Raw genomic sequence first — 65,190 nt, 5'->3', positions numbered from 1 at the left:
CTGCACACTGTAAGATTGCTGCCGGACAGGTCGTGGACGGGAGGTATGTGTCCCCAAAGTACCAAGCTTTGGTGATGTAGGACCCGAAGAAGCAGGCTCCAGCACACATAGTGTAGGGAGTTAATGGGCCCAGATTAAAGGGCCGAGTTTTACGAGCAGCAGAAAGAGCTGTTATGTTCCAAGTTCACTGATGAACATCTGCTTTCTTCATATTTCGTTGCGATCTACCAGTGTCTTCGTAAGATTTGGCCGCTCTCTACTGTTATATGCAAGAGTGTGCCAATTTTCCAAAGGAACAAGGAGATTGAGTACCTCAACAGCCTCTTGTCACTGATCGGCAAACAAATTTGGAGAAAATAATTGGACAAAGCCTGAAGGACGCAGTAATGCAGGGCTGTGTTCTGGGGGATCGGTGAAGACATAAGAAGTATGATCTGTGCTGAACAGTATGGATGGTAATCCAAAGCCTCCATAACTAAGCTTGGCATGGAAGGCACTCGGGAAATAGGAGTGTGAGTTGGGGGTCTCCCAGTGGTAATACAGTTGGAATCACTGCCTTATTAATACAACGGGGAACTGTTTTTATTTCAATTAACAATTTAAAGGGGTTGTCTGAAACCAACACTGATTTAATTCTAAATCTCTATTTAATTTAATAATCTAATTGCTTTTCTAATATACTTTAATTAAAAGTTAATCTGAATTTATCTAACTGGGGTGTGTTTGTATGTGTGTGTATATATTTGTTTTTTTTTTACCAACTTCCTGTTTGATAACATTTAGTTTGAAAATCCCCAGTGCATCCTGGGATATGAAGATGGGGGCGATCAGGGAGCAGAGGCTGCGGTCACTGCTGCTGCCTCTTTCCGCACCCTGAATGAAGAGTCATCAGTGATGCCTGTTTCAGGGGCTGGGCTAGTCCTTGCTACTCAGCGCATGTGTCGCTTGTCCATTCCAACTCTCAGTTGCTCAGCAGGATCTTGTCATTGTGCAATATTCTTTTTAATGCGCAGCTTCAGGGATTCCTCAGACGACACCGGGGAGATCACGCAATATCTCACCCTGCCATCACTGTGTCACGGATTTCGTCCGGAATCGCGAGCACACAATCCAGATTACTTGACAGTTTAGCAGTTTTTGGGGATTATGAATCTCAAGACTGCTACCTACCGGAAGCTAAAATACAATAAATGAGGGGCCAGGTGAAGAAAGCCATAGCAAATTCGATCATGTCCCTTAGAGGTGCAATGTACCTGTTGGGTACCCTGACATCGTGCTTCCCAGGGGTTCTGTGAGCACATTACCATTCCAGGGTTCTACAGTGGGATGTGCTACATAATGAAGTTTCTCTTAAGGGGCACTTGGAAGGGAAGATGTCCTTATCACCCCGGTCAGTAAAATCTTTATAGTGGTGGCAGGATGAGCCTAACCTATCTCGAGGGGTTCCCTGGGTACTTAGGGTCACTAGAACAATTACCGCAGATGCGAGTCCCAGAGGGTGGGGAGCCCATCTGGGAGATATGGTAGCCCAGGGGACCTGATCAGATATCGAAAAGGGTCTCTCCTCCAATGCAAAAGAACTTCTGGCGGTAGACAAGGCGGTGAATAATTTCTTACCTTTCCTTCAGGGCCAGAATGTAAAGATCCTTTTGGATAATCTAGTTGCGGTAGCATATGTGAACTACCAGGGGGGTACATGGTCAAGATCACTGATGAGAGGGACAGATCATCTCTTCCAGATTACAGAAAGTCACCTCCTTTCCCTGATGGCCCTCCATATAAGGGAAAAAGAAAACACCAGAGCAGATTTCCTAAGCTGCTATCCTCTGATGCAAGGGGAATGGGAACTAAATCAAGGAATTTTTACCCAAATAGCCTCCTGTCAGGTAGATCTGTTTGCCACAAAACTAAATCGGAAGACAAAGATCTTGTGTTCCCTAAATCCCCTAGCTGTGGACGCTCTCCTGATACGTTGAGATTTCAGCCTGGCGTATGCCTCCCCCACCCCGGTTGGCTCTTCTTCTCATGGTCATAAGAAAGATCAGGGAGGACAAGGCCAGGGTTCTGCTGATCGCACCCTTTTGGCCCAGGAGGCCCTGGTTCTCATGCCTGAGGAGCATGTCCATCTCCGATCCTTGGGTTCTTCCAGAGATTCCGTATCTCTTTCTCCAGGGTCCAATATTCCATCCTCAAGCAACTGGCCTCCACTTGACGGTGTGGAACTTGAAAGGACACTGCTAAATCGGAAAGGTTTTTCCCACGGTCTAGAAACCATCCTGATGCACAGCAGAAAACCTGTTGCAACCCAAATTTATGCCAGAACTTGGAGAAAGGTTTTGTCTTTCTCTGGTTCTGGGGTTGATGGGGGGCGCCAATAGGAAACATCTTGGAGTTTTGACAAAAAGGTCATGAACTAGGGTTATCCACCAGCACCCTTAAAGTTCAGGTTTCTGCCTTGGGTGCCCTATATAGCTGTGATCTAGCGGGTAACTACTGGGTTTCTCGGTTCATTAAGGCAGCTTTTAGATCTAGACCTATTATTAAAAGCAGCTTGGTTCCCTGGGATTTAAATTTGGTTCTAAAGGCCTTGACTAGCTCGCCGTTTGAGCCAATAGAGTCAGCAACCCTTAAATCCCTCTCCCTTAAGACCACTTTGTTAATAGCTTTAACCTCGGCCAGGAGCATTAGTGACATCCAGGCCCTGTCTATGGCCTCGCCGTTTACTCAAATTCTGGATGATAGGCAGGATCTGGTCTAAAAATCACTCTCTCTCCCTAAGGTAGCCACTCTTTTCCACAGACTTCAGGAAGTCCTCCTACCCTCCTTTTGTCCAAATCCTAGTAACCAGAAAGAGGTGGAGTTACATACGTTAGAAGTGAGGAGATGTGTGGTTAGGTACCTTTCAGTTACCAAAAGCTTTAGAAAAGATAACTCGCTGTTTATATCCTACCAAGGGGCTAGGAAACGGTCTAAGGTCACGAAGTCCACCATAGCTAGATGGAATAGGGAGGCCATTTCTCTAGCATATACATCTAGCGGCGAGGAAGTGCCAGAAGGGCTGAAGGCTCATTCCACCCGGGCTGTGGCGACCTCCTGGGCTGAGAAGGCAGGTGTCTCGACAGAAGACATATGTAGGGCTGCTACCTGGTCCTGTCCCTCTACATTCCATAGACACTATATAGGTTAGATATGGTTATATCGGCTGACCTCACCTTTAGGAGAAGAGTGTTCCAGGCTGTGGTCCTTCAATAGATTACTTCATCTCTGTAATTCTCTCGTGGTGCTGTCATGGTCGACCGATAAAATCTTAAGTTACTTACCGGTAATGGTATTTTTCGGAGACCATGACAGCACCCTCACATTCCCTCCCTTCACGTTTGTGGGAGCACTCCCCTTTTATTAATTATCTCACACTCAATAGGTGTCGAGTGGTATGGCAATTTTGTGATTGTTTGCTGTGTTCATTAACCTGGCGGTACTCTCAATGCTCTGTAATCCAAACTGAGGCGGGAGAGAGGTGGCTCCCTTTTTAGCCTGTAGGTTTCCTCTCCTTGGTGGGCGGATCCCCTCTCTCGTGTTGCCGTCATGGTCTCTGAAAAATCCCGTTACCGGTAAGTAACGACTATTCATTTGATGGAGCAATCAAAAAATTGTTCCCCAAAATGGTAAGTATTAAAAACGGTCTTAGAAAGTTGAAACACAAGCCAATTTGTTTGCAAAGTTTAGAATTTTTTAAAAGCAGTAAAATGTTTTTGTTTTTTTCTTCTGCACCATTTCACTTTATTTAGAATTCATTGCCCTTTTTTTCTATATCTTGCACAGTAAAATGAATGGTGTCTTTTAAAAATGCTGTAATTTTGTCCCACAAAATACCTCTCAACCCTGCTGCATTGAATAGTGTCTGTGTTATTCACTATGTAATATGTTGTTGTTTTTTATGGTATACTAATGTATAGTGACTAGTGATGATCGAGCGTGTTCTATGAACCCCTTCGGCGAGCACGCTGTCTAACAGCCGTGGCACTTGCAGGCACGGCGACCTTAAAAGAAATGCCGAGCATGCCAAAATACTCAGCGAGCACCCGAGCGTGCTCGCTGAAGGGGTTGATGGAACACGCTCGATCATCACTAATAGTTACCAGATGCCTCTAAGGAATCGTTTTTGGCCTCTGTTTTACTGATGCTTGAAGTGCAAATTTTTGTAGCGCTAATGATTAAGTAATATACCCCTCCCTCCTATTCCCATTCATGACCATGCAGGATTTGGAAAGCTAAATCCATAGACACCTCTATATCTTTTATCTGTTGCTGCATTTGAGTGCTCTGGGTGTAACGGAGCACTTACCGAGCCTCAGCCTTCCAAGGTTGCTTCCCTGCCCAGCATCAACCTCTTTATTTTGATTGATAGCTCACTGTCTGATTTTCCTTGCCTGGTGCCTGACGTTCCAAAAAACTGTGAGCTTTCATTGACACCTGAGGCTAAGTTCCCACCATAAGCTTTCGTGAGTTTTTGATGTTACAGATTTAAAGCAAAAAAAAAAACAAGTAACCTATTTTACTTAATAGGTGCAGGAATGCTGTAGAAAATCTGCAACATCGAAAACTCACCAAAAGCAATGGGAACGTAGCCTAAAGAGACCGGATGCTTGATGTGGGAGATAATCTCAGGAGACAGAGACTTAACTCCTTATTTGCATGTGAACCAAAATTCTAATTACTTAGAAGTGCAGCAACAGATAGAAGATATAAAAGTGTCCATTGGTTTAGATTTACATTTCAAAGGCCTGCATGCCCACATCTGAGGTCTAACAGATTTCCTTTTAAAATTAGTGTATTGCTTTGAACTGGAGCTATTGCTCAATCAGTAGCGCCACACATAGTCACAAGGTAGCCCTAGCCTAATGGAGCACCATAGACACTAGCACTGGGAACTTTCCCTCCGTACACGCAGAACATAAACAAAAGCAAAAAGCTATTTGGCACATTACTTAATTATTTATGTATATTTATAGAATGAAATGTTGGATCTCGTACGAGCTCTATCCTTGTTTTTCACAGAACTCCTATCTATTATAGTCTAGGGCTGTTCACATATTTCTGCGGACCGCGTATTTTTCACTGAAACGCGTTGACCTGTCGGATTTTGATCCAAATCAAAGTTTAGAACTTCTCGGATGGAAAACAAAGCTGATGAAAATCGGTCATTTTTTTTTTACCTACAAGAGAAATCACTGTGGTCTGAATGAGGCCTTACTCCATTATTTATTTTTTTAAGCAGCGTTCATTCCAGGCTGCTCTACAATGAAGAGGGTTTACACACCTAAAATACATATATAAAACACAGAAACAAGCTACCATTGACAGACTATTATGGAGGGGGACACTGCCACCACGAGCTAACAGTGTGGATTCTGGGGTCTCGCTCCTTCCCTCAAGGTGTATTCCAAAAGCCGCCTCCAATAAGCAAGTTCTGGCCAAGCTGCAGGTGGAGAGGGAGCCAGGATTACGGTGAAGGCCCAGACTGCGTCTCTGTTTTACACTTACGAGAGGGAAAGAAGTATCTCCTGAACCTGATCGACACTCCGGTGAGTGTGACGTTTCTTCTTGATTTGTTTCTCTGTGGTCTTGTTGCGGATGTTCAGATACTGAATGAGTTATACAAAATGCAGCAGCTGCTCTAATAATAATAATTAATTTACAGGATGGGCCATTTATATGGATACACCTAAATTAAATGGGAATGGTTGGTGATATCATCTTCCTGTTTGTGGCACATTAGTATATGGGAGGGGGAAAACTTTTCCAGATGGGTGGTGACCATGGTGGCCATTTTGAAGTCAGCCATTTTGGATCCAACTTTATTTTTTTCAATGGCAAGAGGGTCATGTGACACATCACACTTATTGAGAATTTCATAGGAAAAACAATAGTGTGCTTGGTTTTAACGTAACTTTATTCTTTCATGAGTTTTTTACAAGTTTATGACCACTTATAAAATGTGTTCAAAGTGCTGCCCATTGTGTTGGATTGTCAATGCAGCCCTCTTCTTCCACTCTTGACACACTGATAGCAACACCGCAGAAGAAATGCTAGCACAGGCTTCCAGTATCCGTTGTTTCAGGTTGATATCACCAACCATTCCCATTTAATTTAGGTGTATCCATATAAATGGCCCACCCTGTAGATATAACACTGTTTTTTTGTTTATTTGTTTGTTTTTTATAGACGCCCATAAGAGCTATCCAATATTTTAACATTGAAAGAGTTTGCTCTCAGATTACAGCTTATCACTTCTCCACAGAACAGATTGCTTGCTAATTGCTGGGGGACCCATCTCTGGGACTCCCAATCACAGGAAATCAGGTGCACGAGCCATATTACGCCCATGGATTGGCAGATGAGCGTGTGCACTGCTGCTCCACTCAAAGGCTAATGGGCTGCCGGAGATGGCCGAATTCAGAGCTCGGCTATCTCCATCAGTCCCGTAGACAATGGCACCACTCCATTAAAAAAGGGAATGTGAGACATCTGTTCTTCTGATCATTGGAGGTCCCGGTTGTCACACCCGTACAGAATAGCCAAAAAGTTGCGATCTTGGCACAGCCTATTTAAGAATGCTATAGAAAAAAAAACACCAGCTCACCCACAGCCCGGAGATCGTGTGGCCACACGTGTGTAAATCACAGGAAAAAGAAAAGGAACTCCAGCTCCATAAAATCGATCTTTATTATTTCATCTTTAAAAGTTCATTAATCCACAAGGTTCAAGTGAAAACTTTATGCAACATAGCAGCATGTTTCAAACGCTCAGCATTCTTTGTCCATCTACATAAGAAATGACTCCCCTCACATTTAAATATGGTTATTTAAGAATGCGCCTTGTATCCATCAGTCCATAATTGTCCAACATGTTTTCCCTTTTAACGTTTTTGTACTTTTGTAGGGTCATGTTGATTTTAGCTACGAAGTTTCAAGGTCCCTTTCTGCATGCCAAGGTGTATTATTGGTGGTCGACGCAAATGAGGTACTTTTTCTTAGTGACGTTGTATATAATTATAATGCTTATGCTACCTGTAAGGTAGATATAATTTATGATATACTGTTACTTCTTTATTCTTCCAGATTTATTGTACACTTGCATCTATACTCTTATTAGATTCTGATTATATAGAGACAGAGACTCTGATTCCAGCCAAGTCTCAATAACTGGCTGCTTGTTTTAGTTTTATCACTCAAGGACTAGTAAACCTGCTACCATGTAGTCCTCCACATTCATGAGCTCTATATATAACCCCACCCGCACCACTGATTGACAGCTTTCTGTGTACCCTGTTCATAGACAGAATATCTGCAGCTAATAAAGGGATTTTATCAACACTGCATCAAGCAGCTCAGTAAGTGACACATCGCTGGAATCCAGGTACTACGGGTTTACCGTAACTAGAGGGGCCAGAAGACTGCGGCGTCTGAGCTCCTCCACTGATTAGAAGCACTTCACTATAATATTAAACCGTGAAGGTTTCTGCTAGCAGTGCAAAGGTTAATCTGTTCAGTTGAGAGCTGCTAGAGCTTTCCAGCATTGATGGTCTCAGCTGTTCAGTGTTGGCCTCTCCCTCTCCTATATATGCTCGCCTCTGGCAATCTGGGATTCCCAGTGTTAGATTTATGCTGCCTAGTTCCTAGTTCTGGAGTCGGAGGTGTTGGTTGTTTGAAGAGGCGTTTGTGTGTTAACTGCCATCTTTGCCAGAGACATAAGGAGACACTCCAATTTGCAGGGGGCCTGGGGTCAAGGGCACCTAGGTTTGAGTTAACTGAAGAACCCATGCTGTTGGGTGTGGCAACTTGTTCTGTTGCTCCAACTGTAGTTCGTCAGAAAGGGTGTCTGTGTGTGTGTGTTTCTATGTGTGTGTGTGTTTGTGTGCGCGCTTTTCCTAAACACCCACCGGAAAACTAAGGTGCCCGAGTTGTGGAGGGAATTGGCAACTCGGGGATGTACTTAATTCCTCTGTGGGTAGGTCACAATTTTTTTTACCGTTCAAGATCCATCTTGGCAAAAGTATGGTGGTAATTTCTGACTTTTTTGACAGTGGGGCGGGGTTTAGTTTGATCGACGCTAGGTTCGATCAGGACCTCAAACCTCATAAATTCTCTAGATCAACACCCATAATCGCCATTGACTCTGCACCCTTGAGCTAGGGCTATTTTACTCTTGTCGTTCGTGTGCTACATCTGCAGGTAGGGGCATTGCACTCAAAATTTATTGACTGTTATGTGCTAGAGGGCTTGCCCGCTCCTGTGGTCCTTGGACTACCTTGGTTTACGCTGCACAATCCTGTGGTAGGCTGTGTGCCCACTATGTGTTTTTTTTAAGCATTTCCGCAGCGGCAATTCCGCTGCAGAAACGCTTAAAAAAACGCTTGGTAGAAGGTCTGCAATGTTCCCCAATGATAATAAGCATGTGCTATGCACATGCCGCAGAGATTTCCGCTGCGGATTCAGTGCGGAAAAATCCGCAGCACTACCTATTATTTTGCGTAATCGCGGCGTTTTCGCCGCCATTGACTTGCATTGAATCACTTCATATCCGCATGACTACATGTGCACATGCGGATATTAAGCGATTCAATGTGCGAATGGTACCCGGGTCTGGAGAAGAGGAGACTCTCCTCCAGCCCCGGGTACCATGGTACCTGTAGAAAAAAAAAAATACATTATACTTACCTTCTGATGGCCCCCGGTCTTTTCTCCGCTGCGTCCAGTCCACAGGGAGCAGCACAGAAGCCGGTGCAGAAGGGGAGACAAGGGCTGAGCCACTTACACAGACAGAAAGCTGAGGAGAGGAGGACATGTTATTACTCCAGGATCCGCTCCATTCATTCCCTATGTGGCGTACAAGCGCTGAGCTCGGCTTTTCCGGAGCCCCATAGAGAATGAATGGAGCTGCAGTTGATCCCTGACTTTCCACTCCTTCCCGATCAGACGATGGTTCGCAGCGTCAGACCCCACGATCAGTAAGTAATCACCGAGCCTGTGGATAAGTGATAACTTGTTTTCTTCAGACATCCCCTTTAAGCAATGGAGCATGCCAGCAGAGAAGGTGGGAGGAGGCGCTGGTTACAGGGGAGACTTTACCTCTGGAGGCCCCATATAGGGCATGTGAGGGGCAGACACTTCCCGTATTCATCATTACTGAACCCCCGCTCTGTACGGCTCTTATCTGAGCTGCAGGAGATGCAGCAGTTACTAATCAGCCGCTCTCCGTTCACTTGCAGCCGCCCGAGCTCTGCTATGCCTGTTAGGGGTGAAGTTCGGGTCCTAGGAGGCAGCGACTATGCAGCCTGCACAGCAGATCACAGCCCGGGCACCGCGTTGCCGGGTAAATTTCCACTTTGTGAGTTGATTCTTGTGCAGCAGCCCCATGCAAGTTGCTCCGCTCTCCTCGGCCAGCTTCTGCTGAAGACTGAGCTCCTCTGCCCAATCTAGGAGCTCAATAGCCCTGATCACGTCAGTGGTAGCCCAGCGCTGCTGGATCAGATTTACAAATGGCAAACTAATCAGCCCTAGGTATTTCTAATATGTGCAGAGCAGGCGACATAAGTCTGACCGGTGTCCTCATAGACATTTCCACAGCCGGGGTCTAATAGGAGCAGTAAGATGGCCGTCATGGGGTCCATTGTTAGATCTCGGCTGCCATAGAAACTCATCGGCACCAAGATCGCGCCTCCCTCTCCTGTCTAAAGTGCCTAAATGCTGTGGAAGCCCCCTACTGTGTCATACAATGGATTAAGCTGCCAGGATCAGGGTTGGCTCTACTGTCGGCGGCTGAGGCAGGAGCAGGACTGTGTTATTCAGCCACACTTCTGCCGCAGATCTTGCTGCTTCTGGTTGAGACCTTGCCCTCATTTATCAATGACACGACGGATGTCCTTACTAGGTTTGACAGCATCTTTGTGGATGATAATACTCTTTTTGTCACTGCTGATGTGGAGACACTATATACTTGCATTGAACATGATGTTGGTTTTGGAGGCTGTCCGCCTCTTCCTGGGTGCCTCCGACCTGGACGGCCCTTTGTGCGGGTTTATCCTTGGGCTGCTGCGCTTTATACTTACCACAATTTTTTTTACTTTTAAAATCTGTTTTACCTGCAGAGGCGCGGTACGGCCATGGGTGCGGCCTGTTCCCCCTCATATGCCAATCTCTTCTTGGGTTTATGGGAGAGACACATCTTTGGTGGCGAGGGGGTGTGGGTCACTGACCATGTGCTGTGCTGGCACCTGTATATTTGTTTTTGTGGAAAGGTACGGCGCAGCAGCTTGGGACTTTCATGAACAGACTAAATCAAAACAATTTAAACATTCATTTAACATATAAATACCACTCAACGAAAATTGATTTCTTGGACGTCAGCCTTGGGGTCGACTCTCTGTCGTCCGTCCAGACTGTCGTCTTTAGAAAAACAACAGCAGTCAATGCTCTTATTCATGCTTCGTCTGCCCATGATCCCGCCACCATAAGGGCCGTCCAGGTCGGACAGTTCTTCCGGGTGAGGCGGATATGTTCCTCCAACCAACTGTTTGAGGCACAGGCAAAGGACCTCCAGACCCGATTTATACAACGTGGCTATAGCCGTGATTCTATTAAGAGAGGATATGCCAGGGCTAAAACAACCCCAAGATCCCAATTATTATACCAACGTAGAAGAAAGGACACAGGGAAAGGCCAAATTCATTTTATTTCCACGTTTAATAGCGAGTGGAATAATATGCGGGCAATTTTAATGAAACACTGGCCTATCCTGAGTGAGGAAGCATGTCTGGCTCACCACTTGGGCGAACGACTGTCTGACACCCAGAAGGTCTCGCAATTTAAGCGATCTTATAGTCAGCAGCCATTACGTTCCTCCTAACAGTATGTTTTTGTCATCCTTCAAAAATACACTGGGGTTCTACACCTGTGGCCACTGCCTGGCCTGCACGAATGTACTTCGCTGCAAGACCTTTGACTCTGCTGGAGGTGACCGACAATTTAAGATCCTACATTGGATCTCGTGTAGTGATCTATTATGCTTCATCTATGTGGGACTCGCCTCCAGAGAACTCAGTCAGGGTCCGCGAACACGTTAGGGACATTAATGCGGCGAGGCATGTGACCGATACCTCAGAACTTAAAACGATTCCCCGTCATTTTAAAGAATTCCACAACTGCGACCCTCGATCCCTCATGATTAGGGGTATCGATTTGATACACCTCGGGACGAGAGGTGGCAATATAAAAAAAACTTCTTGCACGATGGATCGTTACGCTTGACACCATGGCCTCCAAGGGCCTCAATGAGTCTTAGTTTTGCCTCTTTCCTCTAGATCAGTGATTTTCAACCAGTGTTCCGCGGCACACTAGTGTGCCGTGACACATGGTCGGGTGTGCCGCGGGGAAAGTTCCCCAAACTATGGTGCCCCCTCTGTTTTGTTTCCCGGCAATGCGCTCGATGCGCAGTCACGCCTTCTTACAATGTAGGAGACGTGTACAATAACACATGCGCAAGCTTTGAACCTCGCGCGACTTAATGACGTCACCGAGGCCGGCGCGTCATCCTGAGAGCGGAGAGACTCTCGCATTTGCCCGCCGCCAAGGTAATGCCCGCCAATAATGCTGACTATATGAGCTTTTGCCTGAGTATATGAACTGTTGGCAGAATACTCAGCATAAGAGCTGGTACTTTTAGTACTCCAGCAGTATACTGCATATAACAATGAGAAATGTAAAATGAGAAATACTATAGTCATGAGGCTGGAGTACTACAAGTACCAGCTCATATGCTGAGTATATGAGCTGGCACTTGTACTCTGGCCTCATGGCCATAGTACTTCTCATTGTACCCCTTTATATTGCAGTATATGAGCCACATAATAATCAGCACCATATACTGTGGCGCTGTACAGTGCACATCACCACAGTATATGATGCTGATAATCATGTGCTCATATACGTGGGACTGTATTTATGAGGTTACATGGGATTGAATATATGAGGGGGTTATCCTTTTTTATTTCACTTTTTTAAAAATAAATAATTTATTGAAAGGACCTCTGCCAGGCATATTTCACTCTTGAGGGCTAAAAAAGTAGCTCTTGTGGTGGTAAGAAGCTGATTTAAAACCCCCAAGAGTGAACTCCGTGAGAGTTGTATGTATGGAATAATAAATGATATTAGTACCGTTCTTCAGCAGTCATGTCCTGCTTGAATTGACTCTAGTGGCGTAGCACTTGGCAGCCGGCTCTATTCTACTTATAGAGAAAGCTGAGTGCTACGTCACTAGTGTCAATTCAAGCAGGAAATGCAGACCGTAGTAATATAAGTTATTATCACACACATACAGCTCTCGCGAAGTTCACTCTTGGGGGGTTTAAATCAGCTTCTTGTCACCACGAGAGCTGCTTTTTAAGCCCTCAGGAATGAAAGATGCCTAGCAGAGGTCCTTTAAGTGTGGCAGATAATGTAATACTCTTCTATTTTAGTGTGTGGCTGCGCACACTATCTCAGCAGTGATGGAGAAGTATTTGAGAATAGAAAAGGCAAATGCCGAACAGGACCCTGGACACAATCCTAACCCAAATGAAGGCCCTAGTATGAGAGTTCGACAAAAGAAAAAAGACAAGACGGTGAGCTCAAGGCAATACAGTGAAAGCTATCTTTCATTTGGATTTACTTCCACTGGGGATGCGACAGCACCAACACCACTGTGCTTGGTGTGTGGTGAGAAGCTTTCCAATAGCGCTATGGTGCCAAGCAAACTTAAACGCCATCTCCAAACGAAACACCCTTCCGTTCAAAATAAACCGATGGAGTATTTTGTTCGCTTACGTACAAACAATGAGAAAGGGGCAACTTTTTTGAGAAAAAGCACAAAGGTAAACGAGAGAGCCCTCAAAGCTAGCTACCTTGTTGCTGAACTCATAGCTAAATCAAAAAAGTCCCACACTGTGGCAGAAACATTAATACTACCAGCTTGTAAAGCTATTGTAAATGAGATGCTTGGCCCTGAAGCAGCTAAAGAGATAGCTAAAGTGCCTCTCTCTGATAACACAATTGCCAGACGGATTGATGACTTGTCTGCGGACATTGAAACAGTTGTTTTGGAAAAGGTGCGCATCAGTAAGAAATTTGCCTTGCAACTTGATGAGTCGACGGATATCAGTGGACATTGTCAGTTGTTGGCCAATGTGCGTTTTGTGGATGGTGAAGCCATTAGAGAAAACTTCCTATTTTGCAAGGCACTGACAGAAAAATCAACAGGAGAGGCAATATTCCAAGTCACATCGGAATATCTTGATAAAAGTGGACTTACATGGGAAAACTGCACAGGTGTCTGCACTGATGGAGCCGCAGCCATGGTCGGACGCATCAAAGGCTTTGTAAGTAGGGTTAAAGAAAGAAACCCAGATGTTCTTGCTACCCACTGTTTCTTGCACCGTGAGGCCCTCGTTGCAAAGACCTTACCAGCAGATCTAGCTCCTGTGTTGGATGATGTTGTGTGCATAGTGAACTTTGTGAAGACGCGACCTTTGAGATGTCGCTTATTTGCGTCTTTGTGTACAGAAATGGGAGCGGAACATAAAATCTTATTGCTCCACACGGAGGTCAGGTGGCTGTCACGCGGCAAAGTGCTGGCCCGTGTGTATGAGTTGCGAGAGGAACTTAAAATATTTCTTACAAACGAGAGGTCCGATTATTCAAAGCTGCTTGCAAGTGATGAGTGGTGTGCAAAGCTGGCTGATATATTTCAATATCTGAATGAACTAAACACACGGATGCAAGGTCGAAATGAAAACCTGCTTACAAGCACTGATAAAATGAACGGATTCTGTTTAAAGGTGCAGCTCTGGCAACAACATGTGCAGGGTGGCAACCTTCAGCTGTTCCCACTCACCGAGAAACTGCATGATGACAATACTGCTGCAATGTGCGAAGCGATTGGCAGACATTTGAAAACTCTTGAGGAGAAGTTATCGTTCTATTTCTCTTCAGCCTTCACAGAATGCCTTGACTGGGTTAGGGACCCATACAGCTCATTATCCGTTGCTGGAAAGGACATGACTTTAAAGGAGCAAGAGGAACTCGTTGAACTGAAGCAAGATCGCGGTTTAAAGCTAAAGTTTGCTGATCTTCCTTTGGACAGTTTTTGGTTATCTGTTGCCAAGGAGTTCCCCATTCTGGCCAACAAAGCTATTTTGACATTGCTCCCATTTTCAACCACATATCTATGTGAGCTGGGCTTCTCAAGCTTGACTACGATAAAAACTAAAAACAGGGAGAAACTGAGAACTGTTGAGGAAGAGCTTCGTGTGTGTCTTTCCACCATTCCTGCCAGGATATCCCTTTTGTGTTTATCGAAACAGGCCCAGGTTTCACACTGAGTGAGTAAAATAAATTTAGAATCTATATTATTAACTATATGTATAATATGACTGTTTTAGTGTCATTTTGTGCTATTTTGGTTGGTGGTGTGCCCCAGGATTTTCTAAGTATAAAAAGTGTGCCGCGGCTCAAAAAAGGTTGAAAATCACTGATCTAGAGGGCACAAAGGAGGCGTTATTACTATGTAAGTGACACAGTGATGAATTTATTATGTGGGGCATTAAGAGGAGTGCTGTTTCTGTACCACACAGCAGGTGCAGTAATAGGGTCACATTCGACAGCTGTAGCTAGGTATTGGGGAATCAGCAGAATGAGGATTTTGTGCAGGTTGGGAATAGATGACAGAGACAGTGCAAGAAATGTGAGAAGTCAAATGTGTTTTCGTTACAGATGAGTCCTGGCTAGAGAAGTTGTCATGTTGGTCTGGGCTAGATGGAAAAGACGGTAAAATAGACTACTCCACCAGAAAGAGCGTCAGCTGTAAGTTACTATATATAGCTGTACAGTAATCTCTTACATGTTCTGCAGGACTGGTAACTACCACTATATGGTCACCATATGGCGGTTATATCAGTGTTGGTCTCTGTGTAGAGATTTATTTTCAGTAACAACGCAGCCATCGGCTGAGGTTCTTCTATACACATGATCAGGGTTCACCACCGTAGTTGTGTACAAAGTTACTTGGTTAGGGGCTCACTCAGATGTTTCACCCCCTCTGAGCTGAACCCCTAGCAATGCCTCTGGGCAAAGACTTTTTCACTACCGAATATATATATATATATGTATATATATATATATATATAGTACAGACCAAAAGTTTGGACACACCTTCTCATTTAAAGATTTTTCTGTATTTTCATGACTTTGAAAATTGTACATTCACACTGAAGGCATCAAAACTATGAATTAACACATGTGGAATTATATACTTAACAAAAAAGTGTGAAACAACTGAAAATATGTCTTATATTCTAGGTTCTTCAAAGTAGCCACCTTTTGCTTTCATGACTGCTTTGCACACTCTTGGCATTCTCTTGATGAGGTTCAAGAGGTAGTCACCGGAAATGGTTTTCACTTCACAGGTGTGCCCTGTCAGGTTTAATAAGTGGGATTTCTTGCCTTATAAATGGGGTTGGGACCATCAGTTGTGTTGTGCAGAAGTCAGGTGGATACACAGCTGGTAGTCATACTGAATAAACTGTTAGAATTTGTATTATGGCAAGAAAAAAGCAGCTAAGTAAAGAAAAAAGAGTGGCCATCATTACTTTAAGAAATGAAGGTCAGTCAGTCCGAAAAATTGGGCAAACTTTGAAAGTATCCCCAAGTGCAGATGCAAAAACCATCAAGCGCTACAAAGAAACTGGCTCACATGAGGACCGCCCCAGGAAAGGAAGACCAAGAGTCATCTCTGCTTCTGAGGATAAGTTTATCTGAGTCACCAGCCTCAGAAATAGCAGGTTAACAGCAGCTCAGATTAGAGACCAGGTCAATGCCACACAGAGTTCTAGCAGCAGACACATCTCTACAACAACTGTTAAGAGGAGACTTTGTGCAGCAGGCCTTCATGGTAAAATAGCTGCTAGGAAACCACTGCTAAGGACAGGCAACAAGCAGAAGAGACTTGTTTGGGCTAAAGAACACAGGGAATGGACATTAGACCAGTGGAAATCTGTGCTTTGGTCTGATGAGTCTAAATTTGAGATCTTTGGTTCCAACCACCGTGTCTTTGTGCGATGCAGAAAAGGTGAACGGATGGACTCTACATGCCTGGTTCCCACCGTGAAGCATGGAGGAGGAGGTGTGATGGTGTGGGGGTGCTTTGCTGGTGACACTGTTGGGTATTTATTCAAAATTGAAGGCATACTGAATCAGCATGGCTACCACAGCATATTGCAGCGGCATGCTATTCCATCCGGTTTGCGTTTAGTTGGACCATCCATTTATTTATCAACAGGACAATGACCCCAAACACACCTCCAGGCTGTGTAAGGGCTATTTGACCAAGAAGGAGAGTGATGGGGTGCTACGCCAGATGACCTGGCCTCCACAGTCACCAGACCTGTACCCAATCGAGATGGTGTGGGGTGAGCTGGGCTGCAGAGTGAAGGCAAAAGGGCCAACAAGTGCTAAGCATCTCTGGGAACTCCAAGATTGATTGAACACCATTTCCGGTGACTACCTCTTGAAGCTCATCAAGAGAATGCCAAGAGTGTGCAAAGCAGTCATCAAAGCACAAGGTGGCTACTTTGAAGAACCTAGAATATAAGACATATTTTCAGTTGTTTCACACTTTTTTGTTAAGTATATAATTCCACATGTGTTAATTCATAGCTTTGATGCCTTCAGTGTGAATGTACAATTTTCATAGTCATGAAAATACAGAAAAATCTTTAAATGAGAAGGTGTGTCCAAACTTTTGGTCTGTACTGTATACATACACACACTGTATACAGGTGCATCTCACTAAATTAGAATATCCTCAAAAAGTTAATTTATTTCAGTTCTTCAACACAAAAAGTGAAACTCATATATTATATAGAGTCATTACAAACAGAGTGATCTATTTCAAGTGTTTATTTCTGTTAATGTTGATGATTATGGCTACAGCCAATGAAAACACAAAAGTCATTATCTTAGTAAATTAAAATAATTAACACCTGCAAAGGCTTGATAAGCAGTTAAAAAGGTCCCTTAGTCTGTTTCAGTAGGCTGCACAATCATGGGGAAGACTGCTGACTAGATGGATGTCCAGAAAGCAGTCATTGACACAGTCCACAAGGTCGCAGATTTCCAATTTTCATTTGGAAATCAAGGTCCCAGAGTCTGGAGGAAGAGTGGAGGGGCACATAATCCTAGCTGCTTGAGGTCTAGTATGAAGTTTCCACAATCAGTGATGGTTTGGGGAGCCATGTCATCTGCTGGTGTAGGTTCACTGTGTTTCATCAAGACCAAAAAGTCAGCACAGCATTTCTACCAGGAAATTTTAGAGCACTTCATGCTTCCCTCTGCCGAAAAGCTTTTTGGAGATGCAAATTTCATTCTTCAGCAGGACTTGGCACCTGTCCACGCTGCCAAAAGTACCAATACCTGGTTTACAAACAACAGTATCACTGTGCTTGATTGGCCAGCAAACTCGCCTGACCTGTATTGTCAATACGAAGATGAGAGACACCAGACCCAACAATGCAACGAGCTGAAGACTGCTATCAAAGGAACCTGGGCTTCCATAACACCTCAGCAGTGCCACAGGCTGATCGCCTCCATGCCACGCCACATTGATGCAGTAATTGATTCAAAAGGAGCAAGACCAAGTATTGAGTGCATTTACTGAACATACGTTTCAGTAGGCCAACATTTTGGATTTTAAAAACATTTTCAAGCTATTGTTATAAAGTATTCTAATTTACTGAATTAATGACTTTTGTGTTTTCATTGGCTGTAAGCCATAACCATCAACATTAACAGAAATAAACACTTGAAATAGATCACTCTGTTTGTAATGACTCTATATAATATATGAGTTTCACTTTTTGTATTGAAGAACTGAAATAAATTAATTTTTGATGATATTCTAATTTAGAGAGATGCACATGTATATGCCCTCCATCCTGGTATATATTTCCCTCATCCTGGCCCCATCCTGGTATATCTACATGTCCTCCATCCTGATATCTATGTTCCCCTTCATGGTCTTATCCTGGTGTGTGTGTGTATATAATATATATATATATATATACATATATACACAGTACAGACCAAAAGTTTGAACACACCTCATTTAAAGATTTTTCTGTATTTTCATGACTATGAAAATTGTACATTCACACTGAAGGCATCAAAACTATGAATTAACACGTGTGGAATTATATACTTAACAAAAAAGTGTGAAACAACTGAAAATATGTCTTATATTCTAGGTTCTTCAAAGTAGCCACCTTTTGCTTTGATGACTGCTTTGCACACTCTTGGCATTCTCTTGATGAGCTTCAAGAGATAGTCACCGGAAATGGTCTTCCAACAATCTTGAAGGAGTTCCCAGAGATACTTAGCACTTGTTGGCCCTTTTGCCTTCACTCTGCGGTCCAGCTCACCCCAAACCATCTCGATTGGGTTCAGGTCTGGTGACTGTGGAGGCCAGGTCATCTGGCGTAGCACTCCATCACTCTACTCCTTGGTCAAATAGCTCTTACACAGCCTGGAGGTGTGTTTGGGGTCATTGTCCTGTTGAAAAATAAATGATGGTCCAACTAAACGCAAACCGGATGGAATAGCATGCCGCTGCAAGATGCTGTGGTAGCCATGCTGGTTCAGTATGCCTTCAATTTTGAATAAATCCCCAACAGTGTCACCATCAAAGCACCCCCACACCATCACACCTCCTCCTCCATGCTTCACGGTAGGAACCAGGCATGTAGAGTCCATCCGTTCACCTTTTCTGCATCGCACAAAGAAGAGGTTGGAATCAAAGATCTCAAATTTGGACTCATCAGACCAAAGCACAGATTTCCACTGGTCTAATGTCCATTCCCTGTGTTCTTTAGCCCAAACTGTTCTCTTACGATTGTTGCCTGTTCTTAGCAGTGGTTTCCTAGCAGCTATTTTACCATGAAGGCCTGCTGCACAGTCTCCTCTTAACAGTTGTTGAAGAGATGTGTCTGCTGCTAGAACTCTGTGTGGCATTGACCTGGTCTCTAATCTGAGCTGATGCTAACCAGTGATTTCTGAGGCTGGTGACTCGGATAAATTTATCCTCAGAAGCAGAGGTGACTCTTGGTCTTCCTTTCCTGGGGCGGTCCTCATGTGAGCCTTTTTCTTTGTAGCGCTTGATCGTTTTTGCAACTGCACTTGGGGACACTTTCAAAGTTTGCCCAATTTTTCGGACTGATTGACCTTCATTTCTTAAAGTAATGATGGCCACTCGTTTTTCTTTACTTAGCTGTTTTTTTCTTGCCATAATACAAATTCTAACAGTCTATTCAGTAGGACTATCAGCTGTGTATCCACCTGACTTCTGCACAACACAACTGATGGTCCCAACCCCATTTATAAGGCAAGAAATCCCACTTATTAAACCTGGCAGGGCCCACCTGTGAAGTGAAAACCATTTCCGGTGACTACCTCTTGAAGCTCATGAAGAGAATGCCAAGAGTGTGCAAAGCAGTCATGAAAGCAAAACATGGCTACTTTGAAGAACCTAGAATATAAGACATATTTTCAGTTGTTTCAAACTTTTTTGTTAAGTATATAATTCCACATGTGTGAATTCATAGTTTTGATGCCTTCAGTGTGAATGTACAATTTCCATAGTCAAGAAAATGCAGAAAAATCTTTAAATGAGGTGTGTCCAAACTTTTGGTCTGTACTGTGTATATATATATATATATATATATATATATAATAAATAAACACCCCATCCTGGTATATATGTCCCTTATCCTGGGCCACATCCTGGTATATATGTCCCTTATCCTAGGCCCCATCCTGGTATATATCCCTTATCCTGAGCCACATCCTGGTGTATATATCCCCCATCCTGGTATATATGTTCCTTATCTTGGGCCCAGAGGCATATCTTAGTTCAGGGGGATGAAACTTCTGAGTGGGCTACTAACAAGGAAACCCTGATTACAACTATGGTGGCGCACCCTAGTAGTGGATGTAGAATTCCTCTACTGTATCCTCCACACGCACAGTATGATGACCCTATAGTACCCCACCCCTCAACTCCCCCCGGAAAAGTATGGTGACGACAACACAGTATGATCCCCCAACTGTGACCCCCCCACAGCCTTCCATGCAGTGTAATGGGCCTACACAATATAATGGTCCCCACACAGCCCTTTACACAGTATGATGGACCCCACACAAACATTCACACTGTATAATTGCTTGCATACAGTATAAAGGCTCCCACATAGACCTCCAAATATTATAATAGCCCCCACATTGCCTTCCATATAGTATAATGCACCACATAATCCTTCATATAGTGTAATGTACTACCATAGCCCTCCATATAGTATACTGCACTCTCCATAGTTCTCCTTATAGTATAAAGCGCTCCACATAGTCCTCCATATAGTATACTGCACTCCCCATAGTCCTCCATATAGTGGAAAGCACTCCCCATAGTCCTCCATATAGTAGAAAGCACTCCCCATAGTCATTCATATTGTATAGCACACTCCCTATAGTCCTCCATAGAGGATAGTGTACTCCCCATATTCCTCCATATTGTATAATATAGTCCTCCATACAATATAATATAATGCACCTCATAATTCTCCATATAGAATAATGCACTTCCATAGTCCTCCATATTGTATAATGCACTCCCCCATAGTCCTCCATGCAGTATAATGCACTCCCCATAGTCCTCCATGCAGTATACTGCTCTCCCCATAGTCCTCCATATAGTATAATACACTCCTAATAGACATCCATATGGTATAATACACTCCCCATTGTCCTTCATATAGTATAAATAACTCCTCCTACTCTTCCATATAGTATAATGCACCCCCATAGTCCTCTATACAGAATAAAATGTACCCCATAGTCCTCCATACAGTTTTATGGCCACCACAATGTTCTCACTGATTTTAAAAAAAATATATATATATATAATACTCACCTTTCCTCATTCCCCCGCTGCTCCGGTCTCTGCAGCGAGCGTTTTGAGCGCCCACACAGCCCAGTGCAGTGGGCACTATGTAGTGACGTCAGATACCGAGAAGGAATGATGTGGGAGGAAGCGTCAGCTGACGCTCCCTCTCATCATTATTTTCAACTGTATCGGCCTCCAGAATGCCAATATAGTTGAACATGCGATGACAGGCAGGGGGGACTGGTGCTGGCACTGGATCACCCCCCCCCCCGACTCACAGGTCTCATTTCGGCTCCATGGTGGCAGTACAGGGAGATCGTATTTCTCTGCTCTACCGCAGAGTTTAACAGTTAAAAGTAGCATAGCTCCGGGTGGGCCCCTCAGAGTGTGGGGCCAGGGACTACCTGCCTGCTACGCTACTGCCTGGGCTCCATCCTAGTTTGTGTCCCTTATCCTGGGTCCCATCCTGGCATATATATCTCCCATACTGTGCCCCATTCTGGTATACATATCCCCCATCCTGGTATGGATGTTCTCCATTCTGGTATATATATTCTCCAACGAGGTATACATGTCCCCATTCTGCCACTGTTCTTTAAAGTATAGAAAATAAATATTCTACTCACCTTCCCTCCGCTCCCCCGCCGCAGTGGCATATCTTTTTGAGACCATCAGCTAACTTCAGTGTGCAAGTGACTGGAGCGCATGACATCCCTGCCATGCGCCCCAAGTCAAGTACACGCTGGCGTCAGCTGCTGGCATGTGATTGGTCGGCAGCGTGTATTGCAGAGCTGCACCTCAATACACGTCAGCATAATGTGTACCCGAGGATGCACATCCAGTTGAAGCTTGCGCTGGCGTCAGCGGGCCCCTCACCTGCATGGGCCTGGGTCGCGACCTCTGTGACCATGATCATTATGCCCCTGTTTTTTACCCATTCAGGGGACTTTCCTGTTTGATGTTATTGCATGGATTGTGCCACATACTTTTTCCATAGGGATTTAGGGATGGGGAAGAGGTTCATATGACGGCTACTAATGTTGACTAGACAGCTCTGAGAGTATACTTATATTAAATATAGTGAATACAGAGTTGAGAATAATTACCATGTCATTCCTGCAGGTTAAGATGGTACTGGCTGTAGATGCCCGTGTGATGCTGTGTTGAAGTATAATGGGTTTGATAGAAAAGTATACAAGAAAAATAACTTGATGAAATCTGAGGATCAATACTGAGGCTAAAGAGAAGCAAAGATGGGGCTGAATTGTAGGGAACTGAGCACACTTTACATAAAGCAACTTCTGAATTTGTTATGCAAGGGTGGTGTAGGGATGGGAAAAATAACTGGACTACTTCTTTTATTATGAGTTAGTTTTTTATTCCAGATATTGTTTCACTATCTATAACAGGGGGTCTCAAACAAGCGGCCCCTCCGGCTGCTTCATGCGGCCCGCAGACACCATAGACCCCGATCGTGGCCCGATCCAGGAGCCGCAGACATCAGCGCTGTAGTGCAGTGTATTGTCGCGCAGAGACCGGCTCTCTGCACAGCAATACCAATGCCAGCGGCCGACCTATCAGAGGCCAGCAGCTGACATCTGTGTCCCAGCGCAGCGGCGTATGTCGTCACTGACGCAGATGTCAGCTGCTGGCCTCTGATAGGCCGGCAGCTGACACTGGTATTGCTGTGCAGAGAGCCTGTCTCTGCACGGCAATACACTGCACTACAGTGCTTATGTCGGCGGCTACTGGACCGGGCCGCGATTGTCAAGGGGTCTATGGTGCCTGCATGCTGCATATGCAGAAGGACGCCGAGGGAACGGAAGACAGGTTAGAAGAATTTTTTTTTTCTCTGTTATGTGCACTATGGGCATCTGGATAGGGACATAAGGGCACGTGGGTGAGCACATATGGCCACCTGGATGAGAACGTTCCTACAATATGGGTACCTGGATGGGGACATTCCTACAATATTTGGACCTGGATGGGGGGCATTACTACAAGATGAGGACCAGGATGGGGCATTACTACAAGATGAGGACCAGGATGGGCACATTGCTACAATATGAGGACCAGGATGGGCACTACTACAAGATGAGGATCAGGATGGGCACATTACTACAAGATGAGGACCAGGATGGGTACATTACTACAAGATGAGGACCAGGATGGGTACATTACTACAAGATGAGGACCAGGATGGGCACATTGCTACAATATGAGGACCAGGATGGGGCATTACTACAAGATGAGGACCAGGATGGGCACATTACTACAAGATGAGGACCAGGATGGGCACATTACTACAAGATGAGGATCAGGATGGGGCATTACTACAAGAAGAGGACCAGTTCAAAAGGTGTATAGAAAAAAAATGGTATCACTAAAAATGTCTATTTGTCATGCAAAGAATGCGGCCCCCCAAATTCAATTTTTTTCTGTGTGCGGCCCATATACCCAGCTGAGTTTGAGACCCCTATTCTATACCATTTTAATATTTTGATTTTGTACTTCTGAAATCATTCTAGAGTGAAGACATCAGTAATCAATACAGAGATGGATTTCACACTGACGGCATTATTGGATGAGGCGTGTTGGCCGATAATGTTGATATGGGAGAGGATTAACCATGGATATGCATCAGATTCTCCCCCAAAGTCATTGGGGTTCCGAAAAGGAGGCTATGGATACCAAATATGGGTTTTTAGCTCCTACAACGAAAAATATTCTGTTTTCTGGGACACTTTTCACTCATACTGGAAAGTGCACACTCCATTCGGCCCTGTTTTATATTTCATTGGACCTCGGTTTATTGATGAGACAAGCCAAGGATTATATGTACCGCCATCATTTACTGTCATTGTATCAGATACAAATGTTTTAATGCCTGCTCGAGCTTCAACGGTAGCTAAGCAAATATTAAAAATTACCCATTTTGTTCTAAACTCTATTTAGTGCAGTGATTTAGATGATAAACACATTTGATGTATGAAAATTTTAAACTTTATATATATTTTATTGCAAATTTACATTTTTCCCTGAATGTCAAGGTGTTCATATCTCTTACGTGGGTATTTCATGTTCTAAAAAAATAGTTAATAGCATTTATATGCAATTACATGCTGTTAAACAATATTGAGTAAAGAATCATTTACTACATCTAAACATATAATATGACACCGTTATATGTTCAAAGTGTTTATCAATGTGCATGTCCACCTAATGAGCCAAGTGCTGCTGGATATGCATGCTTGGTCTCTCTCCTGAAGTAGCATTATATACCTATGAAAAGTCCTAGCATTATATACCTATGAAAAGTCCATGTGCAAGGGAAGTAAAAGGGACCATACTGTCTGCTGCCAGAAGGGGAAGAAAACTGATTATGTGCGGAGTTGGCACCCAGCAGCACAGATTAATAGCAGCTAAGAGATGGGGCAGTACAGCTGAGCTGACAGCACTATGAGAAAAGAGCTCACAAAAGTATAATGAGACAAAGCTAACCTCTGCTGTACTGCCCCTTCCCCAACACTTTCTGACATGATGAAAGCTGAAGAAGTGTTAGTAATCACACATATGTCTACTATTCTCCTAGAACTATGTAATCACATACAGATTTGCAGGAAAATCAGTGAGAGCAGACAGTCTATAATTACAAAATAGAACCTACAAAGTCGCAAGTAACAAAATATAATTTTATTAATTAATAAATATAGCTGGACAACTAGAGATAAAAAAACAAGATATAGGACTAATTAAAAACCAATAAAACACAGCAGGCACAATAATAAGTACTGAACATAGGTCCCGATGCCCAAATACTCCCTGTGCAGCCTCCACCTTACCCTCCAATGCACGTTTCACTAATGCTTCCGAAGGGGTGGTGAAGCGGAGAATGGAAGCCAACTTTTTAATGAGTGAGAAAGGTGGTGGAGGTGATGGCCATTTCTATCAACGCCTTCCACTATGATTATGTGGCGTGGTCACTATCAATACCTGCATTGGAGGGCGCTGATGGAGTCATTGAAGCTGAAATTCCGGGTCCCAGCCGAGCAGCCAGTGCGCATGTGCGAAATGGAGTGGCAGCCATCTTGGATGAGGAAAACTTGCCCAATGCAACTATGAAAGTAGAAATATATGGGAAAATGTGGGGCGGCGGCTATATTGGATGGGGGAAACGTGCCTATTGCAGTGGGGAAAGTAGACCTTGGTGGGAAAAAGAGGCAAAATGAAAAACAATATGTATGTGAATAACTGATGAAAAATGACAGAATGTGGAAGCATGGAGTGAAAAGTGAGGGTGCTAAAAAATAAACAAAAAAATATCATTGGTTGCGTTGTGACATGTCAATGAAATGAATGATGAAAAAAAATAAATCTAAATAAAGTGATAGGGGAATAGGGAAGATCATAAAATGAAAAGCTAAGAAAAATTAAAAAAAAATATATATATATATATAATGATAATAAATAGTAAGTAATAAAAAATTATAAAATTAAAATAATAATAGTGTAATGAGTAAGCAAAGAAAGAGAACATATGAAAGTGAAAAAATGTATGCATAGTGGTAGAATAAAATAGTGTGTATAAAACACACAGAACAATGAAAAAAATATATAAAAACACATTTAAATGGAAAAATGTGCAGCAATATCCAGATGAGACGACAAAGTAAAAAATACTGGAAGAAGGAAAAAATGTGGGACTTGTTTTCATATTAGCCACTGAGATAAACTGCATCCTAGATTGAAAGAGAAGAAGTGAGAAAACAAATAAAAATGAATAAAACTAAAAAGCCACAGCCGACTTCGCAAATATAAGGAAAATAAAATGAAATGTTGGGAAACAATAAGGGAACAAAAAGATGGTAAATTGTAGTCCTGAAAGAATACAACAATTAAAGATAGGAAACAAAACTGAGCTGTTCTTATAAACCAAGAGGTGCCAATGTTTATAAAGTAGTTATCCACTTACATTCAATTTGTACCAGTTTTTTCTTGTTTCAGAAAAAACTGTTTCAATATAGGCCAATGGACTTCATCTCTTCGACTATGGAAACTGGTGACTGGCAGGACACGTTCATCTAGATTTTTCATCTTTTTCAGTAAATCATCAAGGTTACATACTCTAGCTAATCTGTAACCTCGGTCAATATCTTTTACTCGATATCCGCGTTGTGTAAATCTGTCTTTCAGATCTCTAACATGGCTCTCAAAGTCAGATGTTTGATCACACAAAATTACTTATCCATTCATGTGAATATTGTATGTCTGAACCATATCTCTCACCCATAGCCCTACAAAAAAGATTTTCATAAGACAGCGCAAATGTTACACCCATAGTCTGCAAGAAAAATCTGTTCCTGAATACAAAAAAAATTGTGATCCAAAACAAAATTGAGTCCATTGGATGGATAAGGAGGTCTCTGGATAGACCCTGCGTGTTGAGAAGAAATTTGGTTGCTGGCATCCCCTGTTGATGACTAATGCAGGTATAAAGGGACTCAATATCACATGTCACAAGGAACATGTCAGGTTCCAATACTTCACCATCCAATCGCCTTAAAACCTCTCTCGACTCCTTTAAGTAGGACGGAAGATCGACCATACAAGGTTGAAGACAATGATCAAGGAATCTACAGATCTGTTCATTCATACTTCCACGTCCTGATACAATGGGACAACCTGGGGGGTTGAGTAAATTTTCATGAACCTTAGGTAATAGAATGTAGCAATAACTGGACCGTCAACCATGAGATCTTCCCATGATGGTTTAGGGATAGTGCCTCTCTCAAGTGTCTTATCCAAAATAAGGAACATATTATTTTGAAATGTTCTTATTGGCAATCTGCAAAAAAATACTTGACATCATTCAGTTGACAGGAAGCCTCCCTTTCATACATGTCAGTATGCCAAATGACCACATTCGATCCTTTGTCAGTTTACCTTTTTACCACCTGTTTCATGATTTTTTTTATTTCATTTAATGAAGTCATCTGTTGTTTAGTAAAATTATCATTGATTCGCAGTGATGAGTGAATATTTTAAGTTACTCAGACTGTTCTCATGAAAATTTCAAGAGGGACAAAGAGAGAGTAGAGGAAATATGGCAGATTTCTTGACAATTCAAGAAGGGTTTTCTGGTCATTGAGGATCTTTCCCACCCCCTTTCATTATTAACCTCCCTTTAAAGAAACACATGGCTGCATGCGACATGGGTTAAACAGAAGGCACTATACTCCAATACTGACTTCCCACCAAAACGGACATTTTTAATATCAGCTTCTGAACCAGACCTATCCCCCGCCACAGCTCCGGACACGTGACACCTTACTTGGCCTGGGCCCGCCACACACCTAAAGCTTGCTCAATACCCTCTCTCAAGGCCAAAGACCATAAATCCATCCCAATATCATTTAGATGCACACTGTCCGATCTCAAGTGCTCCCTAGAAGGCACCTCCAAATCCTTATGCCTTACCACCACACCACCATTCCTTGCTACAAAACGAGCCATCGTTTTGTTAACCTTAATCCTGGTCTTGTTAATACGCTCAACCGATTTTGCGTACCTCCAGTTCAGCCGAGCAACAATGTCCGACCAAACAATAACGATTCCTGGATACGCTGACCACAACCGTAACATATCTCTGATGAGTTTCCATGATGATCTAACCCCAAGGTAATTTCCTCCAACATGTAACACAAGTACATTCGGCGGTTGATTCACCCTACAATAGTATGCCACCTCCGGCAAAACTCTCCCCCAGGTCATACCGCGGATACCCAGCCACTTGATCAGTGCCGTGGACCGAGCCTGCCTGAGCTGCCGACCATCCGTGCGAACATCGGCCTGTAACGCACCCCAAAACACGCAAGAATGACCGAGGATCCAAATTAAACATGCACTTTAATAAAACAAAACAATGACCTCATTAATAAACATAAATATCAGTCGCCGCACCAATGCGGAACGAATGAGACCCATACTCTTCTGGCTTTTTACCCATTAACATTAATCAATGTTTAAAAACTGCCACAAATTGGTACCGAGACAGTGAAAATTCGTCCACATGTCAAAAGAACACACCCAGCATTACACCATGAACTGCCATAAAATGCCTTACTACAACAATCGGGCAGGCTAAATAACCAGGAATAGCGTAAACATTCCCACATTGATCAGTCTTAGAATGCCTGAACACACATTCCACCCTATCATCCAACACATGAACGTCACCCAAAAGCAAACCCCCTTCCACCATACGTGGAGGACTGATTAGCTTGCTTATGCGAAATGCACCAAAGAAGGCTAACACAAAAGCCGCCGAAAACAATGCTATCTCATAAAGGGAATAACAAACACATTGCACACAACCCAACAACTTGTTCAACAGTGCAAAAGAAACTGGCCTCCTTTTATCTTGACTAGCTACGCCTTTCCGAAAATCCTTCATGGCCTGATTCAGCAAAAATTCCTTTGTGGCATCCTTCACACCCTGTAACTTAAACAGAAATGCCAGCGTCGCTAATCTCTGCGACACTGCGTACACCGATCTACCCGAAATTAAATCTTTTCCTAAAAAGGATTAAACTAAACACAACCTGTCCTTATCAGAAGAATCCACCTCCATGCACGCACTCAAAGTTTCCCATTCTAGCAATACTTTTTGATACCTTCTTGAGTTCTTGATTAACTCAAAAACTACACATTGACTAGACTCCAAAGCACATTGGGACATTCCGCTCCCACTTTATCTGCCCATGGCACCAGCTGGAGAAACCAGTCAGCGCATCAGCCACTTCATTCAATTTCCCCGGAAAATGCCTTGCCACTATACACACATTCCTTTCCAAACCGCGCAACACCAAGTGACGTAGGTACGCCACTACAGGAGGAGATTTTGCCAACAAAGAATTTATTGCATGAATCTCCAACAGGTTATCACAATAAAAACAAACGTTCTTTCCGCTAAACTCGGCCCCCCACAATTCCAGGGCCAGTACAGTTGGGAATAATTCCAACAAGGACAAGTTTTTTTACCAAACCTGTTTCCTGTCAGGTCACTGGCCAAGGACCTACGCACCAATGTCCCTGAAAAAACGCTCCAAAACCCAATGACCTAGCAGCAACCGTGTAAAGCTGCAAGTTATCATTGGACACCACTTTGTCCATCCACAGCGTGCAACCATTATATTTCGCCAGAAAAGAGTCCCAAACCTCCAGATCCGCCTTGATCTCCTGAGTAACGCGAAAAAATGATGCGACGATTTTCCTGCCAACGCCTCCGATAATCACCTGGAAAACACCCTGACAATCAGAATTATCCTGCAAGCAAAATTAAGCTTACCCAACAATGACTATACTACCTTCAACCTTATTTTCTTGACGCGTCGCACTGCCGCTTCCGCCAGCCGCAAACCCATCAACTTTCCTTTAGGAAGCCTACACTCCATCGCCACACTGTCAATTTCTATACCCAAAAAACACATCAGCAGGGCCCTCCGTCTTGTCTGCGGCTAATGGGATTCCAAACAACACCGTCACCTTCTTTAAAGTTACCCACAAAACTGAACACACTAACAAGCCAGAAGGCCCAACACGAAAGAAATCATCCAGGTAGTGAATTATTGAAGAGACCCCCGACATGTCCAGAACCACCCATTCAACAAATAAACTAAAAGCCTCAAAGTATGAGCATGATATACAGCAGCCCATGGGCAAACAATAAATCTACAAAAATGTTTTCATCCCACATGCAGCCTAACAGATGAAGACTATCCGGATGCACTGGAAGCAAGCGAAACGCCGCCTCAATATCCGATTTTGCCATTGTGGCGCCCCTGCGGGTTCAGCCGCCACAGAGGTACTGCATCTCACCCAGAGGTGTGGTATCTCACTCTCAGGTAAGGATGGAGTACTGCCCGGGACCCACCCACTTGCATCCAACACTACACCCTTCCAGGCCAGCAGGTGGGGCAAGATGCACTGCCTTATGCTGAGCCCTGTCCCTGTTGGAAGTGCGGGGGAACCGAGTGAGGGGGAACCAAGTAGTGGGTGGAGGAAGCAGCTAGGGGAGCACTTCAGTAGGTGAATAAAAAAGGGGAGCCATCTTGAGAGAGAGTCCAGTCAGTGTTCAGTCTGAGGAGAGTGGTGGAAGCAGGAGCTCTGCTCAGAGAAGAGGGCCTAGACATAGAGGCCCAGGAGGACTGGCTGAAGAGGAAGGGAGCAGAAGAAGGCTCCAGGAGTGAGGGGATCCCAGGGGCACGGCAAGTGCGGAAGCCACAAATGCGCCCGAATCTGCAGGAACGTGGAGGTATCAGGCCGCAAAGAGGACCGGCCCCTAACTAGTGGAGAACTACAAGGCACAGCTAGAAACCGGATGCTTCTGTACTTTCAGGGTGCAGCTGCTCACAACCACAACTACATCGCTAAAAAGGTAGCCACATAGGATTCAGGGGACTGCAGGTTACCCGCCAAAATCCGAGGTTACCGGCTTGGGACACTGGTTGCGAGGCGCAGGGCAGGAGGGTGAGAGCCAGCGCAGGAAGACGACCGAGTAAGGCACACAGACTGGGGTCCCGTTATGTACTCCTGAGGCACCTGGGAGATTGCTGAACCCCTGCCTTGGTAAACACAGGACGGTGTGGGAGGTTACCCTGGTCCTGGTAACCTGGAGTTCAACAACTGTGAGTAAACCTTGAAGACTACACCCCACTGTGTCCTAGAATTATTATCTGCGCCATCACCTGCATTACACCGCACCAACCACATCCGCCCTATAGTATCACTACTTACTGCCCTGGAGCTAAGCTCTCCCTGTGGAGAGCTGAACCAACTCTGCTGCGTCATCATCAGTTCCAGAGGATCTGCACCGCAGCGGCGGCCCCATATAGCCGCATATCACAGGTGGCGTCACGAACATTATATAAAAACTATATTCCCTTTTCTTTAATCCCTTTTATTGACCGCCCTGGGTCACGGACCGGGTCACTGCCACTGTGACACCCCCAGCACCGACCGGCCCGGCTACCGAGTACCCCACGGCCCGAGTCACCATCAACGCAGCTTGCCCTCCTGCCCTTACCAACCCCAATGCCTTATCAAACGATAACTCTACCGGGATGCCATCATTCACGGAGTCCTCTTCTGGAGAAGATAAGTGATGAATAAGCCAAAACTTATTTGGTACCAGCTTGGGTACAACATCCAAAGGGGAAATTCTCAATTCTGGTCAAGGAGGATCCAGAAACGGTCCCGCCGTGCTCCCCAAAGCCACTTCATTATACAGCGTTTCCATCACCACCTCAGGGTGTTCCCCTGCCGATTTCAAATTTCCCGGCCTAAATTTTGGCGCTCCAGGATCAAAAGGAATCCTGAAACCCTCAGAAAAACCCAGCTCAATTAACCTAGCCGCCTCCATATCTGGATATCTATTTAAAAATGGAAGCATCGCCTCGACCTTCACGGGAGTCCTCCCTCTTTCCAGAACCCTCACCTGTTTTGCCTTTTGCTCGTTTAAAGCACTTACTGAGCCCCTGACTTCCCCTACATCCAAAACACTCGTGCTTAAACTTGCATGTGCCCCCAAACTTACATTGCCCCTAGTTGAACTGCCAACAAAAACCTTTCTTTTGAGACACCGAAGATCCACTGGCTGATCCTGACCCTCCGGTACCACCCCGAAAGGGCTGAAACACTAGGGCTGTCATTAAACGCATCCATAAGGAAATATCCTTGTGATCCCAACGCATACCTGTCCTCATAGCCTTGTAACGGGAGCAACAACAAAAATTTCCACAAACTCCCCTTTCCAAATTTTTTCTCGCAGACATACATGACGCGCCCCCTGGGCCGTGTGGTACTCTGTGCCGGGCCGGTCGTTGCTAGGGGAAATGTCACAGTGGCAGTGACCCGGTCCGTGACCCAGGGCGGTCAATGAAAAGGTGATATTTACAGGGGAATTAAAGTTCTTATACACAGTTCGTGACGCCACTTGTCGTATGCGGCTAAAGGAAGCCGGCGCTGCGCAGCAGGTCCTCTGGAGCTGTTGTTAATGCAGCAGAGTTGGTTTAGCTCTCAACAGGTAGAGCTTAGCTCCAGGGCAGTGTAGACGTTGCTGTGATGGTGTGGTGTAGAGGATGGCGCAGTTAATAATCAGTCCACAATGCAATGGTGGTTTCCTCTTATCTTTACTTGCGGTGGTTAGGCAGACCGGGGCACAGGTACTAGCTGGTAGTAGAGATCCGGGCTGAATGGAAGCAAGTTGGGGGGATCCACCTACCCAGGTGGAGATGTAGGCCTTCCCTTTGCGTTACCTCTTTGGCCCTGCTGCGTATAGCTGTGGCCCTCGTCCCTGAGTAAAACGTCTTTGTGCTCACCCGTATGGCAGGCAGCTCGGACCTTCCTGGAGTGTCGCTCCCACGTGCGGTGCTGGGTCCTATGGTGCTGCTGAACCTCCGGGCGTCTGTTGGGGCCAGAAGACCTGCAGTCTCCTGCCCTCCGGTTTCTGCTGCTGGGCTTTCGGTGCCCCACAACCTCGGACTCCAGTGTCCAGTTCTTCTGCGCTTCCCCTGGGGTGAACTGCTGTGCAGCTCCACTCCCTAGGTCTTTCCTCATCGATGTCCTGACTTCAACTCCTTTCTGCTTTCCTCAAACTAACCCCGCCTCCAGATCCCAGTTGCTAAGGGGAGGAGCTCCCCTTGCTGGTCTGGAGCCAGGAAAGTGTTGCATGCTAGCAAAACCTGATTAGGGGACCCCTCCTTGCTTCCAGGCATGGCATCACCCCTTGTGAGGGAGGCAATGCCACTGTGGCACCCGGACTCCTGGGCTGCCACATACACTTCAATAATCCAACAGAACCACCTCATCCTCCTTTTCTCAGTATTACTCTTTTTCCTGTGATACCACCGAGCCACCACCCTGCAGGCGCACTCCCGCCTGCCCAGATCCTGCTCCTGAACCTCCGGAAGCCACTCACGCCACTGCCGGCGACCTCACATCACTTGCCCCCTGTGACGCCGAGCCCTGCAATACACCAAATAATTGACCCCATAGATCGTGCACCCACCAATTGCCCCTTGAATATTCCCTATAACACCCTCTGAATTACTAACCCCCAACACACCCCGAGCACCACCCACATCAGTTAAATTATGAACAAGGGTAGTCTCCTCATCAGGCTGCCTCAGAGAGATCCTCTGACCAGCCACGACATCTCCTGATGGAACTTGCTCATGTTCTGACGGTCCCTATGAAATCTCGCCCTCCTCTCAGCTTTTCTCCATGTTTTCAACGTTGTCAGGTCTTGATAAAGGCGCAGAAGGGGCTGCCTGACGCCGCTGCCGCTCCGGATCCAAAGATAGCTCCCTAAGGTCCCGCACATCTGCCGGCCGCTTCCTGCCCGATGATCTTAAAAGGGCCCCGCAGGACAGCCTGCCCCCGCAATCTCCCGTGGCACTCCTGGACCCCAGATCCTCCCATCCACAGACCCACCCTGCCGCCTGCAGGAGGGCCGCTCATCTCTCATCTGTCCCCTTTCTTGACCACCTGCTGCTGCGCCAGTGTTCCTCATGGCTCTGCTGCACCTCCCTGCCGACTGTGGGAAGGCCCTTCACGCTCCCTCCCCCGCCGGGGTCGACCCCAGCATGACATCGGGGCCACCGCTGCAGACAGCAACTCCTCCCCCGCCGTACACTGGACGCTGGCCCCGCCCTCATCCGCAGACCGTGGGAGGACTCCTCGTCCCGCCATCTTGCCAGGTATAACCCACGGCTGGCTTGTCACCGGGGGTCACCGCCGCGCTGCTCGGGGGCCTTTTAGGCCGCAAACCGGAAGTAGGCCGCAGCGCAGGCACGCCCACTTCTGGTAGGCTGCGGCTCCGGCGAGGATTCCTCCTGGGGATCGGAGAAGGAGCCTCAGGCACGCGCTGCTCCCCTGGCTGCAGAGGTCCCCGAGGGGGCTCCTGGAGCTTCTCCTGCTCCGAACCTCACCTGCTGGTGAGTAACGCTCCGGCGGCCGTGACCGCTGCAGGCCTCCCTGAAGCTTCTTCTGCAGCCGACGACTGTGCACAGGTCACCCGCAGCTGCTGCTGCACCAAGTCTGCCCCATGGATCGCTGAGACAGGCCGCGCTAGGTCCAGCAAGGCCACAAGATCTGCCATGGCTCCACTGCAGGGTCTGGTCTGCTTCAGCTGCGATCCAGGAAGCAAGAGGAGGTAACTGACCCCTGCCCTTCCCTATATCATCTCTTGCTCCTCCCCCCACCTCTTCCCCTCCAATCAAAACTCCCCACACTACTCCTAATCCCTTATTCAAAATTTTAACTCCTTCACTCCCACCCTCCTATCTTGTCATGTGGCCTATACGCCCTATGGGGCTCCCTGGCCTTCCTTACTAATGGTAGAGGGAAACTTACCCTTGTATACTTCGCCTGCCCCAGCAAGAGATTTTCTAATGCCTGGATTGCTTGGAGTTCCCTGTCTGTGGTAAAAATAGAATTGGTGGAATTTATCATGAAACATTTCTTAAACAACAGTTTTTGAATAAAAAGATTTATCTTTAATGGCTCAAAAATGGTTAAAATTTGCTGCGGGTCTCACACACACACAGTCTGGAAAACAACAAGGCTATGTGATCTGATCCATAGATTATAATGGGTGGGTGAACACCGCGGATATAACCCGTACGTGAAACACTGTCGTGTGAATGAGGCATTGACGCGCCCCCGGGGCAATGGGGTACTCGGCATCCGGGCCTGTGGATGCTGGTGGGGGATATCACGGTGGCTGGCCCGGTCCGTGGCCCAGGGTGGTCAACCAAAAAGGGGGATTTGTAACTTGGATAGGAAAAATATAATAAATAGTTTGTGACGCCACCTGTGGTACCTGGTAAGGATTACCAGCGCTGCTGCAGACCTCCGGGGGGTGATGGGATGGCAGCTGAGGTGGAGCGGCCCCCGGGGCCGTGTGGAGTTTGATGGTGGTGATGCTGGGACTTGTAGTGCAGGCGGATGGCGCAGCAGAAGTAACTGACAGAGACAGGGGATTCGCTTCAATACCTTTACTGGTGCGGATGTCAGGTACGGTCCAGGGTACTCAGTAGGATGGGTGCACTTCAGAACTTCTCCCCAGTGAGTGGGTATAAGGCCTCCTGGTCCGTGTCTGCCTCTCTGTATGCTCCTGGCCAGCCTGGGCCTAGCTTATGTGTCGTGTTGTTCCTTCACCTGTCGCTCGGTAGTAGGACCTTCTGCTGGCAACCACTATCCCTGGTAAAGCTGGGGCCTTCGTGGTACCTGATCCTGTAATGGGCCTAGCTTCAGGTCATCGAGGGACTTGTAGTCCTGGAATGCCGGTGAACCCTACTGGGTATAAAGGGACCCTGTAGGCGCGGACCCAGTGTCCGGTTTGTATATCGGGGTGAGCCTATGAAGCTCCTCTGCCCCCTCAACTCCTCTCTCCTTTCTCCTCTCTGCCGTCGGCCACACTCGGGGCCCTCAGAACTTAGCAGCAGACGCGCTGCGTCTTCGCTGCTCTCAGCGTCAGCACGCTCTCTGACTCTGACTGAACTTCTCACTGACTGAGCTGCCTGGCTCCACCCTCCATATATATATCCCTAACAGGCTCCCTCTGGTGGTGTGAGGTGGAAGGGTGGAGGTGTTTGTATGTAATGAGGGCCTCTTGTGGAGAAGTCCATCCATGCACCCTGGGTCCTGTGGTACCTGTGAACAGCAGGGTGCCACAGCATGAGGGGAGTCTGATTAGGCATTATTTCAAAAGGAAGTCTGGGGTTTGTATTACAGAGGATTGTGGTCAGGAGTCTGCATTAAAGGGGTTGTTGGACAACCCCTTCTTGATCTAAATGTTTGGCCATAATAAAATTAAAACGCCTGAGTATAGGTGAGTATAAGCTTTTTTATTTTATTGGGGCCAAGCGTGGGGGTGAAGGAGTTGTCCAAGTAGTGGACAACTTCTTTAAGAGAGAGTCTGGTTTGGGTATGGATTTATGAACTCTGGTAACTGTATCTTTTAGGGCTCTGTTCCAATCCGAGTTCACAGAGCTGCAGTACTGAAAGGAGGGACGGAGCCACTGATTACACAGGAGGTCACTGACCATAAGTTTTTCCTAAGAAATCAAAGGTCAAAAGCAGCAGACACTGAAGAAATGATATAGCAGGTAGGCATCAAACATGTAGAAGAGACTTAAATGTTTATTTTTTGCCCAATTTATATAAACCCTCGTCATGATTCATATCGTCTAAATAATACTAACTGCATCACTAGGATAGGTTCATAATTAGTATTACGCTTCCTACTTCCATTATATCTACAAACTATTGCTCTTCTTATTTTCTGCACACATTGTTATACTTGGGGCTCACTGTATATTACATACTAGGGATTTTTTAGGCTGCAGGGGCCGTTGTTCTTTTCCCCATGGGAGATATTGCATGTGTTATGTTGCACTTATTGTGTGATAATGATTATTTGCTGGATATGTTATTGCAGATTTACATGGCTTTGAATGTGTTGTGAACATGGGTCAGAATGATTCTCGCTGTGGCATAACTTGAAGCTCATGGGCCCTGATGCAAAAGCTCCAACGGGGCCCCTAGTTATTGCAAATCTTCAATAGTAATGGTCTTTTCACATGGGCCAAAGGGACCTTTGAGGCCCCTCGGCTCCAGGGCCCGCGTGCTATTGCAACCCCTGCACCTATAGTTACTCCCCTGGATTGTAGATGTGACATCTATTTTGTCATCATATTGGGGAGAAATCAAGTATCATGGTCAAATTGGCATATTGCTATCACTTAGCCAGCGTAGGAATTCAGGAGAGGCAAAGACGGCTAGTCACCCATGTGGGAGTAGAGAAATAGGTAGAATAAATAGGTCATATTCCCTATTTAACCCCTTTATGGTGCGACCCTTTTCTGTTTTTGCACTTTTGTTTTTTACTCCTCTTCTTACCAGAGCCATAAATTTTTACATTTTCTGTCGATATGGCCGTGTAAGGGCTTGTTTTTGCGGGACAAGTTGTACTTTTGAACGACACCATTGGTTGTACTGGAAAACAGGAAAAAATTCCAAGTGTCGTGAAATTGCAAAAAAAATTAAATTCCACAGTTGTTTTCTGGGTTTTTCTTTTACCATGCTCACTAAATGCTGAAACTGTCCTGCCTTTATGATTCTCCAGGTCATTATGAGTTTGTAGATACTAAACATGTATAGTTTTTTTTTTTTATTTAAATGGTAAAAAAATCTAAAGTTTGTTAAAAAAAAAAAAAAAAAGTCACCATTTTCTGAGACCCGTAGCGTCTCCATTTTTCGGCTTCTGGGGCTGGGTGAGGGCTTATTTTTTGCTCACCGAGCTGATGTTTTTATTGATACCATTTTGGGGTAAACCTTGGGGAGACTAGAAGCTGCAATCATCCGATCGCCTGTGCTACACATAGCGCTGTATGTAGCAAAAATGTTCACTTGCATCCCTGCAATGACAACTGTAGGGGTCTCCTGCAGACACCGGGTTGTCATGCCAACCCATCGACGATGCGCAGTCATGTGACATGGGCGCCGATGGGCGGGTCTTGTGACGCTCTTCCAGCGGAGCCGTCTTAAATGCCGCTGTCAGAGATTGACAGCGGCATTTAACATGTTAATAATCACGAGAGAATCGCGATTCCACCCGCGGCTGTTAGGAGCACATGACAGCTGATCAGATCCGCTGTCAAGTCCCCGGAAAGGTGCGGGCTCATCGTCGGAGCCTGCATCTAAGGCGAAGACACGTCATGCGCCGTATATGTACGGCGCATGTCATGAAAGGGTTAACAGGACAGGCTTAGCCTTTGGTGTGACCTACTGATAATATTATTTAGAATCTGATAACTGTGACCGAATTGTTGGCCAAATGATGCTTCAGTTGATCATTTGGCCGACAACCATCTTGGCCGTCTCTCCCATACACGGAAGCGCTCACTTGGCCGAGTGCTCCTGTGTTCTCTATGAGAGAAACTGACAAACATCTCTGTCAGCAGCTTATCTCAGAGAGAATGAAGTGATCGGCAGTCCAAAATTGTATATGCCCAAATAATATCTTCCCTGACCAGTTGATTGGCGCGCCAATATGACGCGCCACATGGGCCCTGGGGTACTTGGTGCCGGGCTGGTCGTTGCTAGGGGAGATGTCATAGTGGCGGTGACCTGGTCCGTGACCCAGGGTGGTCAATAAAAGGGGATATTTACAGGGGATTTATAGTTTTTATATAATGTTCGTGACGCCACCTGTGGTATGTGGCTAAAGGGAGCCGCCGCTGCGGAGCAGGTCCTCTGGAGCTGATGTTAGTGCAGCAGAGTTGGTTCAGCTCTCCACAGGCAGAGCTTAGCTCCAGGGTAGGAAATGGTGATGTTGTACACTGTGTTCCAAATTATTATGCAAATAATATTTTCTCAGATTTTCCCAAATTACCTATATGAATTGCAGTCATTGTAATTTTCCAGTCAAATAACTATTAGAGTACAATTGAAAGGTTTTTGTACAAACTGCCTATGATAACAGTATATTTAAAAAAAAATAAAACACTCAAACTGCACTCAAAATGCACGTTCCAAATTATTATGCACAGCAGCGTTTTCAACCTTTTCATTTTAATAAAGAACAAAAAAATGGTCATTTTTGAAATTATAAGCATTAGCAGGTTATTACAAACTGAAATCAAACAGTTTTCAACTCAAAACTTTATTCTAGGTGATGTTACATTTGCACATAGGACCCCCTGTTCGAAAGGAGCTTTTGAACTCTCTCGTCCATTGAATTTGTCAGGTTTTGGCTGGTTTCTGCTTCAATTGTTTTGCATGAGGACAGAATACCCTCCCAGAGCTGTTGCTTAGATGTGAACTGCCTCCCGCCATCATAGACACTCCTTTTGATGATGCTCCAGAGGTTCTCAATGGGGTTGAGGTCAGGGGAGCATGGGGGCCACACCATAAGTTTGTCCCCTTTTATGCCCATAGCAGCCAGAGATGCAGATGTGTTATGTGCAGCATGAGACGGGGCATTATCATGCATGAAAATGATCTTGCTGCGGAATGCACGGTTCTTCTTCTTGAACCATGGCAGGAAATGCTGTTTGAGAAACTCAACATACATTATGGAGTTCATCTTTACCCCTTCAGGGATCCTAAAGGGGCCGACAATCTCTCTTCCCATGATTCCCGCGCAAAACATTACTCCACCTCCTCCTTGTTGGCGCCATAGCCGTATTTGCATGGGGTGTCCATCAACCAGCCATCCTCCTCCTCCACTCCATCCATCTGGACCATTGAGCGTTGCACAGCACTCATCGGTGAACAAAACAGTTTTGAAGTCAGTCTTCATATATTGTTTGGCCCACTGGAGCCGTTTCTGCTTGTGTGCAGTGGATAGAGGAGGTCGACAGGTTGGCTTACGCACAGCTGCAAACCTCTGAAGGACCCTGCATCTTGTTGTTCGGGGGACGTTGGAGGCACCAGCTGCTTCAAAAACTTGTCTGCTGCTATGACAAGGCTTTTTTGCCACTGCTCTTTTAACCTGACGTAATTGCCTGTAGGAAAGTCCTCAATTTTCCCTTATCAGCACGCACACGTGTGTACTGTGAATCAGCTACATACTTCTTGATTGTGAGATGATCACGATGAAGTGTCTTGGCAATGTTGATTGTAGTCATGCCTTGACCTAAACGCTCCACAATTTGTTGCTTCTCAGCAGCCGACACATCCCTTTTCTTTCCCATTTTGGCAGAAAATGTAGGCTGCTTAATAATGTGGGACAGCCTTCTTAAGTAGTCTTGCCTTTCATTGGACACACCTGCCAAACTAATTAGCACAAGTGTCTGCTATTGCTTACAGTGATTTAAAGAGCCCCGACACACATCACCATCAATGAGTTTAACTGACAAACAAAAAAATTCTTACTTTATCACCCCTAAACACTTTTGCTGTGAAGTGTAGTGCAGGGAATGATGGCGCAGTAATAAGTCGCAGAGACAGTGGGGTGCCGTCTTCCGGATTTACTCACAGTTCTCACTTTGCTCCTGGTTACAACTGCAGATCATAACTTCCCACGTTGTCCTGTGCTTACTCAGGGAGGGGTACAGCAAACCCTCAGGTACCTCCTGAGTACATAACAGGACCCCCTTCTGTGTGTTCCTTCTGGCTGTCTTCCTACACCTCACACCCAGTGTCGCAATCCAGTGACCGCGGACCTTGTCGGGTGACGTTTTCTCTGTCCCCTGGGTCCTCTATGGCCACCTTTTCGGTGAAATAGATGTGGCTTTTGGCTGCAGCACTTGAAATGCTGCACCCTCCGGTTACCTAGTTGAATATTGCAATTCTCACTAGTTAGGGGCCGGTCCCCTCTGCGACCCGATCTCTCCACCGCCTGGTAGATTTGGGTGTACGGGTGGCCTCCAGCACTGCTCATACCCCTGGGATCCTTTCTTCACTCCTGGAGCCTTCCCTCTGCTCCCGTTCCTTCCTCTTCTCCTTCTCCTGGGCCTCCTCACTAGGCCCTCCTCCTGAGCAGAGCTCCTGCTCTGACTCTCTCTCTGACTCAACCCCCTCAGAACTTCACTCACTCTAGAATGTTCCACCCTCTCTTTCATATTGCTCCTTACTGTGCTCCCCTGAACTGCTTCCTCTACCCACACCCACTACATGGTTCCCCCTACTTTGGTTCCCCCAACTCCAGCCAGGGACAGGGCTCAGCAGAGGAGCAGCGCATTTTGCCCCTCCTGCTGGTCTGTAGTAGTGTAGTGTTGAATGCAGGTGTTAGGATTCCGGGCTGTACTCCTTCCTTACCTGAGAGTGAGATACCACACCTCTGGGTGAGATGCAGTACCTCTGTGGCGACTGAACCCGCAGGGGCGCCACACATACATATGACGCTCCCACTGGGCCGTGGGGTACCCGGTGCCGGGCTGGTAGATGCTGGGGGATGTCACAGTGGCAGTGACCCGGTCCGTGACCCAGGGCGGTCAATAAAAAGGGTTATTGATTGGGGATTTATAGTGATTGTATAAAGTACGTGACGCCACCTGTGGTATGCGGCTAAGGGAGCCGCTGCTGCGGAGCAGGTCCTCTGGAGCTGATGTGAGTGCAGCAGGGATGGTGTAGCTCTCCACAGGTAGAACTCAGCTCCAGGGCAGTGTAGATGTTATAGGTTATGCTGGGCGTTGTAGTGCAGGGGTTGATGGCGCAGCAATAATCACAGAGACAGTGGGGTGCAGTCTTCCGAGTTTACTTACAGTTGATAAGTTCCTCCGGTTACAGGGTCCGGACTACAACCTCCCACATCGTGCTGCGTTCACCAGGCAGGGGTTCAGCAATCCCTCAGGTGATTCAAGAGTGTCTGACAGGACCCCTTTCTATGTGCCTTCCTCAGTCGTCTTCCTGCGCTGGCTCTCGCCCTCCTGCCCTGTGCCTCGCAACCAGTGTCCCAATCCGGTAGCCTCGGGTCTTGTCGGGCGACCTGCTGTCCCCTGGACCCTCTGTGGCCACCTTTTCGGCGACATAGTTGCGGATGTGGCCACTGCACCTTGCAAGTACAGCAGCCTCCGGTCCCTAGCTGAGCCTTGTAGTTCTCCACTAGTTTAGGGGTCGGTCCCCTCTGCGGCTCGATCCCTCCACCGCCTGGCAGATTCGGGCGTACGGGTGGCCTCCAGCACTGCCCGTACCCCTGGGATCCCTTCTGTTCCTGGAGCCTTTCTCCTGCTCCCTCTCCTCTCTCAGTCCTGGGCCTCTCACTAGGCCCGCCTCCGAAGCAGAGCTCCTGCAGAGCCTCTGCTCCACACACTCTCCTCCTCTGACTGGCTTGTCTTTCTAAGATGGTTCCCTCTTTTATATCACTCCCTCACCAGTGCTCCCCTGATTTACGTTCTCCACCCACACCCACTACATGGTTCCCCCTCACTAAGTTCCCCTCCACTCCAGCCAGGGCCCAGGGACTGTGCTCTCCCGTAGGAGCAATCTCGCCCTGCCCTACTGAAGTGGATGTGTTGAATGCAGGTGTTAGGGTCCCGGGCTGTACTCCTTCCTTACCTGAGAGTGAGATACCACACCTCTGGGTGAGATGCAGTACCTCTGTGGCGACTGAACCCTCAGGGGCACCACACATATTAGAGTGTAAGGCATACTTATTGATATGAATGCGTCGACCGACTTTAGACTTATGTATGGGGGACTGAAAGCTGCATTTACACCTAAAATACAGCTTTCAGTCCCTTCTAAAGAGGCAGCCAATCACACACAATAAACAAGCAAAATGCTCATTTATCGGGTGAAATGATCTAGATGTAATGATGCAGATAGTGAGGATGCAGGGATAGTTAACCAAAGCTATTTATTTTCCTACCACAGAAAGAACGTTTAACTATAGGAACACATGGTGATGCAGGTATATGGAGACAACTAACACAATCTTAGCAGTAATGACAATAAAAGCAGTGTAATAAATGCAATATCTTACTCTATGTTCTATCTGCGTGCAGTCTCATTTCACAGTTAAACGACTATTAATGTCTTTAGCTCAAAGAGCGTCACTGCCAGCGCCAGGCTTGTAGCTGTAATATGCGCTTCAAGCGCCTTTGATTGTTATACTGGCACTAACGGGGGACACCGGTACTTTCCGCTAAGCCACAAGTGCCTCATATGTGAGTCACTTAGTGGGTTCTTCACACTGGCCACCCTCGTTCGTTTCTGAAGCGCAGCCACGGCCCACACCCTGTACCGTTCGTCTACGCTTGAATTAAAGGCCTGGTTCACTTGGGTCTTCTCGTCAGCACGGCAGACGTCCTGCTTCATCCAATGACCACCGTCTGATCTTCGGTGCTTGACCTGCGGCATCTTGACTGGTGAAGACTGGGGTTTGGGTCTTGACCAACCGAATCTGGGCTTAAATCAGCCATTATCTGCTGTGAAAAATCCGAGCTCGGCATATGAGCCTGCATTAAAGTCAGGGACATGACCTTTGAAGTACATTAACGTCATAGGTCGTGAAGGGGTTAATGTCATTACCTAATCTCTTTTCTAATATACATTACTTAAAAAATCCCTATTGTTCACTAGACTATCTGACTCCTTTTTTTTAGTTTTTTTTTTATCTTCTTCCTGTTTCACGTTGCTTCGTTTGAGAACCCCAAGTGCATACTGGGATTTACAAACAAACCATCATCAGGGAGCAGAGGCTGCCGTCATTGCAGTAGCGCCTGTCCTTTCCCTGAATTAAGAGCCGTCAGTGATGTCCTTTTCAGGGTCTGGGCTAGTTCCTCCTCTACTGAGCATGCGTCTGTTGTCAACATCATCCCACACTGATAACATCACCTCCACCTTCCTGATATAGGGCCACATGGCTCATGTGTTTCGCTGTGACCACTGCACCCTAGTTGCACTCTTGTGAAACAGTGTAAGGCTATGTGCCCATGATGCAGAAATGCTGTGGATTTTTCCTGAGCGTTTCTGCATCTCTCTGGCAGAAAAAACGCATGCGGATTTTACATGCGTTTTTTCTGCCAGGTAGAAGCGTAAGTGAAGCTTTTTTAACATGCGATTTCGCATGCGGGTTGTGAAGCACTTTTCTAAGCGATTTTAGCATCACTTGGAAAAGTGCTTGACAACTTGGTCACACTATAAATCCATGCAAACGGCATGGATTTATATAGTGTGACCAAGTTACGATACTGCAAATGCAGCATCAATAGTAAAAAAAAGAATACAAATGGTGAAAAATAAAAAAAAAACATATACTCACCTGGCCCCTGATCTCCTTCTCCGTTGCGTCCGGTGTCTTCAGCGGCTCGCGGTGGTGTAAAAGGACCTTCCATGACGTCATTTAGTCATGTGACAGGTCACATGACTAAATGACATCATGGAAGGTCCTTTTACCACCGCGAGCAGCCGAAGACACCGGAGAAGGAGACCGGGGGCCATCAGAAGGTGAGTATATGTTTATTTTTTATTTTAATTCTTTTTTAACTACAGGTAGTATGGTACCCGGGACTGAAGGAGAGTCTCCTCTTCTCCAGACACAGGTACCATCTGCGCATTGAACCGCATAATATCCGCATGTGCACATGTAGTCATGCGGATGTTATGCGGTCCAATACAAGTCAATGGTGGCTAAAACGCCGCGATTCCGCAAAATTAATGGTAGTGCTGCGGATTTTTCCGCAATGATAATCTGCAGCGGAAATTTCCCAGCATGTGCTCAGCAAATGCGGATTATCATTGGGGAACATTGCAGACCTTCTACCAAGCGTTTTTTAAGCGTTTCCACGGCGGAATTGCTGCTACGGAAGTGCTTAAAAAACATTGTGGGCATCGTGGGCACGCAGCCTAAGGGGGCTCTCTCTAGCTACCACCTCTCTAACATGCTGTAGCCTTGCTGACCATGCATTCGTTCACAGATAATCTCCAGGTCTGGCTGACACAACTGACACCTTTACAAAATCATCACTATCCCGGAGTCAGTATGAAAAAGGTCCTGAGCTCAATGCTCCCACACATTATTCACATCTTTAAATTTGCTATGACTGAGATAGCTGCTGCTAGTGCCCTTACTACAGTGCCTGACAGAGCCAACCAACAAAACTAGGCTTTTGTTACACGCACGACACTAGGTTCAAATAGGGCGAGACGGGTTTCATAAATTCATTGGAATCTTGGGGGAACCGTTACTCAGGGCAACCATAGGCTGCAGCTTCTCTCAGGCACATGATAGATTCAGTTGCTGACCAGACACATCTGACAAGAGTCTTGTTCAACAGTTTAACAGTGGAATTTAATCTGAAGCATGGCCAGTGCAGTTCAGGGATATTACAGCAACAATCTTCATTACAGCACAGTCTCATAAAGCAGGCACAGGAACCTCAGTCTCTTCAGTAGCATAATTCAGCACAAATTAGATCTCTTGGCAGCACACTTCTATACGTAAACAGCAGGCTTTTCCTTCACAAGGACTCACTAGTACACAACATTCTTTATTCTGCATGGAGATGGAGGGGGGAGGGTTTGATGAGGAAGATGATCTCTGTGACACAATTCCTTCCATTCCTTATCTTCCTGCCCGATGGTAGATTTCCTGAACTAACAGTGCAAGGTATCTGACCTGTGTTGAGTTTCACCCTAGACTTGAATCCTGTTCTCTTTCCTGCACTTCTGTGAGATACAGATCACATACCACTTCTCCCTTTGGCTGCAGCCAGAATAGTAAACAAGTTCCCCACAATCCCCCTGGGGCTCTGCTAACCACTCCCTGTCTCTTGTGACTGTGTTAACTCTTATAGTTGCTGGATCCTTTTGAAGCAACAGCACTATTTCTGCATGTCACACTTTCCCTTCTTTTTTAATGTCGTTCTCGATATTCGTTTTAATTGGTCAAGCTGACCAATTCTGAGACAGTGCTAAAAGTTGAATAACTTTATATACAAATTGGCATTGTCATATTGGCATAAAATTTACAAACATCAATAACAACCTGTTCTTACGACCTTTTGCTTGTAGAACTCCTGAAAGAAATACACAATTAAAACAATCAGCATCTCTTCCGCTGGAGGTTTTCATACGTCTTCAACCAGCTCTCTCTCTCACTAGGCCAAAACAAGTCTTTCCACCAGGTAACATTGTCCATAATATCTCTCGGTGGTGAATACCACTCAAGTGAGCTTACCTGGTCCGTAGGCAGAAATACCTGTTTCCAATGGACAGTCCTTGGCACTTGACTCGGTTCACCGAGTGTCTCATATGTCAGCATCACAGGCCTCCTCACTTCTCGAGTCGACATCCTCCTGGTAGGTTGTTCCTCAGATACCACGGGTTCCTCGGTTGCAGGAGTTTCTTCTGCCACACTCATTTCTCGAACTTCCTCAAATGATCTTGGAACTGCCTCTGTAAGTTACTGTACTTCTCTTGAATCGTTCGTTTCCACCTGGTCTGGTAATTCTGCTACTCCTAAGTGTCGATCGGTCTCTTCAGTGAACGGTGTTAGATCATCAAATCTGAATTGGACTATATCTGTACTCCTTGGTACAAACTCTGGAGCCTGGGGACTTACTTCACTCTCCTGAGGATGGTACATCCCTCTCCTTGCCGGTCCGAGAAATACAACGGTGTGTTCTTCTTCATGTGAACTTTCAAGATCACTATCCATCTTCGGAGCTTCAGTCTGTGGTGGTCCCTTAGTCGATCTCGGACGATGTTGTTCTACTTCTGGAAAGTCTTGTTGTGGTGGGAGATAATCACAGGGTAGTAGTAAATTCCGATGGACTATTCTGGTTTCCAATCGGATTTCATACACTGGACTGTCATCGGCTTTCCTCCTTACGACCACATACACCTTGTCTTCCCAGTACAAACAAAGTTTTCCCGGACCGCCTTTTGTTCTTGACTAGCACACGGCTTCCCAGTGCCAATTCTGCTCCATAACATTTTCAGTCATAGTACTCCTTGCTCTTGCTCTGTCCTTGCGTAACCACTTTGGACGCTATGTTGTATCCCTCTGCCATCCGTTCCTTCCATTTCCGAACAAACTCTGGATATGTTCTGTAAGTCTCTGACACTGGAGTATCGAACATGATGTCGATTGACAGTCTTGGCGATTGACCGTACAATAGAAAGAAGGGTGAGTAACCCATTGCATTGCTCTTTGTACAGTTATAGGCATGTACCACTTTTGACAGAGAACTCTTCCAGTCTTTCTTCTCGTCAGCTGTTAAAGTGCACAACATCGACAATAATGTCCTACTAAAACGTTTCACTTGTCCATTACCCTCTGGGTGATAGGGCATTATGTGGGATCTCTGAATCCTACAGTACTTTCCTATCTTGGCAAAGATCTGGTTCTCAAATTCTCTTCCTTGGTCATGGTGTAACCTCGTAGGGAACCCAAACCTCAAAGCAAAATCATTGAAGATCTTCTCTGCTGCTGTTCGACCCGCTTTATTGGTGGTGGCATATGCTTGAGCAAATCAAGTAAAATGGTCCATCACCACCAAGATGTATTCGTCACCACCCTTGCACGTCTCGAGATGTAGAAAGTCTATTGAGACCATCTCAAACGGATACGTAGTTTGGATGTTGCCCATAGGTGCCCGGGTTGATGTGTTGGGACGTTTATCTTTCAGACCCCCACACTCCCTGGTCACGTATCTCTCAATATCTCACTGCATGTACGGCCAGAAGAAACGTTCACGGATCAAGTTTGTTGTCCTTTCCACTCCCAGGTGTCCCATGTTTTCATGGAGTTCTTTTAAGACCAATCTACGAAATACTCTGGGTAGTACCAACTGCCGGTTTTGACCTCCTTTACGATACAGGATACCGTCTTCACTGAGGTAGAGCTTCATCCATTCTTTAACTAAAACAGATACTGCTGGTGACTCATTATCTCTCTCCCATTTACTTGGAAACCAATTTTGGTCCACATAAAGTAGTGTTCTACCATTTATCTGATCTTCCCGTTGTGCTCTATGGATTTTTCCTTTTGGTAGTCGTTGAATAGACAGGGGGTAATCTTGTTCTCTCGCTTTTATGGTGGTTTCCACCGTCAACGGACACCACAATGGTGTGTTGTCCTTTTGATAAGCTTGTACTGCTTGGGCAGTGCTCTCAATTGCTTCCAAACTGACTTCCTCTGAGCTTTCTTGCATGAACTGATCAGGCTCTAGTGGGATTTTCCACAATCTGTCAGCATCCGCCTTGCATTTTCCTGGCCTGTACTTGATGCTGAAATTGAAGTCAGCTAGTTCAGCGACTCATCTCTGACCTGTTGCATTCAGTTTGGCTGTAGTGAGGACATAGGTCAAAGGGTTGTTGTCAGTGTATACCTCAAACTCTTTGCTGTAGTAGAGATAATCTCTAAATGGTTCACAGATAGTCCATTTCAACTCCAGGAACTTCAATTTTCCGGAATGTAGATGGTAATTCTTCTCGGCGTCTGTCAACGTTCTAGAACCTTAACCGATGACTCTCAATTTTCTATCTTGATGCTGATACAGGGCAGCTCCCAGTCCAACTTGAGAAACGTCACAATGAAGAACAAACGGTAAGTTGAAATCAGGATATCCCAAGATGGGTGGTTTTACCAGGTAGTCTACTAGTTCTTCCAATACCTCCTGGTGGTCTGCTGTCCAGAGAATGGGCTTTTGGGATGAAACGGCGTTGCTTCTTTTAAGCCCAGTTCTACCCGCATTCTTCTTTTTCTCCGTGGGTGTTGTTGACTCTGTCGCCCCCCCCCCCCCACCAAGAGGAGGTATAGTGGGGCGGCAATCCTGGAGAAGTTCCGAACGTAAGTACGACAGTAGGAGGGGAATAATAATATCTACCTCAACTCCCCGACAGTTGAGGGCCGCTTGTCTTTTAAGGCCGGTACCAGAGCGATTTCTGCTGGGTCTATGGTATATTCTTCTCCGGACACAATTTTCCCTAGAAATCGGACTTGCCTTTTGAACAGTTCACACTTCTTTGGGGGTCAACTTAACTCCATATTGTTGACTTGATATCGTTGTAATACGGTCCTCACGTGTTCAACATGCTCCCGGAAAGTTTTTCTGTGTACCACATTGTCATCCAAGTACAGCTGGAAGATATTATCCCTCAATCCTTCTAAATATGTCTCCATGCTCCTCTGGAATTTTTCTGGAGCTGAACTGAGCCCAAACGGTATGCAGATCCACTCGTATATCCCGCATGGTGTGATGAATGCTGTCAAAGGTCTACTGGACTCTTCAACAAACCCTTGATGGTATGCTTTACCCTGATCGAGGACAGAGAACCAGGTACTTCCTGATAGGTTATCCAGCATATCTTGAATCTGTGGTATCGGGTGCTGATCAGGTACTGACTTTCGGTTTAGTTCCCGGTAATCACAGCAGAGTCTCAACGTACCGTCCTTCTTCCTAACACAAAGAATAGGAGAGGAATAAGACGGCTTTTACTTTTGGACCCAAACTCTGTTGATTAGATCTTGTAAATACTCTTTCACTTCACGGTGTAATGGTTTTGGCACAGACATGTAACTTCTGGTTACTGGGGTCATGTCTTTCAAATTGATTTCCAACTGCACCAACGGGATACCGCCTATATCAGAGTCATCTTTGGAGAATGCATGACACTCTTCTCTCAGCATCTGTTTTGCTACCGCTCTATCTTCAGCACACAAGTGTTCTAGGGGTACTGGGGGATCCCAGGACCCCGAGGTGGGTCGTGCAATTTCCTCCCCTGGTCAACTCCTGTTCCTTGGTGGGGAGACTGAATTCATGGTAGACCCGTGGGCGGGTCTCACACTGGCTGAATATACAGTTTTAACGGTTTCAATGTGACCTAACACAGTCTTTGGATCCCTTGTTTCGTAGTATTCATCACCGGTACTGTCACTCGAGTAAACCCACCAGTAGGAATCGTAAGCACAGTCTCACCTTGAACTAGGCCTTCCGGAAGTTCTGATGAGTCTTTTGGCATGAACAGTCTTTTCTGAACTTTTCTTACCAGTTCTACCTGGACTCCACACCTCACCCCCACCATTTGGTTTGCAGGAATGATGTTTGGGCGCCAGCCTACCTTGACTTCTTTTAGGTTCATTGTATTCTGTGCTTTCTTTTCTCTATGAATCACATTTTCCACCACGACATTGGGTATGGCAAGCAATGTGGCAGTTGCATCCACCACCAGCGTCACTGACTTGTGTTTCATGATGACCTCACTGATTACATTATAACCCAGGATAGGATCCTCTTCCACGTTCTGATCACTGGTCACGAGAAAAGGTACCAAAAGCTCAATGGTGTTGCTGTTGTTCGTGGCCCTCAGTTGGAAAGTCACTTCCACCCAGCCTATGAAAGGGACTTCGGTCAGGTTGACTGCTTTGCCGTGGAGTTCCACTGGTCCTAAGAGTTTGAAGGCACGTATGTGGCAGGTAGCGCCTTCTCCATTCTTCATTTAAAAGGCTCGCTTGGGCTCCTGTGTCCCACAGTGCTGTTATCAGGAGTCCATCTAGCGGGCACTATATAAAGCATCTTTCGCTGATTAGGCCGATGATGCTATCTTTACTGACCGAGGAATCCTCCTCCCAGGAGTTCATCATTTGACCTCCACACTGGGCATTAAGTAACTGATGCCCCTGTCTCTCTTGCAGCTGTTGTAGACGGAAACACACTTGGGGATAGTAATGACGCAGCTGTTTTAGCTCATATGCCGTTCTGGGGTTTGGTGAGATTTGGATTTGCTTCTGGGACCTCCTCTGTGTCGTGGTTACCAGTCGCCCCTCTCTGGCAACCTCCTGTCTTTTAACCCAAAAGACCATGACCATTGGCATTCCTTGGCATAATGTCCTTCCTCACCACATCTTAGTCAGTGTACACATACCGTACTCTGATTTGATGAACGGCACGCTTCACAAGCCGGGTATCTTCTGTTTTGGAACCCACTCCTGGGTCTGAGGGATGCAGGTTCTGTTCTGGAATGAATCAACTTTTTCATCTCAATCAACTCAGCTCGCAGTTCTCCTATTACTTCTTCCCAGTCAGCGCTGGCGGTCCTCTCTTTTGTTGGTGCTTTAAGGTTCCCTCTCGGAGGTGGCACTGGAGGGTCTCCATGATTATCTTCAGACTGGCCACTGGGGGTCTCCAACCTCAGCTGACTCATTTTGGTGATTTAGAAGCTAATTTAAAAAAACATCACAGTATAAGATAATGCCTTATCAACACCAGGTCTGATTACCAAGGCATTGCAGGATGCAGCAAGCCTCCATGATAAAGGCCGGGGCAGCACATGTGCAAAATACTGAGGCAGACAGCCACTCACTAACCTACCAATTCATGGAGGGGGTGACTGTGTAGTATTATACATGCACACCGATGGAGTTTGCATAGGGCACCAATCACTCAGATATGTGTGATGCACAGTGTCTGGCTTGCAGCCTATTGATGACGCCCATACTATTAGATCAGGGGGGCTGCCCAGCACTATATACGTGCACCCCCACAGGACAGACGCCCCAATTTACCCAGCCAACACTAAAGAGGCCTGGCTGCATCCTGCACAAAAATGTGTAAAAAAGATGAAAAATAGTGTATAAGATAAATACACCACATGAGGTAAGGGTCGATATTTTGACCAAAATACGCAAGCTCGCAACCCAGCATCAAGGGTCCCCATACTTGCGAGTCCTAACATTAAACATTAAAAATATGCAAACTCCATCGGTGTGCGTGTGCATGTATAATACTACACAGCCACCCCCTCCATGTAATCTGACCTGGTGTTGGTAAGGAATTTATCTTTTACTGTGATATTTTTTGATTTAGGAGCAGAGCCTTTCTTTATCTTTTGTTCGCTCTCTGACTCCAAACTAGCTGCCTCATTCATTTGTTCAATTAGGATTTTGTCCAGAATGCCAGGATCTTCTAGGTACTGTTTCAGCTGCGACTTGATGTATGTGCTGATTAACCCTGTTCCCAATGATCTCAAGAACTTCTTCTGGACTAGTCCAGCATCAAACCTCTCGTCCGCTTCTACATCTCTGGATGCAAACAACAGTCTATCCTTCAGTTCAATTTCTCTGCACAAGAAACTTTGGGGTGATTCATTATTTTTCTGTGAGAGGTTAATGAGTCGGTGGAACAATTCTGAAGTACTCTCTTCTTTATAGTGCCCTTTTAAAATCATCTTCAGTTGTTGCAAGGTCAATTGACTCTTCATTTCTAGCATACTACAGAGGTTCATTCCTGGGCTGATCACTTCACCACCCCCTCAACGATTTCATCTGGCTGGTAGCCTTTCTGTAAGCCTGCATCAATCTGGTGAAACAAGTTCATATAAGACAGTTTCTCTTTCTGTTCACACTCTCCAATCTTTCCCAGGATCTTGAATTCTTTACTTATGGTGATTTGTGGTGTTAGAGAGGACTGTCTTCCTGATTTATCTAACCCGAGCAGGTTAAAGGTTCTGTCTGAGTCTGTCACCCGTTAAGAGATTTTGGTCGATTCCTGCAGGGCTGTTGTTAGGGTTTTGAGTTGTTCTTTCAATTCCCGTAGTTCAGTCTGCGGACAGAGATTCCCGCTTTTGGTAATTGGTGCCGTCCCTCCATCCTCCAACTTCAACCTGGTTAGAAACTGTGTTAGCTCCTGGAGGCATGTCCCCATGACGTCTTCAGCTTCTTTCTCCCCCAGCTCATCCATTTTTGCATTAATGGCAGCTAACAGTTGCCTGCGGTTGTGTGCTTTAGAAATCTGTTCTTCTGACATCTTTATATGCTACTGTTCTTAATTCTTCGCAGGTTAACTGAAGAAACCGCTCACTAATTCTGTCTATTTGTATTTCAACATCCATTGCTGCTAGTGAGTTTTCTTTAGGGATGGTCCCCTTTAAGTGGTGTAGCAGAGTTAAGTTGAGGTGCTGTGCTGCTGTATTTTTCCAGACACTTTTCCTCTTCTCCCTCTAGACATTAATCCCCGCTCAGTCCTCCCCATATGGGCCACCAATGCTACACGCACACCGCTAGGTTCAGATAGGGCGAGACGGGTTTCATAAATTCATTGGAATCCTGGAGGAACTGTTACTCAGGATGACCATAGGCTGCAGCTTCTCTCAGGCACATGATAGATTCAGTTGCTGACCAGACACATCTGACAAGAGTCTTTTTCAACAGTTTAACAGTGGGATTTAATCTTAAGCACGGCCAGTGCAGTTCAGGGATATTACAGCAACAATCTTCATTACAGCACAGTCTCATAAAGCAGGCACATGAGTTCATATCACAGCTACTGATGATGACTAAACAGCTCTGACTGTTTACTTATGTTAACCTATCTAGGGAATGCAGAGTGGAGGATAATTACCATGTCTTTCCTAGAGGCTCAGATGATCCTGGCTGTGGATGCTCATGTGATGCTGTGCTGATGCATCATGGTACTGATAGCAAAGTATACAAGAAAAACTTCTTTGTGAAATCCGAGGCTAAAGAGAAGCAAAGATGGGGCTTAACTGCAGGAAACTGAGTAAATTTTATATAAAAGAATTGCAGAGTGTGATAAACTTGGTGAGGGGTATAGTAGCTGGATTGCGTCTTTCATCATGAATTTTTTTTTTTTTAATTCCAGACATGCTTTATTATCAATACCAATTTAACACTTCTGAAGACATTACAGAAAGAAGACATCAGAAATCAATACAGAGATGGATTTCGTACAGATGGCGGCATTTGATGAGGCATGTTGGCCAATGAAGTTGATATGGGAAAGAATTAACCATGCATTTACATCAGATTCTCCCCGAAGTCATTTGGGTTCCAAAAAGGAGAATATATATGGGTTTTTAGCTCGAACAATGAAAAATATTCTGTGGTCTGGGACACTTTTTGCTCATACTGGAAAGTGAAAACTCCATTCGGCCCTGTTTTACATTTCATTGGACCTCTGTTTATTGATGGAACAAGTAAAGGATTATATGTACCACCATCACTTACTGTCATTGTATCAGATACACATATTTTAATGCCTGCTCGAGCTTCAATGGTGGATGAAAACATTTTAAAAATTTCCCGTTTTGTTATAAACTCTATATAATACAGTGATGTATATGATAAACACATTTGATTTATAAAGGTGTTTTACTTTATATATACTTTGTTGCAAATTTACATTTTCCCCTACAGGTGTTCATATCTCTTATGTAGGTATCTCATGTTAGAAAAAAAATAGTTAATAGGAGTTATATGCATTTACATGTTGTTATAAACATCAATTATGCAGTCATTTTCTTCATTTAAATATATAGTATGGCACCCTCTTGTGTTCAAAGTGTATATCAATGTGCAGGTGCAGTTAATGTGCTTAGTGCTGCTGGACATGCATGCTCGGTCTCTCTCCTCTGTTTACTGTAGACAAGCCAATAGCTGTCTGCAATGGTTCTCAGGTAAAAAGCCGAGCTTTAGCAATAGCCAGGGGCGTACATAGAAATCATGGGGCCCCATAGCAGAAATTCTAATTGGGTCCACCCTCCCAAAAAAAAAATAATTGTCAGCGTCACAGAAGACCATATCTCACAACTTTTCAGCCTTTGTATAGTCATTTTCCTCCTGCTGAAGTCTTAGATTCCTCTTTCAGTGCCCCCATAAAGTATAATGCCAACAAAAGTGCCCACCAAACACAATATGATACCCCCACAGTGAATTCCTCCACATTAGCCTCCACATGCACAGTATAATGACTCAACTGTACCCCACCTCAATTCCTAAGGTAAAGTATGGTGACCCTAACACAGTATAATCCCCCAACTGTGGCCCTCACACAGCCCTCCATGCAGGATAATGGGTCTACATACAGTTTAATTGCCCCATACTATATAATGGCCCTCCAAACAGTAAACAGTATAATGGCCCCCACACAGCCCTCCACACAGTATGATGGACCCCATACAAACCTTCATGCTGTATACTTTCTTGCATACAGTATAATGGCCCCCCACATAGCCCTCCAAATATTAAAATGGTCCCCCACATAGTCTTCCATATAATGTAATGCGACCCCTCATAATCCTCCATATAGTGGGATGTATTAACAGAAGCATACAGTCTAGATCACGTGAAGTCATTATCGGTCTTTACTCCTCTTTGGTCAGACCTCATCTGGAATACTGTGTACAGTTTTGGGCACCACATTTTAAAAAAGACATAGACAAACTGGAGCAAGTTCAGAGAAGAGCGACCAGAATGGTGACTGGTCTGCAAACCATGTCCTATGAGGAACGGTTGCAGGATTTGGGAATGTTTAGCTTGCAAAAAAGAAGACTGAGAGGAGACTTAATAGCTGTCTACAAATATCTCAAGGGCTGTCACATTGTAGAAGGATCATCTTTATTCTCATTTGCACAGGGAAAGACTAGAAGCAATGGGATGAAACTAAATGGGAGGAGACACAGATTAGATATTAGAAAAAACTTTTTGACAGTTAGGGTGATTAATGAGTGGAACAGGCTGATACAAGAGGTGGTGAGTTCCCCTTCAATGGACGTCTTCAAACAGAGGCTGGACAGACATCTGTCTGAGATGATTTAGTGAATCCTGCTTTGAGCAGGGGGTTGGACCAGATGACCCAGGAGGTCCCTTCCAACTCTACCATTCTATGATAATGCACCCCCTTAATCCTCTATATAGTATAATGCGCCCCATGATCCTCCATATAGCATAATGCACCCCCCATAATCCTCCATATAGTATAATGCATTCCCCATAGTCCTCCATACATTATAATGCACCCCCATGGTCCTTCATAGAATATAATGCACTCCCCATGGTCTTCCATACAATATAATGCACCCCCCCATGGTCTACCATAAAATATAATGCACCCCCATGGTCCTCCATACAATATAATGCACCCCCCATGGTTCTCCATACAATATAATGAACCCCCATTTTCCTCTATACAATATAATGCACTTGCCCTGGTCCTCCATATAATATAATGCACCTGTCATGGTCCTCCATACAGCATCATTTTTGAAACACCATTTTTTTATTGTTAGGAATTTAGAAGGGTTAAAAGTTGACCAGCAATTTCTCAATTTTCAAACAAAATTTACAAAACTATTTTTTTGTAGGGAGCGCATCAGATCTGAAGTGACTATGAGGGGTCTATATGACAAAGTACCCAAACGTGACACCATTTTAAAAACTGCACCCCTCAAAGTGCTCAAAGCCACGTTCAATAAGTTTATTAACCCTGCAGGTGCTTCACAGGAATTAAAGCAATGTGCAAGGAAAAAAATTAAAATTGAACTTTTTCCCACAAAAATTTCGATTTAGCCCCAAATTTTGCATTTTCACAAGGGTAACAGGAGAAAATGGGCTATATAATTTGTTGTGCAATTTCTCTAACAGCAATCAGAGAGCGGGATCAATGAAATGGGTCCCTGCATTTCTGTCAGTGGAAGCTGTCTGCATGGAGCAGTCACTGTTTGATTTCACACAGTGACCGCTTAAATTCATGATGGACATAGCTCGTCATGATGCGGGAACTGACACTTGCTCATGAAGTGCTATGTTCATCATTCATCGTTAAGGGGTTAAAGGGAAACTGTAAGATCAAAAAACTGGATGAGTTGTAGTTTTTAATGACAACTTTTTACCATATAATGTTCTGTTAAATGGGAAAACAAATCCAAGTGGGGTGAAATGGTGACAAAAATGCAATTTCTTCACTGTTTTTTGGGGATTGTTTTTACAGAAGTCATTCTGCAGCAAAATTTACTTGGTAATATGATTCTCCCAGTCAGTATGATTACAATACCAAACTTTTTATATTTTAAGGGGAAACAGTCATGTAAAAAAAGCTATTAACCTGCAGATATGAGGTTAATCTGCAGGTTAATAGCGTTCTAAAGCTGCCTGGTTCACGCACTGAGAGCCCCGCTGCCAGAAGGGAATTACCTTTATTCTTTGCAGCAGCCTCAGGCTTTCAACCATAGGGGTATGGCTAGTGCAGCTTCAGTCGCTGCTCAGTGCATAATGAGCGATGGCTGTAGCTGCGCCCCGGCACTGTTTGACAGCCAGCTCTAAACCTGAGCTCTAATGTTGAGCCGGCTGTCAGTCAGTGCCAGGGCGTGGTTTCAGCCACCACTCACTATGACGGAAGCTACACCGGCCGCACCAGCATGACTGAAAGCCCGAGGCTGAAGAGAGGAATAAAGTTAATTTCCTCCCGGCTGCAGGGCTCTCAGTGTGGGCACCGGACAGCTTTAGAACGCTATTAACATGCAGAGTTACCCCATATCTGCAGGTTAATAGCATTTTTTTTTAACATGAGAGGTTTATTTTAATAGTTAAGAAAATTCAGAACCTTCTTTAACAAAAAAGGTTATTGTCACTATTTTCTGAGACTGGTAACCTTTTCTATTTATTTTTTTGTCCAAGGAACTGGGTGAAGGCTTATTTAATTGGTTTAATTGTTTTTTATTGTATGTTTGGGGAGAAGCGCAGAAACCAAGAGATGTTTCATTTTTTTGCCTTCCACCATTTAACGTACACTTTAAGTACTTTTATACGTTGAGCCTTTTAGCACAGAAATAATAAGTTTACTCTTGTACTGCAGTGCGTAAGACGTGCCAGTGACTCACTGACACAGCCTGTTAGGCCCTGCTTATAGCAGAATCAACAAACCACCGTACTGTGGGGTCATCAGATGACCTTGGGGTACCATGGCAATTATCACCATCAGCGATTAGGATCACGGGGGGGGCGATGGTATCAAACGGAATCTTTAAAACCCCTTTTAACAACTTAGGTGCTGTTGTCGCAATTGACAGTGGAAAGGGGTTAATTGGGCCCGATCGTTTCCAAAACCGGTAGGGGCCGAAGCTGCAGGGTGTCAGTTTTCGTATACAGCTGTCACTCATGAGAATTTTGCTCACTTGCAGGTGCTATACACTTATTCCTAATCGCCGATCAGGAATGAGGCCTCTTTATGACTGATGTTTTAATGTGTATTGGTGGTTTTTAAAGGGAATCTGTCACCACTTTGGAGTTACCAGACCTCTACTATGGGCATACAGAGTATAGAAAAGTAAATCTATACATACCTGTATGGCCCATGGTTTTTCACAGGCTTGGTGTCCCCCGGATGCCAAGCTATCTTCGCCCATCTGCTTGTTCTTCTACCAATTCCCCGCCTATGTACATGTTTACCATATTTCCCCCCCTCCCTGCACGTCACAGGGCCCTGTGACATGCGCTTTTTTCCCCCTCACCTCCCGGCGCATGCGCAAAGCGCAGCTCACAGGGAGCGAGCTTTGTTTCCTCCCAGGCCCGTTTGGCTGAGTACAGTGCAGCAGTGTTCTATTGCGCAGGTGCCGGGGAGTCACTGTGAAAGTCTCATTTATACTAACATAAGCCCATCTTTTTATAGGGGGGGCTTGGTTACATAAGAGATTGCATAATGGTTGCATAACTATTTGCATGAGTATTGGTAAGACAATGATTTGGCAGAAATACTGATTTTGTGAGATGATGGATTGTCTTTATGGCACCTGAACTACTGTACGTCTCAAATACCAGCGTAAATAGTTTGTCCTTGGCCGAATAGAAGCCTGGAGTTTCTCATTGTTCCATCTCAAAAGGGAAATTTTATCTTCACTTCAGAAGCCAAACTCCCATCCAGTCAAAGCCAAATATTGCACAATATAGTACAAACAAGGATGAAGTGCAGACATAAGATAACGCCACTAAAGAATATTCAGGAAACAAAAATCAAAATGAAAAGGAAATGTAGCAATTTCTTTCACAATTCCCCTTTTTTATCATCTTGCATACCTTTCTAAAATACCTTCCCTGCCTCACCATCACAGGTCTGCAAGACAACCCTACTACATAAGGTCCAAGGCTAAACCTATGTAAATTATGGGATGATAGTCCTGCACAGCATCTATTCAGATGAATCTTGTTAGTCAGACTTTCTATGCCTATCTACCATTACTCTAACAGTTTAAAACAATGTATCAATATTATAATAAAAGATATATAATTGATTTATAACTGCAAACATTATAGATGATATAGTCCATATGAATTAAAGATTAACCACTGAGTGACCACCAATATGACTTAAAACTGACCTGAGCTATAAGTGAATTTAGAATCCTCCTACGGGTGAAAATGCAGCAGCTGTCGGCTGTACACTATAGCTCACTTTAATTACAAATTCCCTAACGTATCCTCCCCAGTCTGACTTCTTGCCTCTTTTTTTTAAACTTCCAATGGAATTTTGTTTGAGAACTCCCAATGCATGCTGAGATACTCAAATGAGCCCTCATCAGGGGGCAGAGGCTGCAGTCACCTCCGTAGCCTCTGCTGCCTCCCAAAAACAAAGCGGCATCAGCGACGTCTGTTTCAGGGCTGGGCTAGTCCTTACTCTAATGATAATGTGTCGGTTGTAAATTCTGACGTATTCTCACTATGAGCTTCCTGTGCTATATTCTTTTGAATTCACAGTGCGCTCCCTTGCCAGCTTTAGAGAGAAATGACAAGCCAGAAGGAGAGAACAATATAGCAAAGAGAAGCCCAAAAAGGTTATATATAAAAATGCAAAAAGTTTATTTAGAACAATTTAAAAACTGTAGTAGCAGGTCACCAAGAAAATTCCAGGAGACAGTGCAGATAGACCAACGCATTTCAGCTTAGCGCCTTATTCTAGAGAGAAATGACAAGCCAGAAGGAGAGAGCACTCTCAGTAGAAATTGTAAGGAGACCACGAAGCAAGCAATGACTAGCCCATCCCCTGAAACACAGGTCACAGATGACGCTTTGTTAAAAGGTCCGCAGCCTCTGACTCCTGATGTTGTCCCGTGTGAGTATCCCAAAATTCACTGGAATTCTCAAATGAAACATCGTTGGTGTTGCACAGCTTCTGGATACCCACAGTTGCGGTAGAAACTTCACAGAGCAGATTACATGGGATAACAAGCTTTTACTTCTCAGAACATGAGGTAAAGGAAAAAATGCGCAGTCACTCAGTACTGCACCAGGAAGTAAGAACAAAACTGAAAGTACAAGAGAGACTTTTTTTTCTTTTACAATACAGTAAACAAGGAAACTTTACACAACATCGCCATCTACTGTCAGATCAGCATAAAGTCCCCCTTCACACAAACAAAGAAGTCCACAACTGTTGCATATACCAACACCCTTTCTCAACAGTAAGGACTTATTCAGTCAAACCTAATTTCTTCATTATTCTCTGATGTTTTTCAGCATTCAATGCCTTTGTGAAAATGTCTGCTGTCATATCTTCAGTTGGACAATATTCTAATTTCAGGATTCCTTGTTCCTGATGGTCCCTCAAGAAATGATACTTCACATCAATGTGCTTGGTTCTTGGGTTAACTCTTTCCATCTGAGCAAGAACAAGACATCCCTGATTGTCCTCATTTATTTTTGTTGGTTCCAACTGTGCTTGTCCTAGGTCTGTTAGCAATTGTCTAAAACCATAGAACTTCTTGACGCGCATGTGCTGCTGCAACATATTCTGCTTCTGTTGATGACAGCATTACTATTGATTGTTTTTTACTAGTCCAACTAATTGGTCCACCTGAGAGAAAGAAAAGATAGCCACTGGTAGATTTTATGTCAGTTGGATCTCCAGCCCAATCCGCATCAACGTATACAGATAAAATGCATTCATCACTTGTAGGCAGTTTCAGTTTAACATTGCTGGTTCATTTCAAATAACTTATTACTCTCTTCACAGCATTCCAATCCGCTTTATTTCTCTTGGACACTTTTCTACTCAGAATTCCTACTTCTGCTGCAATGTCTAGCCTTGTAACAGTCGCTAGATACAGTAATTTTCCTATCGCCATTCTGTACTCTTCATTATTTGGTAACACATTTTTCTCACTACTCATCTCTTTAAGATAATTAGTTTCCATTAGAGACTTTGCTGGTTTTGCATCCTTCAATCCAAATGTTTCGGATATGTCTTGAATCATGTGATTTTGATTAAGTAGGAAACTTCCATCTTCTTCTCTTTCTATTTTCATTCCTAAGTACGGTTTCACATTTCCCAAGTCTTTGATCTCGAAATGTTGATTCAGGATTTTTAGTATGTCCTCTTTATCTCTTTTTCAAAACGAACTAAAATGTCATCAACATATATGAGTACATAGATCCATCTGACCATTAGTCTTTTTGTGTACAGGCAAGGATCAGCTTTGCTTCTTTTAAATTTTTCATTTGTGAGCACCTCTGTGATTTTATCATTCCACACTTTAACAGCTTGTTTTAAACCGTATATACTTTTCTGTAATTTGCACACCATGTTTGGGTTACTTTCATCTTTGAATCCTGGAGGTTGTTCCATGTAAATATCTTCTGTTAAGCTTCCATTCAAAAATGCTGTCTTTACATCCAGATGTTTCAGTTCCATTTGTTTCATTTCTGCAACTGCAAACAAAGTTCTTATTGTAGTATGTTTGACAACTGGAGCAAATGTTTCATCATAGTCTTCTCCATATTTTTGAGAATAACCTTTAGCTACGAGTCTTGCTCGGCATCGTTCAGCTGTGTCATCTGTTCGTTACTTTACTTTAAAAACCCATTTACATCCTATAGCTTTTCTTCCTTCTGGTAATTCTGTTAGTGTCCATGTTTTTGAGTCATGCATGGATTTTATTTCTATTTCTGTTGCCTCTATCCATTTATTGGCTTCTTCTTCAGGAAGTCGAGATATGTCTTCCCAAAGTGATGTGTGCACACCATGTATACGATGCGTGTATACGATATACGATGTGTGTACACCGTGTAAATGATGTGTGTGCATCGTGTATCCGATGTATGTGCACCGTGTATATCATATGTTTACACTGTGTAAATGATGTGTTTGAACTGTGTATACGATGTGTGTGCACCGAGTATCCAATGTGTGCTCACTGTGTATCCGATGTGTGTGCACCGTGTAAATGTTGTGTGTGCACTGTGTATCTGATGTGTGTGCACCATGTAAATGATGTGTGCGCACAGTGTAAATGGTGTGTGCACACCCTGTATCCAATGTGTGTGCTCTGTGTATCTGATGTGTGCACACCGTGTATGTGATGTGTGTGCACTGTGTAAATGATGTGTTCACACAGTGTAAATGATGTGTGCACACCCTGTATCCAATGTGTGTGCTCTGTGTATCTGATGTGTGTGCACCGTGTAAATGATGTGTGCGCACCGTGTATGTGATGTGTTCACACAGTGTAAATGATGTGTGCGCACCGTGTATCCAATGTGTGTGCTCTGTGTATCTGATGTGTGCACACCGTGTATGTGATGTGTGTGCACTGTGTAAATGATGTGTGCGCACCGTGTATGTGATGTGTTCACACAATGTAAATGATGTGTGCGCACAGTGTAAATGATGTGTGCACACTCTGTATCCAATGTGTGTGCTCTGTGTATCTGATGTGTGTGCACAGTGTAAATGATGTGTGCACACCCTGTATCCAATGTATGTGCTCTGTGTATCTGATGTGTGCGCACCGTGTAAATGATGTGTGCGCACCGTGTATCTGATGTGTGCGCACCGTGTAAATTATGTGTGCGCACCGTGTAGCCAATGTGTGTGCTCTGTGTATCTGATGTGTGCGCACCGTGTAAATGATGTGTGCGCACCATGTATCCGATGTGTGTGTACAGTATATCTGATGTGTGTACCATGTATCTGATGTGTGTACCATGTATCTGATGTGTGTACCATGTATCTGATGTGTGTACCGTGTATCTGATGTGTGTACCGTGTATCTGATGTGTGTACCATGTATCTGATGTGTGTACCGTGTATCTGATGTGTGTACCATGTATCTGATGTGTGTACCGTGTATCTGATGTGTGTACCATGTATCTGATGTGTGTACCGTGTATCTGATGTGTGTACCATGTATCTGATGTGTGTACCATGTATCTGATGTGTGTACCGTGTATCTGATGTGTGTACCATGTATCTGATGTGTGTACCGTGTATCTGATGTGTGTACCATGTATCTGATGTGTGTACCGTGTATCTGATGTGTGTACCATGTATCTGATGTGTGTACCGTGTATCTGATGTGTGTACCATGTATCTGATGTGTGTACCATGTATCTGATGTGTGTACCGTGTATCTGATGTGTGTACCATGTATCTGATGTGTGTACCGTGTATCTGATGTGTGTACCGTGTATCTGATGTGTGTACCATGTATCTGATGTGTGTACCGTGTATCTGATGTGTGTACCATGTATCTGATGTGTGTACCGTGTATCTGATGTGTGTACCATGTATCTGATGTGTGTACCATGTATCTGATGTGTGTACCGTGTATCTGATGTGTGTACCGTGTATCTGATGTGTGTACCATGTATCTGATGTGTGTACCGTGTATCTGATGTGTGTACCATGTATCTGATGTGTGTACAGTGTATCTTATGTGTATCTGATATTTCTGCTGTACTGTCTGTCTAAAGATGAGAGCTCATCTAGAAAACTCAGGATGAACAATGTCATAGATCCCAACCAGATAAGCTAATGAAACACTACACAATGAAATTCATAATTGTACCCATAGACCGTGAATGGAATATAGATTTACCCTGATACAGAGCAATACACATGTTTTAGCCTATTTTATGTCTGGCATTCTGTACAAGAACCAGGAAGCTCAGGATGCACAATGCTTCTGTATACATGCATAAGTGAAATGTATTTTTCTGTCAGTATATTTCATTAATATGTCATTAGGTTATATGTATAGCATTGTTTATCCTGAGTTTTTTGATTCAGAAGTAATAAAACTGACACACGTATATTGTTATGTATTAGAGAAAATTTAAACTCCACTTAGGGTCTATGAGAATAACAATGAATTTCATTGTATACAGCAGGGGTCTCAAACTCAGCTGGGCATATGGGCCGCACACGGAAAAACATTTAATTTGGGGGGCCGCATTATTTGCATGACAAAGTGACATTTTTAGTGATACCATTTTATCTTCTATACACCTTTTGAACTGGTCCTCATCTTGCAGACATGGTCTCCCCTCCAGGTCCCCCATATTGCAGACATAGTCTCCCCTCCAGGTCCCCCATATTGCAGACATAGTCTCCCCTCCAGGTCCCCCATATTGCAGACATGGTCTCCCCTCCAGGTCCCCCATATTGCAGACATGGTCTCCCATCCAGGTCCCCCATATTGCAGACATGGTCCCCCATCCAGCAGACATGGTCTCCCATCATGGTCCCCCATATTGCAGACATGGTCCCCCATCCAGGTCCCCCATATTGCAGACATGGTCTCCCATCCAGGTCCCCCATATTGCAGACATGGTCCCCCATTAAGCAGACATGGTCTCCCATTATGGTCCCCCATATTGCAGACTTGGTCCCCCATCCAGGTCCCCCATATTGCAGACATGGCCCCCATCCAGGTCCCCCATCCAGCAGACATGGTCCCCCATATTGCAGACATGGTCCCGCATCCAGGTCCCCCATATTGCAGACATGATCTTCATATTGCAGACATGGCCTCCCATCCAGGTCTCCCATATTGCAGACATGGTCCCCCCTCCAGGTCCCCCATATTGCAGACATGGTCCCCCATATTGCAGACATGGTCCCCCATCCAGGTCCCCCATATTGCAGACATGGTCCCCCCTCCAGGTCCCCCATATTGCAGACATGGTCCCCCATATTGCAGACATGGTCCCCCATCCAGGTCCCCCATATTGCAGACATGGTCCCCCATCCTGGTCCTTATGTTGCAGACATGTCCCCCATCCAGGTCCCCCCCCATACTGCGCACAGGGCCACCCTCCGCCCCATACTGCGCTCAGGGTCCCCGTCCCCCCATACAGCGCTCAGGGTTCTCGTCCCCCATACTGCCCACAGTGCTCCCCCTATACTGAGGACAGAGGAAAAAAAAAGTGCTCACCTGTCCTCCGTTCCCTCAGAGTCCTTCCTGCACCTGTGGCCCCCAGACACAGACCCCGTAACGATAGCGGCTCTCTCCAGCAGCCGCCGACATCAGCGCTGTAATGCAGTGTATTGCCGCGCAGAGACCGGCTCTCTGCACAGCAATACCAGTGTCAGCCGCCGGCCTATCAGAGGCCAGCAACTGACATCTGCGCATGGCAGTGACGTCATACGCTGCTGCGCTGGGACGCAGATGTCAGCTGCTGGCCTCTGATAGGCCGGCGGCTGACACTGGTATTGCTGTGCAGAGAGCCGGTCTCTGCGCGGCAATACCCTGCATTACAGCGCTGATGTCGACGGCTGCTGGAGAGAGCCGTGATCGTTACGGGGTCTGTGCCTGTGGGCCGCAAGAAGCAGCCAGAGGGGCCGCGTGTTTGAGACCCCTGGTATAGAGTATCATCAGCTTATCTGTTCGACATCTATAGCATTGCTCAGGCTGGACATGCTGGTTCATGAACTGTATGACAGAAGTATAATAAAGATTGACAAGCATGTTTTACTATGTATCAGTGCAAATTTATATTTCATTCCATATATTTTATTAATATTTCATTGAGTGGGATGTGTAGAGTAGCATTGCGCATCCTGAGACTCCTGATTCATGTACAGAATGCCAGACATAAAATACACTAACACACGTATATTCCTATGTAATAATAAGTATATA

At 45.1% G+C, this 65,190-nt stretch overlaps 1 long non-coding RNA gene across 2 annotated transcripts; it reads left to right on the top strand.

Moving 5' to 3' along the window:
* Positions 1-4,876: 4,876 nt before the first annotated feature.
* LOC141236384 (uncharacterized) lies at positions 4,877-54,806 on the top strand. 2 transcript variants are annotated; one of them, XR_012302049.1, is made up of 4 exons: positions 4,877-5,585; positions 6,943-7,023; positions 14,808-14,897; positions 53,142-54,806. It is a non-coding gene; the product is annotated as an uncharacterized lncRNA (long non-coding RNA). The 2 variants fall into 2 exon arrangements; XR_012302048.1 differs by lacking the exon at positions 53,142-54,806 and adding an exon at positions 23,553-26,182 and having other exon boundaries at positions 4,880-5,585.
* Positions 54,807-65,190: the final 10,384 nt, after the last annotated feature.

Source organism: Phyllobates terribilis, unplaced genomic scaffold, assembly GCF_046119375.1.
Source record: "Phyllobates terribilis strain yellow unplaced genomic scaffold, ASM4611937v1 Scaffold_694__1_contigs__length_805567, whole genome shotgun sequence".
NCBI classification, from domain to species: domain Eukaryota; kingdom Metazoa; phylum Chordata; class Amphibia; order Anura; family Dendrobatidae; genus Phyllobates; species Phyllobates terribilis.
The sequence above is the reverse complement of the archived record's forward strand: the minus strand, read 5'-3'. Positions and strand labels throughout refer to the sequence as shown.